Source organism: Dendrobium catenatum, unplaced genomic scaffold (genome assembly GCF_001605985.2).
Source record: "Dendrobium catenatum unplaced genomic scaffold, ASM160598v2 fragScaff_scaffold_133, whole genome shotgun sequence".
NCBI classification, from domain to species: domain Eukaryota; kingdom Viridiplantae; phylum Streptophyta; class Magnoliopsida; order Asparagales; family Orchidaceae; genus Dendrobium; species Dendrobium catenatum.
The window spans coordinates 13,231,453-13,303,541 of NW_021318595.1; the positions used below are offsets into that span (position 1 = coordinate 13,231,453).

The following is a 72,089-nucleotide window of genomic DNA, read 5'->3' on the forward strand; positions in this document are numbered from 1 at the left end:
TTACTACCTTTATTTCACACCGAGGCCATGAAGTTTATTTCACCTTCCTTGGGGCTACGTTAATAGCCTCGTAGGCCTGGGTTACCTAGTAGCAATCGGGGTTAATTAAGTTATTTTAAATTGGTTGGAATTAAAGGAGTGCATTAATGTTAATGGGAATTGATTACTGATTTTAATGGGTTGGTTGAGAATTTTAATATCCTATTAAAAGAATTTTAGGAGTTGGAGAAGTTAACAGATTTTAAAGGATTACCCGGATACGTTAACTAAGGGGTCAAAATTTGATTTTAAGTTAAAGAGAAATTAAGGGGTTTCCGATTTTTAATAAATACTAGACCTAATTATGAATTGTTAGACAGGTGGCACATTAAATTTGGAGTTTTCTATCGAAAGTTATGATTTATTGAAGTTTTGACCCGTTTTTGACCTAAGGTTGACCAAAATGTTGACTTTTTTTTATTTTGACCAGATTTTGGTGATTTGATATTTTTAGAAAATACTATATCTTAATTGGAGTCATTAGCCATTGATTTTGGCTGATTTGGAATTTTATACAATTAGTTATGAATTTTCAAAGTTTTCTTATATATTTGAATTTTAAAATTCCTTAATTAAGAAGGTTTTGATTATTTTGACCCAAACTCATTCCAAATTGCATGTAATCATTCCCAAAGGTCAGGTATGACCCATGGGAGTGTTTCCAATTATTTGGAAATTATTTGAGATTTTTAATAATTTTTAATTAATTATTATTTTTCATTAGAAATTTAATTAAAGTTAAATTGAAGGTCTAGTCAAAGAGATTTTATTTCTTTTAGGTAGATAATTATGTTATGGACAATTTAAAATATTATTTGTTTTTTTTGGATTAAAATTTGATTTATTGTAATTTTTTAAATTTTATGAGTCCTTAAATGGGCTGAATTTTGAGAAGGATACTTTTCTAACCTAATGAGCTCCAAACTCAGTAAAATTTAAACATATGGTTCAAAATGTCACTAAGTTTAAGGTGTTTGAGTTTCACCCCTATTGGGTGTATGTATAGTTCCCTAGAAATTTTCTAAGTTTTTTAAACATTTTCTTAATTATTTTCCTTAAGTGTCCCTATTGTTCAAATGGGCATGAAATTTGGTGTGTATAACCCTGGTACACATACATTCACATCAAAAAAATTTTACAGAAAAATACTAAGTATCTAGAGAGTTATGAATTTTCAAATTTAGGGTCCAAAATGGACCCTTTAACCTAAAAATTCATATCATAGAAATTCATTGGGTATCTGACTCTAAGAAAATTGCTAAATATGTTTAAGATACCCAATAATCATTCACCAAAATTTGGACTCCATTTGACCACTAGATGTCTGGCAATTCAATTTGAAATTTTAATTGAATCTGACTAAAACATGTTCTGGGGATCCGCTGCAAGGATTGGCGGACAAGACATGCTGTCCGGCGCTGCCCTGGACGTTCGATAGTGAAGAGGGCACGATCGGATGGCTCTAATTGAGCTAGATTCAATAGTTCAAAGTTGAACTAAAATTTTAATTAGCCATAACTTTCAATATACTTGTCTAAATTGAATGAAATTTGAAATGTAGCTAGAGGATAATGTAATATTCCAACACACAAAGTTTGGAGGCTTAATGTGTTTTAGATTTACTACAATTTCAAATTAATGTTTTAGATAAAAGTTACGATATCTTACATCCTATGGGCGGATTTTGCTGTACTTAGGCTCGTTGGAAAGCTCTCGATATCCTCTACAACTTTGATGAAGGATTCAAGAACGTTTGATGGCTAGATCAAAAACTGCTACAGGAATATCATTTTCTCTCTCTCTCTCTCTCTCTCTCTCTCTCTCTCTCTTTTCTCAGTTTGGGTTTCTAGCTCAAGCAACACTCTTTGCAACGGCTGGAAGAAGCCTAGTTATAGATGGAGAGGCTTTTTTATGCCTTGGGGGATGTTGTGGGCTGCTGGGATTAGAGTTTTTGGAATATAGGGGGTGAGGACAAAGTCTTGAGTGAAGAGTGAAGTTCTTCCCACCACTTCTCATGATTACTCCCTAAAACATGATAAAGGGGAGATATAAAATGCTATCAAACATCCCCTTCAGCCATCAATCTTCATAGAACTTGAGTTATCAAGTGGGCTTGGCTTACCAAGGTGATAAAGCCACTTATTAAGTAGGTTTGACCACTTTGACTAGTCAAAATGTCACATAGGTTGATGAGGTGGCATGAAGAGTGTTATGAGCTGCTGGAATGACAGGTTGAAGAGGGTTTGATGCCTAGGAATGAAGTTTAAGCTAGTTTGACCAAGTCTAAAGGTGTTGACTTGGTCAAAATGATCATGGATTTACTCGTGTCATACCAAGGGATATTTAAGAAGTTAAATGATGTGGAATCAAAGTTTCTTAAATCATCGAGTGAACATGAGTGAAGTGGATTCAATCTTGAATCAAATATTAGACCTTATATGAGGCTTATCAATTGAGTGGAAAGGTGTATTCAATACATGGCTTTGACCATAGGTTTGATCATGTAAAATCAAGGTGACTTGGCTTCAAATAAGTTTGAATGGATTTGACTCAAGTTTTGAGATGGGTTTGAAAGCTTAAGGGGTTTTGATTTGATCGAATGGGTTAGAATAACCCATTTAAAACTTTAAGGGGTACTTTTGTCAACATAGGTTGACTTGGTCAACAAAGTTGACCCAAGATTTGGAATTGGGTCCAATAAGTCCCAAAAATTATTTGAAAACATTTAGAAAAGGTTTCAAAGATTGATAATCAATTCAAGTCAAGCCTAGGTCAAAAGTCCAAAAATTCCCTTAAAAGGCATTTTGGTCATTTTGGCCTTCAGTCAATTCTGGGTCAAATTGATTCTAGAAAGATGTGGATTATTTTCTAAAAAGTCAATACCAAGGTCCTGGGAGTGATCAAAAGATTTGGAGGGGGTCCAAGGTCAAATTCCATTGGGTGAAAGGTCCAGTGGCATGGACTGTAAATATTTGAAGGTTTTGCAATCATTGTAATTGGATTTAGTTTATGATGTTAAAGTCTTTCAAATGAGTTCAAATTTGGAGGGTTGGCCCTATAGGTATGTCGCATCAATATGGAATTGACAGACTCTGAATTAGATGCCAATTGACAGGATTTCAAGGTGATGTAAAAATCACCTAAAAGGGGCTTTAGGACCTAAGTCTTTAGCCTAAGGATTCTGGGTTTGGATTGAATTTAAGATCTGGACTAGGCCTAAGGGCTAGGATCTAGGACTTAGGAAGGAATCAAGAGTGACCTCATACAAAAATGAGGTCAACAAATGGACCCCCAATGTGTGTAGTAGAAGGAACTTCTGCTGCACACATTGGCGTTAACCGAATGAAAATTTTGAATAGAATCTTGAGAGTGTAAGGAAGGGCATCACCCAACCATATGTCTATAGGATACTGATAGAAGGTCTACACCTGATAGACAAATTAACTGGGAACCAAGGTAGGGAATACCTAGCCTTGGATCTAAGAAGGGCATCACCCAACCTTATGTCCATAGGATGCTGATAGAAGACTTACTCCAAATGGACAATTTAATTGAGAAACCAAGGTAGGGAGTACCTAACCTTGGGTCTAAGGAAGGGCATCACCCAACTTTAGGCATATAGGATGCTGATAGAAGACTTACTCCAAATAGGCAGATTAACTGGGAAATCAAGGCATGGAATACTTAACCTTGGGTCTAAGGAAGGGCATCACCCAACCTTAGGTCTATAGGATACTGATAGAATACTTACTCCTAATAGGCAAATTAATTGGGATGGTCATATGGGGAGGAAACTTACTCCACACAGAGGACTGAAACTAGCAAACTAGGGTGGTTCCATGAAGGGCGTACTTCACCACTAGCGAATGGTCATGTGGGGAGGAAACTTGCTCCACACAGAGGATTGAAACTGGCAAACTAGGGTGGTGCCACGAATGGCGTACTCCACCACTAGCGAGTGGTCATGTGGGGAGGAAACTTGATCCACATAGAGGACTGAAACTGGCAAGCTATGGTGGTGCCATGAAGGGCGTACTCCACCACTAGCGAGTGTGAATTAGGATGGTGCCACGAAGGGCGTACTCCACCACTAATCCCCAAGTCAAATGCCAGGGTGGTGCCACAGAGGGCGTACTCCACCACTAGCGGGTGTGAATTAGGATGGTGCCACGAAGGGCGTACTCCACCACTAATTCACAGGTAAAAGCCAGGATGGTGCCATGGAGGGCATACTCCACCACTAGTGGGTCTAATCCTAAGGGAAGGAAGGACCTAACCTTAAGGAAAAGAGAAATGGAAATAATGATTGATGATTTTGAATTTGATTTGATTTCTTTGAATTTGAAGGGGTGAATTTGATGTTTAATTTGATATTCATTCGGCATGATATTTCTTAAAGAACCGCCCAAATGAAAGGAAGCTTCTGATGGTATCTTAAAAATTAATCCATTGTCATGAACCTTCCTTATAGATCATCTCTAAGGTAGACGATCTAGTCAACATTGATTCAAAGCTTACATTAATCTTATGGTGGACTAAAATTGGTCTCCAAAGGACTATAGCCAAGTCTCCTACTTGGAAAGTCCTGAGGTGACACAATTTATAATGAGTTTGAATCATACGTGACTTATGTAATTTCAAATTTTATTGAGTTCAAAACAACTTTCTTCAAGGCCTTCGAGATCCTCCAATTGGAGCCAGACACTCTACTTAGTTGTGACTCAATTTTGAAAGTCAATTTATAGCATGTAAAACACACCTCTATATGAGAACAAGCTTGGACCCAACATAGAGTGTTATTTCACAGAGTGGATCTTAAAAGAAATGATGCATATATTTAAGGACTCACATATATCTCTCAAGAATGGGATTTGAATTCTTATCAAGAGTAGAAGATTCATTCTTTTTATTGAAAATTTCCTCTTAATCATTTAGACCCAATCAGAACGACAAGTGGGAACAAATTCAAGAGTATAGTGAGAAGTATAGTGACCCCAATCGACCCAAAAAAAGCTAAGGGTTTGGATTTTGTTGACTCAGATCAAGTTTCATAGAAACTAAACTAGATTCTCCCTTGTAGAAATTTTGAATTAAAATTAATTTCAAAAACGTTTAAGTTGGATAGAGAAATTTAATCTTTTCAATTCTCTTGCATAAAATTTTCTATCTAATAGACTGTCTATGCATGACAATAAATCTAGATTCAAGATTTTTCAAAGTCAAGCTATTAAATATGATCAGACTCTTTGAGATTTAAGGATTTAAAAAGAAGGAAACCTCTTTCACTTTTTTTGTAACGTGCTTTGCACACCCTTTATTTCTTTGACGCACTTTGCGCTTCTTCTTTTTTTTTTTTGAATTTTTTTTAATGCATTTTGTGCATCCTTTGAATTTTCTTCTCTTTTTTTTAATAAGAGGCTTCACTTTCTTTAAAACCTTAACATGATTGCTCTTTTTTTATTTTAATTTAGGATTATATCGCAAGTATAAGAGAAGAAAACTTATTCTCTTATTCAAGGAAGAATAATCCCCAAATTGGATCCAAATATTTTGATAAGAAAATATCAACTTGACTTAGAAAATCGTTGAATAGATTTAGAACATGCAAAAGAAGCCTATAAGATGGAAAACCGCGAGAAGACTAAGAAGATTTTCATTTCTAAAATCAACTTAAGTTTGATACAAATTTTAATTCAAAAAAAAAAATCAAATCGACCCGCAGAAGCGATGGGAGGGAGGGGCCTTTAAAGATCCAGTGGAGTCAACCATAACTCTTCCCTATTTCTGGTTTAAAATAGAGGTTAATTTTCATTAAAAAGATGGATAAACTATGTTAAAAATTTTGACCCAGTACACTTGAGAAATAATATGATTTCCTTCAGAATAGCAAGTCCAGGTGGCAAGACTCAATCAATGTAAAATATATTTCCACAATCTCTTAAAAGAAAGAGATTATTGTGGGGTCTGCACTACCCCAAACTAGTACTGCATCATTTCAATTTAAGGATCTATCGCAATAGGACCCCTTTTAGAAGTTAAATTCAAATGGTGTCACTATCTGATAAGATCTCAGATCCATTATTTTTTCCTCCCTAATTACTAGTAACCTAGCAATTATGAGAGTGGCGCCTGGGGTGGTTTCTGCACCTCCTCGTCCATAGATGATATAATGTGGCACGTGTAGTAACGTGACCAAACTTCATCTAGTAGAGTGGATGGGTCATAACCCTCAACTAGGGGCCTATGGTCTATTGATGGTGATTACTTAGTTCTTTCTTGATTGATTCTCTTTGTGTAGTAGTCAAGAAGGTGTATTGGAGATCGTGCTCTCATTTTCACAACCTTCCTCCTTTGAGTAACAGGAGTAGGGTGGAAAACATTTCCACTATGGATGGGGTAGGTGTAAGGAGCAACAAGTTCTCAACTGGCCTCAGATTTGACTTGCTTTAAGGCTCCTGCCTCAGCAATCTTTTTAGCCTTAGCAACATTCTTTCTGAATCTTTGAAGGCAGTTCTTTATCTTATTTTTGCTGGCAACATGGGTGCTAGAACTTGTCCCAATCTCAGATTGAGATGGTAACTCTTTCATTATTAATGATTTCTGGTTCTTATCCTCCTGAGTAGAGGGCACAGTGGTCGAAGGGGCGATAACAACCTCCATCCTAGAGATGGGGAGTCAACTCCTGACCTTAAAGTAATCTCAACTAAGGGGACATCCCTTTGTATTCCAGCAGAGAGTTCAATCATTTCTTCTCCGTTGACTGATAACTTGAAGTTTTGAAAATTTATTCCAAACTGGGTCGAGTTACTAGAGGTAATTCCTTCTACTATCAAGTTTCTATCCATGGAGAAGATGAGTTTCTCAGCCATTTGAGTATTTGAATTCCTGGAATTAAGGAAGAGTGATATGAATTAGTTAATTTTGAATTAAAATTTGAATTTTGAGCATGATTAATTTCGCTAAGTCTTGAACCTCAGCATGTTGAGTTTTCATCCAACAAGAGAGTTTATAAAATTGATTAAGAATATTCATGGAAACTGGCTTGACTCCTTTGCTTTACCAATCAACTTGGAGGCAAAATATCAAAGCCCGACTTAGACAGAGGTTTCCTTACTCATCTCTTTATTTGATAGGTCTTTCTTTTAGATGTTGGCCACACTCACTCAAGAAAGAAATGGGTAGGAGGACCAACGAAAGAAAAGATAGTTAAAACTATCGATGCTATCGATGAAACAAAAATTTTCCATTATTAAAGATGGAGAGAGAGATTTAGTCCCACCAGGCGTGCCATTTTTTGTTGGTGGAATTTTGAAAACAGGTTTTGAAAAATATTAGTTTTCTTTAGGAATCTTAAAATTGAAGATTAATTCTAATTCTAAAGTCGAATCAACTCGGTAGAAAAAGTATATCACCCTGAAGGATGAAAATAAAATTTCATAACAGTGTTCAGACTTAAAATTATGAAACTCATATTGAATATCATGATCGGATTCTAGAAAGAACTTCGTATAGCCCCGAGGGAACAAAGTGAAGTTCAACTTAATATCCAATTATAATATTCAAGAAGTACGATCGTCGGGTTCACATCCAAAGCCTTCTCAAAGAAGGATGTATCTCCCCAAAGGGAGATAGCACCATTCAATAATAATCCTTCTAATGTACTAAGGACGATCATTTTTTTGACCTTTTCCCAAAGAAATCTAATAAGATTTTAGAAAAATTAATTTTAAAATCAGGTGCGTGTGTGGTTCCAAATCTCCTACGAGCGTAATCCATCGTAGTTAATTATATCGTAGAGAGACAGAGTCGCCTACGAAAACTCTCGATTAAAATAGTGACGGAATTTTGTTAGATCTTCTAGGAGTGATATAAAAAATGAATGAAGTTTGGAAAATCAAAAGGGAATGGATCAAGATTGAACAGTTATTAATAGAGTTAAGGGAAGAGAAGTAGGGGACACTTTGAGATTCCAGAACCATCCGGAAGTGTCCCAACTTAATCTATGTGTTCGGCTTTACGTTTTAGGATTGAAATGAAGCTTTAATTAGAGTTGAACATTTTATTAGAAATTTAGAATTATATTCTCGAAATTTGGGGTCTTATAATAAAAAAATTTATGCCCCAAATCCTTAATCTAATTTGGACACTAGACCACAGTCGTCTGAACCAAACTAATGCAGTGCAAGGTCTGGACTTACCCCGGCCTGGATTGGGGAGCCAACTAACCACCTAGTCAATTTAAAAGAGATGAGTCAGGTCTTTTATGAAAGAGTGGTAGGGACATTTTATTTAAAGTTTTGGAGAGCTGGGGCCGACATCTAGAGATTTCCTTAATTGGCCCCTTTGACTTATGTTGAGTGCAAAATGCTAAGGACTAATGCAATTAAAATTTTGACTCTTTTAATTTGTTTCTAATGCAATGAATGCTAGTTGATAACTTCAAATCAAGTATGCTTAAAATTTTAAAAACAGACTTAGAAAATAATTTTTTAGAAGATTGGGCTTCCCCAGGTCCGGCACCTCGTCCTCATAGGTCAGACTATCCGGACTCTACCCGCAGGCGGAGAAGGGTCTAAAATAAGGAGAGAGTAGTGCAGAAATATGCATGCGACCCCGGGGTCGATCCCCAGCTAATTCCCTAAATTCATTATCTTTCTATATTATTTAGACTCACTAAAATTTTAAATTTTTAAGATTACGAGTATAAAAATTTTCACACCCTTACGAGTCTTATGTATCCAGGAGAAAATAAAATCGGCATACAAACATAAAAAAAATTAAGAAAAGCAGGCAACTCTAAAGGCAATCATCTCAACACATCAAATATAAATAAATTAATTAATAAATATCCATAGGCAAAGCTGCCTTGCTTATTACAAACCAGAATTTTGCAGAAAGTAAAGTGGTCGGACACCACTGACAACAACCCGGATTCTAAACCTAGTAGAAACGCAAGTGATTTTGAATGGGATACTCTTTATCTTCATGTCTTCAATATTGTTCTCCTTCGGGTTCATATCCTTCAGGCTTCTTGAATTTCTTCGTAGTAGGCTACCCAAATGGATAAGAGGACACTTTCCTTGATGGGAAGACCACTCTTTCCTCTTTGGGAAGGAAAGAAGTGATCCAAATTTGGATCTTCAAATAGAAAAGGGCTACTCCCCTAAGGGGTGTCCTTTTTTCTTTGGAGTTCAAGCTTTGGACCTATTTATCCCAATTCAAAACTCCACTTTCACAACACTTGACACTTATACAAATTATATTTATATCAAATCAAAATTCTAGACTCTCATGTAAGATTATCCTAAGCATTTAATAAATTAAGATATATTTATTCTCAAACAGTTATATAAATGCAGAAAAGAAAGTAAACACACTGGCCACGCTCTTTTTATTTGGGGGCTTTAGCAGTTGGAGCACCTGTGCAAGCATTTATAACAATTGATTTTTTTTATTAACTTAGCCCCCTTTTATTGCGCTGCATGAACATGGCCACCTGTAGAAAACTATGTGAACATCTAGATCGTACCTATCCTAGGGGTAATCTAGTCACCAAATGCATCAATCCATCCATAGAGTGCAGAAAAAGTAAACAGATACAACGAAGCAATTTCATCCATAACATGCAGTAAAAATCATGAAAAATCTGGCACACAGCAGTAAAGTAAACACTGGCCTAACCTAGATCTAGAGTTGGTTGTCCTAGCAAATCATCTAAAGTGTGTGTAAAAGGTCGTGTGGCTTGGGTAGATCCTAAGCTGGTTAGTTAATTAGAGTTATATAAAATTCTGGGTTTGTTCAAGCTTGAAAGGGGATTTAGATTAAAGTTTGAGTATTAATATATTAAGGATTTTAATCAAATATATTTTAAAAGTTAATTGATTACTACCTTTATTTCACACCGAGGCCGCGAAGTTTATTTCACCTTCCTTGGGGCTAAGTTAATAGCCTCGTAGGCCTGAGTTACTTAGTAGTAATCAGGGTTGATTAGATTATTTTAAATTGGTTGAAATTAAGAGGAATAAATTAATATTAAGGGGAGTTATTTATTGATTTTAAAGGATTTGTTAATAATTTTATTAACCTACTCAGAAAATTCTGAAATTTGGGGGAGTTAACAGATTTTAGAGGATTATTAAGATATATTAAATAAGGGGTCAAAATTGATTTTTTTAAAATTAGAATTAATCTTAAGGATTTCATATTTTTAATAAATACTAGACCTAATTATGAATTGTTAGACAGATGACACACTAAATTTGGAGTTTTCTATCGAAAGTTATGATTTATTGAAGTTTTGACCCATTTTTTACCTAAGGTTGACCAAAATGTTGACTTTTTGATTTTGACCAGATTTTGGTGTTTTGATATTTTTAGAAAATATTAGATCTTAATTTGAGTCATTATCCATTAATTTTGATTGATTTAGAATTTTCTACAATTAGTTATGAATTTTCAAAGTTTTCTTAATTATGTGAATTTTAAAATTCCTTAATTAAGAAGGTTTTGATTATTTTGACCCAAACTCATTCCAAATTGCATGTAATCATTCCCAAAGGTCAGGCATGACCCATGGGAGTGCTTCCAGTTATTTTCAAATTATTTGGGATTTTTTAATAATTTTTAATTAATTAAATTAATTAATTATTATTTTTCATTAGAAATTCAATTAAAGTTAAATTGAAGGTCGAGTCAAAGAGATTTTATTTCTTTTAGGTAGATAATTATGTTATGGACAATTTAAGATATTATTTGTATTTTTTGGATTAAAATTTGATTTATTGTAATTTTTTAAATTTTCTGAGTCCTTAAATGGGCTGAATTTTGAGAAGGATACTTTTCTAACCTAATGTGCTCCAAACTCAGTAAAATTTAAACATATGGTTCAAAATGTCAATAAGTTTAAGGTATTTGAGTTTCAGCCCTATTGGGTGTATGTATAGTTCCCTAAAAATTTTCTAAGTTTTTTAGACATTTTCTTAATTATTTTCCTTAAGTGTCCCTACTATTCAAATGGGTATGAAATTTGGTGTGTCTAACTCTGGTACACATACATTCACATCAAAGAAATTTTACAAAAAAATATTAAGTATCTAGAGAGTTATGAATTTTCAAATTTAGGGTCCAAAATGGACCCTTTAATCTAAAAATTCATATCACAGAAATTCATTGGATATCTGACTCTAAGAAAATTACTAAATATGTTTAAGATACCCAATAATCATTCACCAAAATTTAGACTCCATTTGACCACTAGATTGTGAGAAAAGTATAAAAAACTAAATTCAAACAAATAAGAATATCTCACAATACAGAAATCAAACCAGACTAATTTTAATTTTAATAAATACTACATTAAAATTTCTTTCCAACGAGCTCAAGAACACAAAATTTGGCGACAAAATGGATTTTTTATGAATTTTAGAAGTTCTGGCTATTTAATTTGAATTTTTAATTGAATTTGACTAAAACATGTTCTGGGGATCCGCTGCATGGATTGGCGGACAAGACATGCTGTCCGGCGCTGCCCTTGACGTCCGGTCGTGAAGAGGGCACAATCGGATGGCTCTGATTGAGCCAGATTTAACAGTTCAAAGTTGAACTGAAATTTCAGTTAGCCATAACTTTCAATATACTCGTCTAAATTGAATGAAATTTGAAACGTAGCTAGAGGATAATGTAATATTACAACACACAACGTTTGGAGGCTTAATGTGTTTAAGATTTACTACAGTTTCAAATTAATGTTTTAGAGGAAAGTTGTGATATCTTACAGTCCTGTGGGCGGATTTTGCTGTACTTAGGCTCATTGGAAAGCTCTCGATATCCTCTACAACTTTGATGAAGGACCCAAGAACGTTTGATGGCTAGATCTAAAACTGCTACATGAATATCATTTTCTCTCTCTTCTCAGTTTGGGTTTCTAGCTCAAGCAACACTCTTTGTAACGGATGGAAGAAGCCTAGTTATAGATGGAGAGGCTTTTTTATGCCTTGGGGGATGTTGTGGGCTGCTGGGATTAGAGTTTTTGGAAGATAGGGGGGTGAGGACAAAGTCTTGAGTGAAGAGTGAAGTTCTTCCCACCACTTCTCATGATTACTCCCTAAAACATGATAAAGGGGAGATATTAAATGCTATCAAACATCCCCTTCAGCCATCAATCTTCATAGAACTTGAGTTGTCAAGTGGGCTTGGCTTACCAAGGTGATAAAGTCACTCATTAAGTAGGTTTGACCACATTGACTAGTCAAAATGCCACATAGGTTGATGAGGTGGCATGGAGAGTGTTATGAGCTGCTGGAATGACAGGTTGAAGAGGGTTTGATGCCTAAGAATGAGGCTTGAAGGCAAGGAATGAAGTTTAAGCTAGTTTGACCAAGTCTAAAGGTGTTGACTTGGTCAAAATGATCATGGATTTACTCGTGTCATACCAAGGGATATTTAAGATGTTAAATGATGTGGAATCAAAGGTTCTTAAATCATCAAGTGAACATGAGTGAAGTGGATTCAATCTTGAGTCAAATATTAGACCTTATATGAGGCTTGTCAATTGAGTGGAAAGGTGTATTCAATACATGGCTTTGACCATAGGTTTGACCATGTAAAATCAAGGTGACTTGGCTTCAAATAAGTTTGAATGGATTTGACTCAAGTTTTGAGATGGGTTTGAAAGCTTAAGGGGTTTTGATTTGATCGAATGAGTTAGAATAACCCATTTAAAGCTTTAAGGGGTACTTTTGTCAACATAGGTTGACTTGGTCAACAAAGTTGACCCAAGATTTGGAATTGGGTCCAATAAGTCCCAAAAATTATTTGAAAACATTTAAAAAAAGTTTCAAAGATTGATAATCAAATCAAGTCAAGTCTAGGTCAAAAGTCCAAAAATTTCCTTAAAGGGCATTTTGGTCATTTTGGCCCTGAGTCAAATCTGGATCAAATTGATTGTAGAAAGATGTGGATTATTTCTTATAAAGTCAATACTAAGGTCCTGTGAGTGATCAAAAGATTTGGAGGGGGTCCAAGGTCAAATTTCACTGGGTGAAAGGTCCAGTGGCATGGACTATAAATATTTGAAGGTTTAAAATTGTGGAATTATAGTATTAAAATATCTAAAACTATTGTGTTCATTCCATTCACCTAGCTACGTACATTGATGGAGAAGAGTAGAAGAGAAGGAAAGGAGAGAAGATGAAAGATAAAGAGGAGAGGATTTGGAGGCCAAAGCTTAGGTTTTGATCATCAGGCTAGTTGGAGAGATTGTAGAGCATAGGGTATACTTCTAAACCTCTATCTCTAATTTTAGTTTTTTATATTTTATAAAAAATTATGGGTGCAAATGTGTTTATTTCAAATTTTTGAAGTTTTTACCACGTTAGTTTTTAAATGTATTGTAATCTCTATTTTGAACATTTTGACTATAAGAAAATAATTTTTTATTGATTGATTGTTTCTAAGTAAATTTCTGAGTATATGTTTCGTTTGAGAATTTTTGGGCAATTACAATAATTATGTAATGTCTTCAAATATTAATGTGAATGTCCCTTTAAAATTAGAAGTGAAATAGAAAAAGTTTAGTGGGTATATTGGTATATGCGAAACATGACTTTTTACAAGCAATTCATGCATTATTTACATATTGCATTAGATTTCCCAATTAATTGTTATTATATTGTATTTGAACTATGCCTAACATGAAATTATATATGTTCTAATATGTGAAATAGTGCACTCATTTATGTGAAAAGGGTTATAATGTTCTATTTTGGCCTGATCTACTTAGGACATATTCGGGAGATATTATGGCCCCACTTGCTAAAGGCGAGTGTGAGAGACTATGTAACACTATAAGTACGCTTATGGCCCATCTGCTTAGTGTAAATATGGGAGGTATTCTAGATCCTTTTGATATATGTATGTGTGGGAAAGGGAGATATAAGTGGAAGTAGAGTTATAAGTAAGCATTGGGATATGTGCATGATAATCATTTCATTCCATTGATATTAATAAAATAAGTATAAGTAACAATATGAAATGAATGTTAAAAATTCTAGAACTGTAAACAAATTCAGATGAAACACGAAAGACAAATGCAAGTGAATCTTTGAGGTCAAGTATTCTGCTAAGGATTTGGAAATTTTTATAAAAATGACTTTATAGATAAGTTAAAATATTAAGTATGCTTTCAAACCATGAAATTGTACTTCACTCTTTTAGTGTTGTCCTATCACTTTAATGATCCTTTTTTTCCTGATTATTTATAATGCAACTTCATCTTTTAATTTAAATATTGATATCTATGATGGGCCAGGGTATGAACTCTACTGAGCTAATTTTGTTTATCATATTCTTTTAAATGTTTCAAGTAAAGGGAAAGGTCCATTTGAGTAAAGGAGCGTAGAAGTAGGCTTCCAAGTTCTAATGTTTGAGATATTAATTTTGTAATCCAATTTTTTTGTTTAAATGTAATGACATTCCTGCTCTTGACTAATATAATTATTTTTTCTATAATGAAATTTGTTTTATATTGCTTTCATAGTTTGGAAATTTATTAGCCTACTTGTTATTATTAATGGTTGAGAATTAAACATATTTAGGTAAAATAATCCTTCCATTAGATCCTAGGACATCGCATGGTGCTTAAATGTTCTGAAAGATACAATTGACATCTGTTGAGCCTTGAATCACCTAGGTAAGAAGGTAACATTTGATGGTGGATAAGGTGGGCTCAGCTATCGGCCAATCACAGTAGGGTGAGCTAAAGGCTCATCATATAGGTTTTTTTTATGTAGCTAATTTTTTATAAAGGGCTAGCCACTCTGGAGAGAGTGAGCCACTAATATGACATCATAACATGTAGCTGGTGCTGATTTATTGACTTTGCAAGGATGTCCTAGTCTACCCTACATTGGAAAAGCTCCTTTGTAAGCCAAGGCAAGTAACATTTGTTGATTCTTTGGATGAGTTGTTATATGAGTCTTAGGTGTGTAGAATAACCTATATCAACCAAATGAGTTCATCCCATGGGACTCCTAAAGGGAAAGTTCATGTCATGTCATGCCATGTTACCTGCTAAGTATCTGTGAGGGCATATATGAGTATATAATTTGCTCATTGATTTGCTTGGCCCTTTGACAAGAAAGTAACAAAAAAGATGAATGAATGAAAGTGATGAGTATTAAATCAAGCTATTGAATAGCTAATAAGAAAGCAAATGCATAATCTTCTATCCTATTTTCACTATAGCCTTGGAAACCTAATTAGCTCATATTAATGTTGATGTGGTGTTAGTTTCCATGTCATGCCTTATAAATAAGGGGCTTACATTAAAGAAATTTACTTTTTTATTTGTATGGTATATGATCCTGTGAGTCCATAGAAAATGAATCAAGTCAATATTGCTCGTTTTTAATCTAGGACAAGCTATTTAGCATGGCTGATGCTTCACCGAGCAAGGAAGTGCACAATAGTGTTGGAAAATCACAGAAGACCATCAAACTCATTGCCATCTCTCCTACAAAGAGAGTTGGGATATAATTAACAATGATATAGGGGAGGGGGAATCATCTACACTTATTAAGGCGACTCTCCTTAAAATTCCCATTGGTAGGGGTACTATGAGCTTCAACAATGAAGTCGCACCCTTGTGCTCGGTAATGAGGCGAGTGCCATTAGGCAATATAGAGGAGTTCGCCACCATTGAGGCGGAGGTGAGTTCTCGAGTGCTTCATCTTACTATAGTTGAGAAAAAAAAGGATAAATTTAAGTATCTAAAAGCATTATTAGGAAATAAGGTATTCTCTATGAGTGTATATTATTCGTATTCTCTCAAGTGATATAGAAGAGCATATATTGAGTGACTAAGAGAAGAAGGCCTTCAAGTAGTGGACAATTGTTGACCATATTTCTGTATGAGGTCAGTAAGACCTACCTGAGTTTCTTTCTAGTGACCTAATTATTGGAAGTTATTCACTTGCCAATCATATATGTCCAAGCCAAAATCAAATCCAATCCTATTTAAATTCAATTCAATTTCCAGTCCCACTTTTAACCAACCTTCAATCAACATTCAAATCATATTCAATTAATCTAAATCATCCATTTGATTTTCATTGATGTGGATAATTCATGCTCAACCATTCTAGTCCAAAATCTAGTCTAAACCTAGAATTCCAATCCAAATAAGGAGCCAGATCCTTAAACCCTTTTTTTGGTAGTTTTTGTACCACCTTGAAACCTAGTAAAATGACTACTTATTTAAAGTTTATAAATTTTATATTATTTATATATGTCTATAAGATCAACCCATAAAAGTGGAATTCAATCTGAGGCTCCTTGCCTAAAAATTGAATTTATTTCTAAAGGCTGCAAAACCTTTCAAATATTTACATCATATGTCACTAGACTTTCCACCTTATGAAATTTGATCTTGGGAATATCTCTAAATCTTCTAACCACATCCATGACCTTTGTTATGACTTGTTTATCATTAATCCACACTTTGTTGGACTTAGCTTGGCCCACAGTTAACTAAAGGTCAAAATGACCAAAATTCCTTTTAAGGGGATTTTTGGTCTTTTCCCTAAAATCCATCATGGCCTAGCCATATCAAACCTTAAAACCTATTTTAATGGATCCTAAATATAATTAGGAATAAATTGGACTCAAACCCACCCTGTGGTTTGACCTAGTTGACCAAGTCAACCATGTTTGTAATTTTTTTTTTAATTTTTTACTTCTTGAGTGTGGCCACATAAAAGTTTATACAAATTGGGTAACCATAAACACAAACACAGGTGGAGAGAAAAATATTTTTAAAGTTAAAAATTTTTGAACTAAGTATATTATATGATTTTCAATTGTAATGTATGATCTGTTATAAGAAAATAGGCTTAACGAGTTATTGGAAAAATTAGTTTTGGTGAACTAAATATATTGTATGATCTTGATCGTACTATACGATTCATTATGATCTGAAAATCCTAGCCACCATTTTAATTTAAGTAAGATTTTAAAATTTGATTGTTGAACTAATCATATTTCTTGTATGATTTGAATCATACTATATGAATATTTAAAATATTGTTAAAATTAACCCCCATAATTAGTTAATCAAATCATGGTTTAATTAATGGTAGTTGATAATACTGTACAACATTGAATGTACCAGAAGATTAACAGAGACAAAATTTGATCATCCCAAAGATTATACCAAATGAAATCAGGATTTTTGAACTAATCATACGATACGATATTCATATCGTATAAGATGACCTACTTGAAATCAACTAATTGTATTATACAAAGAGAGTAGCACGAGACGATCAGTAGAGACAATTTTTAGTTGTATCAGGAATCATCCCGCACGAATAGAGGAAATAGAACAGATCGTACTATATGATGTGTTCAAAAAAAAATTTAAACAGTTCATTTTAACAACTATTTATATCATAATGGATGGGTCTAGTTTTGAAATGATCGTACTATATGAACCATGTTCGTACTATACAAATAGTGATGGGTAACTTGAATTTTTAGGATTTCTTGAAGCCTAATACTTAAGCTATATTTTAAGATTTTCTTTGACAGAAAGAGAGGAACATGTGACTGAAGGAGGAACTCTGAGAAAGGAGCTTTTGAGAAGAAAATCATGATTTGAGAAAGGAAGGAGAAGGTGCGTTTGAGCATGAGAGAGAAGTAGTGTGAGGGGATCACACATTTGCTCCTAGCTAGTTGCACCCTTTCTCCTCCTGTGGCCTTAGTGAGTCTTTTGGAAGATCTCTAGGGAGAGATATTTCTTAGTCCAATCCTTGAGATTCTCTGCCTTCTCTATGAGAGAGAAAAAGAAGCTAAGGTTCTCTACCTTCTCCAGGAGGCAGAAAAAAATGAGTCAAGGTCTTCTACTATCACCAAGAGGGTGACATAGCGTATGACACTCGCCACATCAAAGGTTTGGTGAAAGTGAGTATGTAAGGTTTTTATAACTTATTGTGAGATATATCAAAATGAGAGTTACTTTGTTTCAGTGCAAATTTTCAAAACGGAGGACTCAGGGGAGTAGACGTAAGTCAAGGTTGACCGAACTACTATAAAAATATATGATGCATTTTTTCCTTTTTATAGTTTTACAATTCTTGCATTTCATTTACGTTAATAACTATTTGTGATAAATACTGATTATTGCTCTATCATATAGATCAAAATTTCATGGTAGTAAAATTTAATATTTTTTATAAAATCTCTTGCTTTTGCAATCAGTTAGGATTTGATATTTTCAATTACTGAAAAGTTTTTTAAAAATATTATTATTGTTATTTTGAAGTTAATAAAACTTTTTAAAGCACCAATTCACCCTCATCTTGGTAAGCCTCGGGCTAGTTCCATAAGGTTTAACAACCTTCACAACTTTTAAATGATATCAGAGATGGATTTCAAAAATAAGGTTTTAGAAAACTTTTAAAAAATCAATCAATGTCTCATATTGGTAATTATAACATTGCAGAGGGTTATTCTATAACTTGTCCACTACTGTTTGAAAATATTTCTTTCAATTTTTAGAAAATACGCATGTTTATCTTTTAAAAATCCAATTTGACTTCAAACTGGCTATTCACTTCCATCGTATGTAGTTAATGGTGTCAAAATTGATATTTATTTATTGAATGGAGCAATGATGATAGAGAACTCGTACAGTTAAATGCTAAGTATCTCAATTATTTCTTTTGTGCTTTCAAATCTGAAGACTATATACGAATTTCTACACGTACTACCAGGAAAGAGATTTTGGATAAGTTATATATCACCTATAAGGGAACTAGTGAAGTTAAATAGTCTAGGATAAACATACTACTACATGACTATCAACTCTTTCACATGAAATATAGTGAGATTGTATCTAAAATGTACACTAGGTTCTCCCATATGGTAACATCCTTATATACACTAGGTAGAGAACTATTAAATTCTAAAAAAATTAATAAAATTCTATATTGTTTACCTAGTTCTAATGATGCTAAAATAACTATAATCACTGAATCTAAAAACTTAAATATTTATTTCATTGATAATTTTCTTAGGTCACTCATTGCCAATGAGTAAGGAGAGAGTCAAAGGCAACGTGGTGTAGGAGAGAAAAAGAAGGAGAGAACTGTAACACTAAAAATAAATGGTTCTTATAATGACAATTCTACAGAGGAGTAGGATGGTGAAATAGCCTTGATGATGCACCAATTCAAGAGCTTTCTAAAAAGAAAATAGAGGCATCATCAAAATAAATGGAGCAAAGGTAAAAGCCATAAAACTACTAAAATTTTGACTAACATAATTTGCTTCGAGTGCATAAAACCAGGCCACCTCTAACCTGATTTTCCCAACCTAAAGACTCACCCAAATAAGGAGAAGGGTGAAAAGAAGCTAAATAATAAGAGGGGCAAGCAAAAGACACAAAAAAATTGTTTTGGGCTGACTCTGCCTTAGAATCATTAAAAAAAGAAGTAGAGGAGGATGCAACAAACCTGTGTCTTATGGCTAACAAAAACCTTGATTAATCAGATCAATATGAGGTATGTCAACTCTCTTAAGAAAAATTATTTATTATTTAAAAAAAATCATGATTCATATAGGAAGCTCAAGAAGATGTATACTAGTCTTAATACTGAATTTTCTATTTTGTAAAAAAGAGTATACTAATTTAATTACTGAGCACTCTACATTAGATAGTTATCATATGACTTTATTAGATTAGTTTGATGCAATAAATAAGAAACATATTGACCTATCTAATGCACATAATTCCTTAAAATTTATATATATTGAACTAAAAACATTTAAGGAATTTGATGAAATTGTATTTCAATTAGATAGTAAAGAGCATGCATTAAAACTAGAAGTGGAAAACTATAAAAATGCAAATGAATTTTTAGGAGAAAAAATCATTACACTTGAGAATAATAAACCATCACCAACATTAGCTCAATGGTATAACCCCTCAACACAACATGCATCACCTAATCCTAGGAGACGGCACCATGACCTACATAGGTTAGTAAACCCATTTAGTGGAGTTAGGTGTTACTCTTGTGGCATGTTAAGACATATAACCCACACATGCACTATCAATTGTAGGACACACTTAGTGTGGAGGCCAAAATTACATGCATGATTAGTTTAAATGAAAAACTTATGTTAGAAAAAAAATGGATAAATAATGTTTATATGTTAGACTTGAATTACATTGAATATTCAAATTCATTATACCTAAAAACTATAATTGATAAATCTTGGCTATAGTATAGGGGACTATGTCATGCGAGCATGAAGACTCTTAAGAATTTCACCCAGAAATACCTAATTAGAGGTATGCCTAAGTTAGACTTCATGAAGGACTGCCTATGTGATGTCTGCCAAGTAGGAAAAAAAATAAGATATTCATTTCATTTAATTAAAGACATTAACACCTCTAGGCTACTAGAAATCCTTCACATTGATCTATTTGGACCTATTAGTATAGCCAACTTAGGAGGGAAGACATATGGATTTGTAATAGTGGATGACTACTCTAGATTTACTTGGGTTAAATTCCTAACACATAAGAGTGAGTCATCTAAGGAATTTAGAATATTCTCCACTTGGATTTAAAGAAAATTTGGATGTGAAATCTCAATAATCTATAGTGATTAGGTGAAGAGTTCAAAAATGACAAGTTTGAATCCTTCTGTCAAGAGATAGGAATAGAATATAATTTTTTTGCCCTAAGGACCTGCCAGCATAATGGAATAGCTAAAAGGAAAAATATAACCTTGAGGGAAGCTACAAGGGAAATGCTAGCTAAGTATTCACTTCCTAGGTATTTTTGGGCAAAGCAGTGAATACTGTTAAGTAGGGTAAATGCTAGATCCAAGCTTAATTAGACACCCTATGAACTTCTTTAGGGTAGGATACCCAATCTTTCTCACTTACATGTCTTTAACTGTAGATGCTTCATCTTAATCAATGGAAAATCACCCTAAAAAAATTTGATACCAAGTTTGATGAAGGTGTCTTCTTAGGTTACTCATCTATAGGTAAGGACTATAAAATCTTTAATAAGAAGATTTTGGTAGTGGAAGAGTTTACCCATGTGATATTTGATGAATCATATAAGATATCTAAACCTAAACTTGAAGAAGAAGAAGTGGTGGTCATTCAAGGGGTATAAATTATTGTTATAAGAGATAGAGTAGAACCTCAAGAAAAATTGCCTATAGATTGAAGATATTTTTCTAGTCATCCTAAATAACTTATTTTATGAGACCCATCTGAAGGTGTTAGAACTAGGCATGGACCTACGAAGGAGGTTAGTCATTCAACCTTTATCTCTATGATAAAACCCACCAACATAAATCAAGCCATAGCTAATGAATCTTGGATCCTAGTAATATAAAAAGAGCTAAACCAATTTGTTAGAAATGATGTATGAGAATTAGTCAAGAGACCTAAGGACCATTGTGTTGTTGGAATAAAGTGGGTTTTCAAAAAAGAGCCTACTGAGCAAATTTTGCTCACCCATGTTATTTACAAGTCAGTTCAGGAAAGGATAAGGCATCAATCGAGTAGGCCCAATTGATAAATGTTCAAGTACAAGTCATAGTTCTTTTTTTATATAAGTGTAATCTTTTGACAATTCAGTGATTTTATGCTTGCAAATTCATGTGAGATAAGAAATATACCTATATTATTGTCCAATTTTCTTTTAATAAGATGAATGAAATGAAAATATTTATATTTACTATAATTTAAGGATTTTAGATGGCTTCGTATCATTAATATTAATGAAATAGAATAATTCTTTAATTAGATCTTAGGGCATGAAGATTCTTATATCTTTTTTTAAATAAGATATTAACAATAATAAAATCATAAGCTAGAGTAAAATCTAATGCAGTCTTACCACATTCATTAGTCGTTCCAAATTCATAGCCACCATGAATGCTTTTAAAATCCTCTACCTCTCTACCAAAAATTCCATTTAAATCTCCCACAATAAAAACTCTTTTTTTCAAAAGATATCTTTTGCATTAATTCTTCTAAGTCATTTCAAAATTTTAATTTTGAGTACATATCCAAACATACTTTAGAAGTATAAAATCTTATAATATTAATAATCTTTTCATCAATAATAATCTTCAAAGCTATAATTATATTCTAATTCTACCAATTTTCACATTTTTATCTTTTGAACTCTTATCTATAATAACACTTATACTATTTCTAGTTTGACTCATACCAGAATACAAAAGTTAAAACCTAAACTATCAATCTCCTTAGCCTTCTCTCTAACCCATTTAGTTTCTTAAATGCACAAAATATTTATAATCCTATGAATCATAGTATCAATTAATTTTATTAATTTCCTTATAAGGGAACATACATTCGACGATCCTAACATAATTTTAGTTTAATGGACTAACTTCTTTGCCCACATCGGTCTATAATGTGAAAATCGTTGCCTAATTAATATTGTATCCATATGTCGATGCAATGACCTTGCACACTTTTCACTGTATTCAGGTCATAAAACACGTCACTTCCAGGGAACACCCTAACTTGCCTATTTTAATGGTAGTACCATAATATACTATTTAAAGAAAAAATGCATAATATACTATTAATGCCCTAACAAAATATTCTTGAAATGTGTCTCAACATCTTATTTTCATGTACAAATTCAAATTTAGATCCACATCAGGATTGTTTTGGCGTTTTTTTTTTGAATCAAATCAATGTTGTTGCGGAAAAAAAAAAAGGCGAGCGTGTTGCGGCTTGGATGGAAACAATGACTTTTCCATCAAAAAGAACGGGCAGCGAGAATCGGCGTGTTTTGGACGTGGCGGATAGCATCGATTCGCATATCGCCGTCTTGTGAACAGCTACCGGCTCTTTTTTTTTAGCTCCTTCCTCTCCAGTTCTTCTGTGAAACGCGGTGAGTGGGTTGAGCTATAGAGGATTGAGAGATCACCCGCAGTCACAAATAACATAATGGGCGGCGGCGGAGGTAGCAGTGGGAATGGTGTTATTGCGGCGCCTGGGATCCCTTCAGGGGCGAGGAAGATGGTGCAAAGTCTCAAGGAGATCGTGAATCTCCCTGACCAAGAGATCTATTTCACGCTCAAGGAGTGCGGGATGGACCCTAGCGAGGCCGTACAACGCCTCCTTTCCCAAGGTGCGGCCTGGTTCCCTCTACATCTTTCCTTTCTTCGCCTCTGTCTCCTTGTGCATCTGTTTTTCAGTATCTGTTGCATTCGTGGAAACCCTAGGGAAATGAAAGTTAGGGGAGAAGGGGCGTTTGCAGTGAGTTGGTTGCTTTCGCGGTTGTATTGGGATGGTGTGGCGTGGTGGACTAAAGTTCTGCTTGATTGTATCAAGGGAATAAAGGGGTCTACGCCTTTAACCCCTAAATCCGAGATGCAACCAGATGGCCCCTTTGTGTTTTTTGGTAGTGTTCCGGTTCCGAATTAGTGAGAAAGGACTTGTTTTTAGGTGTGCCTAAGTCTTGTTCTTTCGAGCTCGTTTTTCCTGAAAGGTGTTCACTAGCTGGACGGAAAGATTACTTTCCTTACTCTTCTAAACTCTTAGTTGATTATGATACTTCATGCCGGGCGTTATCACTTGGTAATGTCTATTATTGTTATTGAGCACTTCAGCTCTGTGCACTCAATTTGCACTCTTTTGCCTGCATAGTGTAGTCTGTTACTGCTCCATTGTGTCATAGTCATGGTCTAAACTATAATATGTGCTTGACAGATAGCTGTCTATACACCAATGATGGGTGTATGGATACTAGAGAGGAAATGAGTCATGGGGCTCTCCCCTAATCAGTACGAACCTAAGTGTATGTATAATTATTGTATCTTTACTCTTGAGGAGAGTGTTGTCTTCTACTTAAATTTAAAATGTAATATGCCATGCTAATGTGTCGTGGTCGATGCAAATGTATGATTCAGGTTCTTATGAGCATATTAAACCATCTATGCACCTAGGAGCTCTCACAACGTTTTGAAGCTATCCAAACCTCTTTTTTAAAGTATTTTTAAATTTTTCACAAAGTGGCCTCACCATTTACTGAGGTTTTTTTGCATCAATTTTTTTTTTCTAACGTTTAGCTAACCACGACACTATATTGTCAGTCATTTGAACTTATATGTGAATTGCTCATCTCCTTGGTCTTCTTGCTTATGAGTGGACTTACACGTCCATTCCATTTGCAAGAAAGTCTTTGCACTCACATTGTTAAAAACCTAGTCTTATCAAATTCATCTTGATTCAGTGATTGAAGTTGCTAGCTATGAGGAGGGTTTAAAATTTTCTTTATTTTGTTTTTTAAGAAGTATGAGTAGGGGATGAAGGAAAAGCTGAAAATGAGTCCTTCCATACAAATTTGAACATGCAAACTCACTATCAAACCAGTACAACTTGCTTTGGGAACTCGTAAATAAACTATGGCTGATTCAAATCATTGTTTATTGGTGAATGCTAAGTTGATGCCTTCTATTTTAAAGTAGAAGGATGGTACCACTTGACTAACTTGAGTTGTACTGGAAATGACAATTATGGAAAATTTTGAATATATCATTTTGAGCATTTCTCTCAAAAGAATGATTAATATCTTATTTTGGTTTATTCTGACCATGTCTTAATTCTATTTTAACCAAGTCAATGCTTGGACCAAATTAGGATCTATTTTGATATGGAGGATCTAAGCTGGAAAGGCAAGGGAGGAGACGAAGATAGATTATGACAACAACAATTGTGAACAATAACAATAGCAGTGGTTGTTCATTGGGCTGTGGTGGCTTTGGATGAGAATATGATATGACGAAGTGAATTTTTGTGCATGAGAAGATGAGATAGGGAAGTGATAGGAGAAGAGGGTGAAGCAGTCTCTTTTGTTGCAAAGTGTTGCTTGGATAAGGAAAATATTATAATGAGCATGGAATTTTGATTAGTTTAAATCATGGTTTTAAAAGGCGAAATCGAGAATCTAGGTGTTTTTTCTAAGCGAGGCGTAAGCCTCAAAATGATAAAAATAAGGTAATTTAAAATTATGAATAATGACAAAAAATAACAAATTAGTAGATAATTAGAAGAGAAAATCCAAATTAAATCAAAGACACATGCCAAAAAGAAAGATAAAGCACAATTTCAATCTATATAACCGAGTAGAAGAGAAAATATAATTAAATTAGCAGCACCTTATAATTAAATTAGCAGCACCTTCCAAAGAAGGAAGACAAAGGATATGAATACAACCACAATAGGAAAACAATAATGTGGCATAATGGAAAACATAGGATCCAAACATAGCTACCATAAGGCATATGCTATAGTCCTTGAATCATGATTCTTACTACTGTAGCAAAGCCAAATCAAAGAAGGTAATTGCCAACAGCAATATACCCAACTCCAAGTTGCATGCAAATAAATTGTTACCTTGGCGGGTATCAAGTTAGAGAGGCACGTAAGATAGAGGTCGAAGATGAAGCACATTGAAGTCGAAGCCGAAGATGAAGATGAAGCACCGACTAAAATGGGAAGAAAATCAGGCGAAGAAGATGAAAACAATGGGGGAAGAGAGATGTCGGTGGTAGCAGTGTACACGAAGGAAGGAACGTAACCTTGCTTTGAACTCAACCAAACTTACCTATCGAAGTCGCTTGAAGTAGTGCACATGAAGAAATGATCGACCAAACTTGGCTTGGTTGTTGAAGTCGGCGGAAGCATGAGAGAGTGAGAGAGAATGAACGAGAGAGAATGGAACGACAAAAAGTGCTTCGAAGCAGAAGCCCTAAGTCTAATAAGCGAACACAAACGCACGAGGTGAATAAAAAAGACAAAATGAATCCATGCGCTCCCTCGATGCGCCTCGGAGCCTCACGACTTGAGGCGTACGCCTCCGTGGAAAAAGGCGTAAGCCTCGCCCAGGCGTTCGAGGCTTAAACCTCAATTCGACATCCGCCTCGAGGCGTCCGCCTTGAACGCCTTTTTAATGGTTGGCTTAAATGACATCATTTTAATAAATGTCTGCTATAGAGGAGTTGGTGGAGAAGAGGCATCGGGGCATGTGTTTTCTAATAGTATTTAGCACATAGTCACAAGGTTGGATACAGTGGGAAGTCGATTATATGGTGTCAGTATTAAGATTCTTTTCTTACTATGTCAATTTAGTGCTCACGGAGTATGAGAAGAGGAAAGAAATGAGGAGAGAAACATTGGAAAGAGTGTAAGGAATTTGTGAGTAGGCATGTAGATTGGGTATGTTAGCATTTTATGCCATTGAGTGAGTAAGGCCATTGTTTTAAAATTTTCAAATCAATGTTCGTTATCAATCTTCATTTATACTTGAACCTGGTTTTCGTCAAGTCATGTTGAGACATTTAAATCTGTGAAATGTTTAAAGCAGATCAAGTAATTGGATGGAGTGTAGAATTTACCCATGCAAGGTGAGCTAAGATGCTCATCACCAAATCTAAAATTTGGGCTTGACAATTAGTACTGTATTCTATTTTTTTTTTCATATTATAAAATAAAAAGGAGTCACCATATAGTGAATATTTTAAATATTAAAATCTATTTTAGAATATATATATATATATATAAGGCCAAATCAATGATTCAAGAGAAACATTAAAATATTTAATTGAATATGCTGAAATGAAATGATATGCTGAAATGAAATGTTATTATTTCACCCCCCCCCCTCTTGAGTGTGATAGCTTGTTAACAAAGCCTTATGAATTTAATTTAATATTTCATAGTTATAAATATTATTAAAAAAAGTTAAAAAAATAACTAAATAAATTTCAAAATTCAAAGTTGATTTCCATATGATTTATAATTTCAAAATTCAAAGTTGATTTTCATATGATCTATAGTCTAACTTATATTAAGTGATATAAACTAATAAAATCAAACAAAATGAGATGTTAAAATGAAACAAGACTAGATGAATCAATGTAGGGTTTCAATGAAGATGATGTGGAAAGTGAGCAAGGAAAATGAAAAGCAGCAAGAGGTTCTCTTATGAAGCAAGTGGATATTGTATATAGATGGAATGCAAAGGAGCTGGAGAGCCAGGCTTAAGCCTTTGTTATTTCAGTTGGTTTGTTGGACAAGAGTTAGTTTGATAGTGTCATTTATATTTTATTTAAATAGATGGAGAATATATTTATAATAGATCAGAACTTAGTAATTCTGTAATATAAATTATGTTATCTCATGGGGCTTTTGCCTTGCTAATAGGTTTAAAAAGTAGCCTTGGGCAATGTCTTGGCCCACAGGGACATGGGACGAATGCCACCTCTACATTGCGTTGTCCCAAGTTGAGCCCAAATAAGCTCCGAAAATGCCTTTTAAAATGCTAGTGCATTCATAATATTTTCATCATTGTGGAATGGTTTGATGACCTTCGAAACTTTTTACATCGTGTTCTATTATCTATTTAAAGCAATGCTTCTTTGCAGATTCATTTCATGAAGTGAAGAGCAAACGTGACAAGAAGAAGGAGGTTAGTCTATAGTTGCATTTTTTGCTTTCATGTCCTACTATAAAAGGGCTGAACTTGAACATGCAAATATTAAGAGATAAACTTCTTTTAACATTTCTTTAACTTTATTTTTCTTTGAGAGCACGTTTAGCATTATCCTTATATTTGGCTATTTTTTCTCTATGAATATGATTATTTTGGTTTCCTATAAATTTCTTTACTGTTCTTTCTGCCTTCCTATATGCATTTACAACTATCATTTTGTCACCCTCTAGCAAATTATTTTTAAAATATCCTTCTGTTTATTGTTTTTGGACATGTCTTTTTTACTTAGATAAAAATTGATCAATACTTATTAATTACTTTAGTAATTGTTTTCTGTCTAGGTAAAAGAACTCTCTGAATCTAGGACTCGAACAAATAATAATACTTTCAGTCAGGGAGTTCTCGGTAGTTCTGACTGTGGGCCACGACCTAGTTTCACTCAGAGCAGTTTAAATGGTATGTGGAGATATCTTTTTCTAGTATATCTTTCGTCTTAATGAATTTCCCTTTTTCTCATCAGGTTTTGGAGTCAATCGTGGTAAGGCTCTGCAAAAGAAGGAAGATGGGGTATGCAGTGTTCCATCTTCCTCAAATGTTGGAGCTAGATCTGATATTAATAAAAAATCAACAATCATAAGGTCGATATTGTTTACATGTTTAAGTATGCTTTTGTGCTTATAGAAAATTGAGATTTATATTTAGAATGCTCTCTCTTTGAAAATTGAGACTTAAAGTTTGCCTTTTTAAAATAACTTTGCATAGATTTTATATCCTTTCATATGACTGTTTCTTCCAGGTCCTTCGATTCTTTTTTTCTATACTTTTAGAAATTTGTGAACTTTCTTTGCTATGTTGTATATTCTTTTGGTTATATTTGTATTTGAATAAAAAATTTTCTCCTTTATCCGTTTGGTTCTTTTAAGAGTACATTTGAATAGAGCGAGAAAGCAGAAATGACATTGTTATGGATATCTATTTGATTATGTTTTATTTTTGAGAGAAGGGAAGAATATGATATTAAGGGAGATCAAGGGAATAAGAGGTTAGATGATTACGTGAATGAATTTCTCAAAGAAAAGGAGACAAGAGGAGAGAGAACAAACATGATAAAGAAGCCTAAAGTCAGGAGAATGGAGGAATGTCAATGAGGAAGAATGGCAAAGTAAAAGGTATTGGTATTTCATTATCTACTTTCACCGCCTAAAGTGCAGACTCTATAGGCTTTAGTAAAAAAATAGAAAATTTTTCTCTAGCCAAATATGAAATTGTAAATCTAGTCCTAAAAAAAGAAATTCTATTTAAATCATTAATAATTAACTTAAAAGGTTAAGAACTGCAATCTCAGAACTAGGACTTGCATTTGCATTAACTTTTCCTGATGGTAAAGAACTCTACTTCAATGAGTTGTGATATGGTCGGGGAAGACTTTAAGGTGGCAATTGTACTACAAACTAGCCGCTTCCATCTTGAAAACGAGATAAATGAAAAAAACGTCACTAAGAATGGATTTTAAATGGGAAATTCAATGTGACAAAGAAGAGAAAAGAATGGAAGAATATCACCATTAATAAAAGTACCAGTAGACTAACGTCACTAACCTTGTAGTAGATTGTCAAGATCACTAGCAAATCTATAGAAAAATATCTCTAGAAACTTGAATGTCTTTGTGCATATTACTATATTTATTTGATGTACCGCTTGATTGAATATGAGTCCCTTTCTTCACAATTATAGTTCATTATTGTGGATTGTACTATTTGAGTTTGGTTGATCAATTGAATTTGGTGTATTGGATTGAATTTGATTAGGTTAAAGATTTTAGAATTGGTAAGATTGGATGGTAATGGAGAAGTAGGTTTGCTTGGAATTAATGGTGATTTATTGGGGTTGAACGATTAGTGAGTTAATGCATGGTTTAAAATTGCTCAAATAGAGGCGCGCCTCAACGCACTTTGACCCCGCAAAGTGTCAAGGTGGATGCTTCAACCCTGCTCTGTGAGGTGTACACCCCAAATCAACAGAGGCGTGCCTCGCCTCACTTCAGCGAGGCGTTCGCCAGCAAAAAAAGATTGAATACATTATTTAAAAACTTAAAACCTAATATTGAGTGAATGCATTATTTCTATGCCTCATTCGTTTCGTTCCTTTTGTTCCTACTCTTCGACTTCGCCCGCTGCACCGCACGTAAGGTGGAGTTTCGAATGATCGCTAAAAGCTCTATGATGTTTCGGGTGCAATCGGAAGTCAGCATAGCTCAACGACGTGCACTCTTATATCGGAAGTCAAGAACATTAGACGACATGCCCTGTTGGTGTGGAAGCAACGACAGACATTTGCTCCTTGTTGCCGTTTCTCCCATTTCACGTGTTTCATTGATCACTCGGGTATGTTGCTATTCACATGCTTCGTTCAGAGAGAATCACTAACACTTAGGATCTTATTTTTGGTATATGTAGATTAGGAAGCCATTAATCATTTAATCCCAATGTTGATCTTTGTATTTATCTTCACTAAGTATGAAACATTTAAAACTTCAGAACAATCAACAACCAATTAGAATATTAACTTGCATGGATTGCTGTTTTATGCATTAGGAGGAGGTTATTGATTGCAATAAATGACTCACCCGCCGCTAGAAATTAATGAGTTTTTGCCTTTAAAATTTTGAGTAAATTAAGTTAAACACATGTATTAAGGAGACTAAAATTGTATTCTATGGCGTTGGAAAACTGAATGATAAGCTTGCAAGCCTGGCGATCTATAATGGTGGTTCCTTGGAGTTTGTTTTATAGCCAAGTTTGAAATAAATGCTGAAATTTTGGGCCCGGATATTCAAAACAAATTTGATTTGGATGAGTTTTATAGTTTTTAAATTTACTTTGAGGCTAAAATCACTAGCCTTTAAAATTTAAAGTAAGCTTAGCAGATGGGCTAAAATCATGTAGATATTTAATGTGCTATTTAAGTTCACAATCACACTAATATAATTCCAAATCTAGGATTGAAGGATCGAGCTTGGGGGCCAATGCGATTAGTCAAATGTTGGCCAATTTTTGTTGTAAATGATTTCAGATTATATATTAAATCTTGGTGTGAAGGTCGCAAGATAGAAAATTATGATATCTCCGTTAGGGGGAATAGTCACACAGATGATGAGAGCTAATACTATGGGATTTTATAAGAGGTCTTATGGTTCTAATATCCGGGTGAAGGGAACAACCTATATCTTTTTAATTGTAAGTGGTTTGATCCAGTGCAAAAATAAGGGTACAAAAGTACACCCACTATATGGTATTACAGAAGTTAAGTGAGATAGGAGATATGCAAAGTATGACCCATTTATCATAGCTAGCCATATAAGCCAAGTATATTTTTTCAGCTACTCAGATAAAGTGCGAGATAAACAAGATTGACTCGTAGTTATAAAAACCAAATCCATAGGAATTATTGAGAGTAATACAACAATACTAGTCGTGCATCAACAGGAAAGTACGTCAAACTTTAAAGAGCCTAATATACCTAGATATAATTTTAATAATAATAGGAATATTTTAGTGACATAGATATAATTGTTATATTTATCTTATATATTTCAGGACTATACATGATTTCGAGAGATCCAGGCTGCAACTGGTGAGTGATCCTCTGCAGGATTGACATATTATTTGAACAACAATATATGGTCATAGGTAGTTGGTGGAATGTTGAAGTACATATTTTATGGATTAGGGTCTCAAGCCCATGCATTTGAGTGACAATCGTCTTGCGCATCAAGCTTCTCATGTAGCTGCTAGGAGGATTTAGCTAGCTAAAAGGTGGCTGCCCTGATAGTAGAACTAGAGCAAATGCAAAAATTACAAGATGATATGTAAATGCAACAGAGTTAGATGCATGATGAGTTGTGCATATTCATGGGGCAATTTCGTCAAAAGCAGCCTACACAAATCGAGGAGAGTGAGGGGATGGAAGAGGATTAGAGTCTGAATGTTTGTTGGTTTTTTATAATATTCAAGAACTGGTGTATTTTGACTATGATTTTCAAACTAAATTACCTGACTATCATTTAGTGCATTTTGAATGATGTTCTTGTGGACTCTATGTTTATCTATTTTACTAGTTGAGTTCATTTATATGAATGATATATTCTTTGGTGGGTTATTGTAGGAGAATTAATGTGGAGTTTTTTTTATTGTATGAGCTACTGTTTTCTGACGGATTTATCGCCGAAAAATTGATGTGACTAAAATACCGTTTGAATTATGACGAAAATATCTGTTGGTAATTCCAATGGATGTTTTTGCTAGAATTCTATCATTATTACATGCAGAATCCATATCAAGACCCACAAGTACAAAATGACGAGAATCCGTTGGTAAAATCATTGACAAAAAAAATCCTATGCAAATTATTTTCCAACCTGTGTTTTACTGATGGAAGTAAAACCATCAGAAATCTGCTGGAAATGACACCTTGTATTCCCTTAGTGTTATATTGTTGCTTTATTTTTATAAATAAGAGAGTCATGCCTTATATTTTGGAATTAATGACTTGAATGAGAAAATCAATTGAAAAAAATATTTCTTTTGGCTTCCCTATTGACTAGTCTTCCTCCCTTTTTGGATTTTGTTATGCTTTGTTCTCTTTCCATAATGTGAGACATAGGCCCGTCCACACAACTACCTAGATAGATTGATTGACAAAATTAATTGAAATAAAAAAATTAATTGTCTTTTGTTATAGACACTCTTTCTCCCTTTTTGAATTTATTCATGCTTCTTCCTCTCTATCTAACATGGGATAGAGCCCCATCCATATTCTATGTAAATTGATTCTAGATTTGGCGCCACTCTTACCACTCTTACTTGTTGATATTATTTTCATTTCATGTATATATATATAGTTATTGCATGATAGGTTTGAAAATGAATGTGGTCGTAGATTTAATTATAGATGTGATGTGAAAAGTTTGTGTGATTTTGAGTGTTTTCAATAATACTTATCTATTTTATCTATAGATAAGGATTTGGTCGTTGATAGGAAGTACTTGTAGATCTAAAGTATTTCCTATCAATCTTCGAAAAAACAAGGTGCTTTCTCTACCAAAATCCACACAAAACCACAAAAACAGTAGATAATTTGTATTTTTTTTTTATGAAGGGGAAACGGAAAATAGCAAGATACACTTGATCCTCTATTCGAGAGGAGGATCGATCTCTCCCAAATCTCTAGACCCCCGCTAGAGCCAAAGAAAATCTAAATCTAGGGGATCTCAAATTTCAGCCAAATTCAAGATGCCCTAACCCTAGAAAAACAAACTATTTAATGCATACAAATCAAAAGGAAATCCCTAAACAATCCCTACATTCAAATTTTCCCATCTCACTAAATCTGTTGTCCACCTTGTTGCTAATTGCATATTGAAATAAGACTCGTAGATACTCTCCACTTGCCTGGAAAGGTTATGTTGACCCCTATCCTTAGGCCGCTCTTGATCCTCCCCATAATACATGTCAACAGAATTATGATCAGTGTTACCAACGTGACAGTGATCCTAATGATTCATCTGGTGCATCAAGTTAGATGCTTCTCCTTTCGATGGTTGCTATGACTCGTATGTTTTCTTGGATTAGCTCATCAAGATCAGGGATATATTTTCTTGGTATATTGTCTGATATTAAACATGCCCACTACAAGCACTAAATTTAGAGGATCTGTCAAATACCATTGGCAGAATGTTCTAAATGAAATTGATTGTATTGGTGATGATCTTATCAACATGTGACAATCTATGTGAGGGCATCTTTGCCAAAATATCCCTAACAATACTATCGTTAAAAAGTAGGCGCCCAATTTCATTATCTGTGAAATCATTCTTTCTGATGCGAGATGCGAAATATCTTCATAAATTTGAATAACTAGTCGCGGGGGTTGCAACTTATCTGAACCAAATTGTGTAATCATGACCAAGTTCAGTATCGGTCTATACTTAGATATCAAAAACGGAGGTTTTAACTTATTTGTCCAAATCCATTGAGCATGCTTATCATTGTGCCATTAAAATTGAGAAATATCATACTGAAAAAACAATCCTAAATAAGTCCTGAGTACAACGAGTTTTCCCTTAATTATGTTGAGTTTATGCTGGTTGAATTTTAAACAAGCATATTCAATTTTCTCTTTCAATTATGTGTTTTGCTTATCTTTATGGTAATCTTTTTTTTGTTTTTGTTTTTGTGTGCGCTTTTTGTACAGTGAAAATGTTTCTACAGAAAGCCTTTTTGGAGGAACTGGTATCGCTGGTGGGAGTTCTCTGCATTCACAACCATCATCAGGATATCAACATGGTTGGACGGGGATTCCTGGTCGTTTTTCAATGGCTGATATTGTTAAAATGGGTAGGCCTCAAGGCAAGCTGCCAATGACCTCTACATCTGCGGGAAATGCATCAAATGTTTCACATCAATTCACATCAGACACGTCTAAGCCTGGCGTCAAGCATTCTGTGACCCATGATCTGCCTTCAGAATTAGATCAGGGAGTTCATTCTTCTCAAGGTCTTCATCAGCAGGCACAAGTTATCAATTATGAACCAGGAACTATTAGTAACAACCATGTTTCTCATGATAGTTGGCCCGCTGCTAATCAGTCCCATCCTGGAACTACTTCGAACATTCTGGAGACTTTTGGATCTGCTATCTCTTATGCTGATACATCTAAGACTGCTTTTGTTGATGAAGTTCAGGTGCATCAGACTTTACGAGATGAATCTCCTGAGCCTGAGAAGAGTGCTGAATCTGATACTTCATCAGAAGAATTTTCAAGGTCTGAAACCATATCCGAAGGGGAAATTGATGAGCACAATTTTGAAGGTAAAATCAAACCATATAATGAATTAACACACAAAATGAATGCTTATCTATCTCAAAGGCATCTATTTGAACAAGGTCGTGGAAATAATTATTTGAATCGGATGCTTCTTTTTCTTTCTGGAATTTTAGCACTTTTATTCTATTAAAGCTTTTCTATCAGAGTTGGTTAGTTTAATATAATATTCCCGCCATTTTTTTTTCTAGTTTTCTGTTATGACAATGTTCCGGGCTCTGACAACGGTATTTCAATGCTTGATGTGTGTAATATATTAGTTTATTGGCTTTCTTATTTGTGTTCTGTCTATAGTTTTTTATCTCCTAGTCTCCTATTTAATGGAAAATCAGTTCAAGTTGTTTTAGTATTATTTTAGAAACACGAGCAACTAGGAGAAACAGTGAATGTTAAGATGTTGATTTGGCTTAATATTGGTTTTAGCTGCTTAAGCAAATCGTAAAGGAGCATTGTTCTGAAGCAGGTGGCGGGATCATTTTTAAACCATTTGCACTATTAATTTTAATAAGTTCTATTTGTGTAACTTCTAATATACGATTGAAATCCTGTACATATTTGGAAATCGGTTTTGTGAAGCTATATCACTGCTATCAATACTATTCAGAATTGGTAGTCAAGTTTTTTAAAGCTATATAAACGCAATCATTGCTGAGGCTCTGTGTTCCCATTGTTGATCTTCTTTCCTTTGTTATTTCTTAAATAAAGCTATTGCATCTCTCGTTGTTGACAGTTTTGTTCTTTTGCAGGTGAGGATACCAATGTAGAAATTTCATCAGCTGCTGCAAACTTGCAGAATCTGAGTATTGAAAAGGTTGGGCTAGCTGGATCAACAGTGGAAGACAACCCTGCTGTAATAATTCCAAGACACCTGCAAATTACTAATGCTGATTGCTCACATCTATGCTTTGGTAGTTTTGGTTCCGGAGTTAGCACTTCCTTACCCAGATCATTACAGCCAAAGCCACTGCACAACAGCTCAGAGGTCATAACAGTTGATGATGTTCGTCCACTTGATCATTCAAATGCCAGGTACATTTCTGTAGGAGTATATTCCAAAGCTACTTAGGGATTATGAAACTTATTTGGATGATTTTCTTGCAGAAACTCCAGTTACTATGATAATGCTGAGCTAAAATCCCAAATAAATGAAGATGTACTTTCTAGAGTTTCTATGAATGCAATGAATTATGAAATATCTGCAGCTTCAGAAGCTGAGGTTATCCGGGATGATGCAATGAATAGCACACGTGAACTGCAGTATAATCTTCCTTCTTTATCTGATTATGGAACTTCAACTTCCACGCAAGAGAGTGATGCAGCATTTGAACATCCGCAAACTAATTTACAAATGCATAATCTTTCCTCTTTGTCAAATATGATGGTAATCAATCTCTTTATCTGTATTCAGTCTAATTATTTATTTAACGTGGTGCTTGAATTTTTAAGGCGTACCTCTAAGGCTCCCAACTTATTCGTAAAGTTAAATATGTTCGGTAATACCATACTGATTCAGATTTTTTTGTCAAAAGTGTGTTTCTACCGTTCTTACAATTTCTGGGAGCCAAGGAAAGGGCTCCATGGACTAGCTGTTTCATTATATGCTAAGCCAGTCTTCAAGTGTTTCCTAGCATACTAACAGAGTTCAATTTACTAAAAACTATGCATATCTATCTAAAGAAAGAAGCCTCAACTTCTCTATAGCGAATTTAAAGCACAAAAGTAAACAATAGATTATATTTCTCGTCATTAATAACAAACGGTATATTTTGTTGAGTCATTGCTTTGCATTAGAAGTTCTCTTTTGTCAGAATGTCATTTTTGAGAAGTCGTGGATATTTTTTCTCAACTTCATAGGAACTTAGCTGTGCGTATAAAACTCTAGCAAGGACAGAATGCTTCACTGAAAGCAACCTTTCTAGAAAAAGCTCACGATGGAGATTTTCTTTTTAACCATCGACTTCATAAAGTTATGGTATCTACATTAATTAAGAAATATATTCGCTGTAGAAAATGTTGAATTCTCCATCATATTCATTTCAAATTCTTTAAAGATAATCAATGAGAACTTATTACATAAAAATTCTTTTATCTTTCCAAATAAAGTATTATCCATATAAATTTTTACAATAATCCTGTCATCACTTATATTTTTGATGTAAAGGGCGGTATCCACTCTACCTTTCATAATCCCATTATCAATTAAAAATGAACTCAAACGATCATATCAAGGTCTAGGAGTTTGTTTTAATCCAAGTTTTCTATAACTTATGCATGATCAGGAAAATCTAAATTTTAGAATTTGAGGGTTGTTTAACATAAACATTTTGGTTAGTCAGAGTGGATCCAGAAGAAAATTTTTGGGAAACTGAGGTTTTACAAAAGCCAAGAAGTAAATAAATACTGCTTAATTCTTTCAATCCTGAATTACCAGACGAACAATTACTTTTATTGTAGTATAAATTGCAGCGGTTATTTTAGGTTTAGCTTAATCTTCAATGTTTGTCAACATTCCATCTGAATGCTTTGATTGCAAACAAATTGCTGTGATGAATATCAGGCTTTTCTGGAGCCTTCTATACCATGAAAGAAAGGAAAGGGGTTGGCTATGCTTATGCTTACGATAAACTTTCCATAGTGCCCGTTGGCATCAAACGACATTTTCCTTTTATTTGCTTGTGTATATAGCTAATTTCTTGCTGTTTACATTTTATTTTTCATGTTCCGCTGTTTACATAGTTGCTATATGAAGATTCTAACCTTTATATTGTTTCTGCAATCGTACATTTCTTGCAGCAGCCATATACAAGTTCGTTATCTAGCAGTTTATTGGCACCTACTATGCCTATCAAAGATGTTGAAATTCCCTTTTCATCTTTACTTACAACCCCATCTGCGCCTACAAAACACAGTGTTGCAACCTCTAACGGCGGGACAACTGTTCCCTTGCAAGAGGTATTTTGTTTTTTGTTTTAGCTTTTTCAGCAGTTATTTATTCAGGTTTGTTTCATTTCTGGTGATTAATTTCATGATTTTAATGTGCCCGAGTTAATTTGTTTGACTTATATTATAACGAGCATACACATCTTTGTGGGATTGCTGATTATTTTACTATTTAAATAATATCTTGTAAAGGATACTCGGGGAGGTTATATATTTGAAACATCCTCAACACTTAAAGGTTAAACGGGTTACATTGAGTATACCGCCAAGATTTCTAATGACATCGATAACTCGTGTCACATGAGAATAACCAAGACTTGTATTTTATCAATACATGAGATTGAGAAGCTAAGGTCTCTTCGAGAATCTTTCTTTTAGGAATGAGTGGTTATAGAATTGGGGAGCCGGAGAACATGAATGATCTTTGCAAAATTAAGAATCAATTGGTATTAAGGATGCCGAGGAGGCTTGTAGTGCCAAAATATATGCCAAGAGGAGACTCACAGATTTAACCTTATGTCCGAATTTCATTAATTCGGAAAACTTCAATTTCACTAAGAACACGCTCAACGACCTTCAACCACCAAGAATGTTTAAGGAATCTAAACATAAAGAAATACTTGGGTGCAGGGTCTACAGTATGGATGAATAATGTCAATATGATGTTCAAACTAGAAATGCTCAAATTAACGTATCACTTGGAATAGGAAACTTTTCCACTTTTGGGCAACTTTCCTTTCTCAAGTCACCGAAATTTGATAGGATGCCGAAAGTAAAGTGGCTTGAAAATAGAGCAAATGGGGATAATGCATACTAAAGGTTTTATATATTTGCAAACATTGGAGGATTGGTTCGAGGCAGGAATGACTGTTGAAGGGGGGTGTTTGTTCCTTAGCTTAATTGAACTAAAGATATTTAAATGCCCGAAGTTGAAAGAGCTGCCCTCTTTGCCTCCTAAGCTCAGGACAACTCAAATCATACTTTCCTTTAAAATATTGAAGGTCTCAAACTATCAAAACATCACATTTCTTCATTTAGTTGATGAAACAACGAGACTTACATCACTAAGACATCAAAAAATTTAAATTGCCCCGATCCGATCTCTCTTGGAAGATATTGATAAGTGGAGATTGTTAATAATCGACTTCTGATGCTCAGCAATTTCATTATAAGGGGATCCATTGGTGTTGCTAACGGATACATTAAAAAGCATCGCCTGCTTATAAAGGCTGATTATCATGAATAATGATAACAAGGAATTAATATTACTACTTTTTTTATTAAAAAAAAAAGAAATTTAAAACTCAAATAAAAAATCAGATTTTTAACGTCAAACGAAGTTTCAAATCGCATTTAATTTGTTACCTAGTTGAATAAAAATCCCGTGCAAATCTCTGTTTTGAATCCCATAAATCCTACCGCAATTCCCACTGAAGCGAAAACCTCAGACATGCGTCCGCTCGATCACATCGTTTGCTGGTGCTAAAAGGAGAAAACGAGCCTTATCCGAATTTTTTTTTTTTTTTTTTTTTAACGCTTAGAGCTCCAACGCCTCCTATAAAAAATATCCCTAAGCCTGCATCGATCTGGCCTTGTCCCACGACCCCGTCCTTCTTCCTCTCTGTTCGTCACTTGCAGGAAGCCGAACACCACGACTAAGCCACACAAGCCATTCCTGCCTCCTACTCAACCTGGGATTAGGATCCTGCTGCAACAAAAGCCACGAACTCCTCTGTGCGAATCAACCTTTCCTTTCGTTAGCCAAATACACAAATCTTCATGCCCTTCTTCATTCTCCCTACTACAGTTGCCGATCCTTTCCTCTATCTTTTATCAAGCTACATTCCAAGTAAAACCTTTCTCTACCGTAGCTATCTTAAGCGGTTCCACCTTCAACGAAACACCTTTCCTCCACAAGTGTTTGCAGCAGGTTTTTTTCCTAGTTGTGAATCTCTTAGGTAAAAATCCTATTGCCGAGCTCCCTGTTTATTCACATTGCTTGTGTCTATTTGTAGCTGAATAAAGCTCACCTGCTCCACTTTATCTTTCACGTGACCTACAGCAGCCTTCTACAGCTCCAAATCTTCACTTTATTCCAAATAACTCCACCCAACGTGCCCTTTTCACAAAGCCTGTAGCCCACTTCACATAAAATCCCCTCAAGCCTTCCAAAGCAGCCTCTCACAACCAAGTTCAATGCCAAACAATTATCTCGCAAAATAAAATAAAATAAACAGTGGACTTTGGTGCCATTTTCTTCTTAGTTCCTCTTATGCTTTATTTTATAAGCACTATTAGTTAAAATCTCATTTCTATGCTTGCCATTGTTGGTTCTAAAAATAATACATATATTTTAAAAAAAATTCTGTAGCTTTATATATATATATATATATATATCAAGGTTTAATATTTCATATTCATGCTTATTATTTTATATTTTTTATATAGCTTGCGCCATATTCAAAATAGCGCGCGCTGCGCCGTGCGCTATGCGCCATGGCTTCAAATGGACCTTTGCGCCATGGTGCGCCATTCGCCGTTAACAAGTATGGACTTGAACATAAATGAGACTCAAATGATTAACTAAAAAAATTGGACCTAAATGGAATAAACTTAAACTTGAACTTCATTTGAGTATTAAAAGGATGTAACTCAAACAATCATGACTCAAACTTGCATTTCTGAACATTGAACTAGAGCTATATAAACATCTATAGGAAATTGAACTCAATTTCGAACTAGATTCGAGCTCAAATGGGCATTGAACAAATGATTTAAGTTAAAAAGTTCAACATTCAAATTGAGAGCCATGAATGTTAATCAATGAATTTGATCATGCAAATAAAATTCTATGAATAAATAAGAGACTTATATTTCAAAAGGGCATGAATTGTTGATTCATTCAGGAGGAATAATGCAAGTCCTCAATGAACTTGATGACTTACCAATGGTCATATACAAAAAATATGCAATGATCGTGACCATTTACATGCAAGCATATGTTGAAGACTTGTGGTGGATAGAATAATGCACCTATAAGCATGAACATGAATCTATTGCACATAAAATGATCCACTTACAAGCAACCGCAAGAAACTTATGAATTCTGTGAACGACTGTGAGACATATACAGGTGAATGTGCTAATGTTCTATGATCGACTTCAACGAACAAATGCATTCAAATCTGCATGGAATGAAGATTGAAGTTGGGGGCAATCTTCATGCCCATCTTACAAGAAGACATAGTATTCCCTAAAAACAATGAAGACCCTTTCAAACTACAAGCTATGTTCAAGGATAATGAAGATTGCATGATCTCTAGCATCATTTACTCATAAATGATAGTGAAGGTTCATGCAAATTGTTTGGCTTGAACAATCCACAAGGAGCATGAATGATTGTGACAATTAATATACAAGCATATGCTAAGTTTTTGTGGTAAATCAATTCTCAATTGCACACAAACATGACAAGTGATAATGGATTTGTAAAATACATATGAACTATTCATGAATGATGATAAGAATCATACAATTGGTGAGGAGCAAGAACCTATCATACACACAAAGCCTAAGCTGCATGCAGAAGAATAAAACTTGTAGTTTGAATGTTGTAGTTTGTGGAAGGACAAGGTCAACAAACTTTGATGAAAGTATTAACATTGTCACTAGATATTATTCCACAAATAATATCAGGAGAATTGCAATGAACATGGATGCTTACCGTATTAGAAGATTCATGATGAATGTTTACAAGCAACTATAAAAGACTTGTGAGTGTCCATGAACGATGACGAAATACATACAAGTGAATACATAGCTTTCAAACACAAACAATAATCCTTCCACAAGTGATTGTAGGAGACTCGTAGGCATAGCTGTCAATAGCGCGCGCTATAGCGCACGGCACGGCGCTGCACACCTACGGCGCAATGTTCATGGCGCGGCGCAGGTGTTGAAAATAGCGCACGCTATTTGCGCCATATGTGCTCCATGGCTCTTAGCACAAGGCGAAAAATAGCGCGCCAAATTTTATTTAGTAATATTTAATATCCTTATGAATATTTTTTAAATTTATTTATTTTTATGTTAAAATAATATAATTTATACTTTTAAGATATAAAAACTTTCGTTGGTTGCCCTAGTTTCACGAAAAGAGGTCTCTGCTTTCGGCCGAATCCTCTCTCCGCCGAATCCAGTCGTTTGCTCTCGCCTTCTCGCACGATTCGATCGATGCGAATCCATCTGGTTCTCTCCGCCGAATCTAGTCGTTGCTTTCGTCGTTCGCTGGTTAGTCGTTCGCTCTCGTTCCGCCGAATCCAGTTCGCTGCGAATCCTCTCTCCGCCGAATCCAGCCGCTGGTTAGTCGTTCACTCTCGCCTTCTTGCACTATTCGATCGCTGCGAATCCATCTGGTTCTCTCCGCCGAATCCAGTCGCTGCTTTTGTCGTTCGCTGGTTAGTCGTTCGCTCTCGTTCCGCCGAATCCAATTCGCTGTGAATCCTCTCTCCGCCGAATCCAGTCGCTGGTTAGTCGTTTGTTCTCTACTTCTCGCACGATTCGATTAGCTTGAATTAAGTTTAATAACGACTAAAATCTTCTCAACTTGTACAAAAAATTGAAGTTTAATAACTTTCTTAGAAAATTTTATCTTTTTAAGCTTAAAGACGAATTGAAGAGTGAGTACCATTTCCTACATATCTTCAAAATCACTATTAATTTTTCAATTCTACTCACTAGATTGACATCACTGACTCCACAACACAACTTGTTTACTGGACTAGACATCTCAAAGTTTGCAATCTTGTTTTGGGATTTAGTTTTTCATTTGGTGTATATGGTTGATTTTCTCATTTCCTGTGAACTTAATTTGCCAATGGAAGGTTCTTTTCAACAATAAATACTTCTTCATATCTTTCTCTTGTAGAGGATCTTATTTAGTCAGAAACTTTCTCATGAATAGGAACATTGCTTAGCACAATTTCTCAACTTGTATCACTAAGAAGTTGATCAACCTTGACATGCTCCATATTCTCTCAGATATAATGCTTTAGCATGCTCCATATTCTCTCGGATATTAATATCTTGCTTATTATATTTTCAAGAATTTCAAATTTTTACATAATTTATACTTGCTGGGAAATTGGGGAATAGCATGCTTTGATATAGTCACAACAATGTTTGTGTCACTAAAACATGGCTCCTGGAATTATCCTAAAATTTTATGAAGCTTCTTGGAAATTTTAATACTACTTTTTGAATTTCCTTTCCTTTTTTTTTTGGTCATGGAGCAGTATTTTTCCTTTTATCGTGGGGATATTTAAACCTGTGTTTTTTTTTGAAGATTTCCTTTTTTTGTGGTTTAGAGAAAACTAGGGGCCGAATTCTGGACTTCTCCGCCAAGTTTAATGCATGAAGAAATTGGTTTGTTTATATCAGAATTTTGTTTTCTTGCTGACTTCTTTTCTTCTACTTAGGTTTGAATATACAAACTTTTCAAAGTTGATAACTGACTCAACTTTGGCTCATTCAATCTTTCCATGTCATTTTGCACATTATTATAAAGAGAGAAGTCTGCACAAGGGATTCACTATTTTCTAGATTGATATTATTGAAAAGTTTGTTACAAAATTTTTTATTGAAATATGAAGTATTTGAATTTGTTTGCTTTTAGGTGATCATAAGATGTCAGATTCAGTTCAATCTTTAAAAAAAGATCTAGCATGGAAATATGCTATTCTGACAAATGAATCCGACAACAATAGTATGACATGCATTTTTTGTGGTAAAATAACAAAAGGAGGAATTACACGCCACAAACAACACCTTGTTGGGGGTTTTAGGAATGCAAGACCGTGCTCTAACTGTCATGATCACGTGAAGTCTGAAATTAAGGCATCCATATTGAAAAAAAAAGGATTTAAAAGAACAGTTTAATGAAACATCAAATGTCAACCTTGCTGAAGAAGAAGGAGAAGACTTTGATGCGATGGGAGATGATATTTTAGGTGCTGGACCATCCAAAATGTTACGGACTAATAAATCTAACACATCTAGTCAAAGTTCGACATTTACTTCTATCTTCAAAACATCACGACCTAAAGGTCCGTTAGACACTTTCCTTACACCAAATCCAGAAGATGTAGTAAAGCATAGAAAGGGACAATTTAGTAAAGAGATGGATGCAGCAAAAAAAGAAATGAGGGGAAGGGCTATTCAAGTGTTCAGTAGATGGATGTATGATGCTGGGATTCCATTTAATGCTGTGAAATATGATAGTTTCCTTGCTATGGTGGAGGCACTTGGACAGTTTGGACCTGGTATGAAACCTCCTAGTTATCATGAGGTACGAGTTACTTGTCTGAAGAAAGAGGTTAGACATACACATGAGCTATTACGACGCCATCAATAAGATTGTATACGATATGATTATTCTCTAATGGCAGATGGATGGACATCGAGGAATGGGAAAAGCTTAATCAATTTTCTTGTTAATTGTCTTAGAGGTAGCACATTTATAGAATCTATTGATGCTAGTTCTTACTCCAAAAATGCTGCGAAAATGTTTGAATTATTTTGCAAGTATATCGAGGTTATTGGACCACATAATGTGATCCAAGTAGTCACTAATAATGCATCCGAAAATGTTCTTGCAGGTATGTTACAACTTTTTATTTTTTACTTAAGCTGTGTTATTACATAAGAAATTTTATATATCTTAACTTAAATTATATTGACAAAACAGGAAAATTATTGATTGACAAATATCCTCATATTTATTGGACTCCTTGTGCTGCTCACTGTTTGGATTTAGTAATGGAGGACATTTTCAAAATTCAAAAGCTAAGGCGATGCTTTGAAAAAGCTGTGGCAGTACACAGTTTTATATATTCTAGGCCTTGCTTGCTTGAGTTAATGAGAAGGTGCACAAATCAAAGAGCACTTGTCAAACCCGCAAAGACTCGTTTTGCAACAGTTTTTTTAACTTTACAATGTTTTCATCAACAACAACTGAACTTGAAGAGAATGTTTACATGTGAGGAGTTTATCTTGGATCCTTATGCGAAAGAGGGTAAAGCAAAACAATCTCAACATACAATCTTACAACAATCATTTTGGAACACTATTGTGTATGCCTTAAAAATAGCTGGTCCTTTATTAAAGGTTCTTAGATTGGTTGTGGAGAGAAGAAACCCCAAATGGCTTACATATATGAAGCAATGGATAGAGCAAAAGAGGCAATTGCTGCAAGCTTCAATAACAGTGATAAGTATGATCAAGTTTTTAAAATTATTGATAGAAGATAGGAAGTGCAATTACATCGACCTCTACATGCAGCGGGACATTTTTTAAATCCTGAATATTTCTTCAATAACCCTGATATTGCCAAGGATAAGGAAATAGCTGATAGTCTTTACCAATGTATTGGAAGATTATCTTAAGATATAGCTGTAGAAGATAAAATCAGTAATGAATTAAGTTTATACATTAGAGGTGAAGGACTATTTGGTATTCCTCCAACTGTAAGACAAAGAACTACCCGATCTTCAGGTATCATTATTTACAAAAAAAACTAAGACTGATTTGCATGTATATAATATTGAAAAAAAATTCAATTCTTACAGCTGATTGGTGGTTGACATATGGACAAGGAGCTCCTAATTTATAAAGCTTTGCTATCAAAGTCCTAAGTCTAACATGTAGTTCATCCGGATGCGAACGTAATTGGAGTATTTTTGAACATGTAAGTACTTCACAATATATGTGATGCTATTTTATATATGTTTATAAATTTTTATATAGTAATGTAATAATATTTTATTTGCAGCTTCATAGCAAACGAAGAAGCAACTTGGATTATGGTCGCTTAAAGGATTTAGTTTATGTGAAATATAATAGAGCACTGATTCAGAGATTCAATCATCGTGATGTGATTGATCCTATTTCTTTGACAGAGATAGATGACGCAAATGAATGGCTAACAGGAAAATTAAATGATGAGTCTGATGAATAAAATGACTTTATTGCTGGAGAGGAAGGTTTAACTTGGACAAGTGTTGCTAAAGCTTCTGGTGTTTATGATAAAAGCTATAATATTCGAGAAAGATCTAAAGGGAAAGAGAAGAAATCTTCAATTAGGCATGATGTTGCTATTGAGAATGAGGATGAGGAGAGTGATGAAGAGGCTTATGAAGTAGGAGACAATACTGATGAAGATATTTTAACATTTGATGATGATGATGATGATTCTCAAGAAGAGTAGATTACATTCTTATTTGACCTTTAAAAAAAGATTGTAATATTTGAATTATGAGATTTTGGGATGTTTCTTAGTCGAACTTATATATGTTATTATTGTTTTTCATTATTATGATAGATTGTCTTTCATTTTTAATGATATTTCATATTCATGCTTATTATTTTATAATTCTTCTTTAGTTTGCGCCATGTTTAAAAAAGCGCGCGCCTCGCCGTGCGCTATGCGCCGTGCGCTATGCGCCATGGCTCCAAAGGGACCTTTGCGCCTTGGTGCGCCGTTCGCCGTTAACAGGTATGCTCGTAGGTGTCTGAGAATACATATGACATATCATTCACAGGCGATAATGGAAATACACTATAGAGGTGATGGGTCTTACGAATATAAATGTATATCAAAGATGTTATCCACAAAAAAAAATATGAGAGAATTGTAGTAAAATCAAATTCCTGATGAGAACGGAAGAATGGTTGTGTACACAGTGATATACCCATTATTCCAATCATCTCAAGGACTACAACAATTAGTTGAGGAACGTATGCCTCACATAGCTTTCTTAGACGGTTTGATGTATCCCCAATTGATGCAGTTTGTTAGTTCGGGTCAGTGGCCATAACTTCGAAGTACAAGGCACCAGATGTTGCCTACAAATTTCTATGAGTTCTGGAAAGAGAAAGCCAGATCAAATCAGTATCTTCAAAGATTGAGTGAGTGAGTCTCAGTTCAACCGGGTTCTGAACATTGAGTTGGATAAGATTATTAGGGCTTGCAAGTTCTTGATGAACAGTGGTCACACATCCAACATACTACCTACGGGCAAATGCAGGAGGGCTACGACAAGCACGAGCTTCTTTGAGCTGCCGTAGTATATCTGTCAGATGTCCAAAAATGCCCGCGTACACGCACTGTAATATGTATACACATATGTACACAGGGGGTAGGTGCAATCATAACACATGCATGAGCCCAGGCGAGCGTGCTATTAATATACACGTGACATCTAGGGATGCTGCGTGGGTCCATAAATGAACGTAGTTCGTGCCCGATCCTTCTATTTAGGTAGATAGGAGTCGACACGGCTCGAACTATCAAACATATATATAGTCATGGTGTCGACCGGAATATATATTTTATGCGTTCATATAAGGCCTTCAAGGCCCCCATCAAAGAAAATTCATTAACCAAACTATAAAGCCTAGGGAACCGATCCTCTGTCGAGTAGTAGACAAAGTCAACAAGGTCCAGTCAATGAAATTCTCAAATGACCCCAACACCCCGATGATGGCCGTGTTGAATGCAAATCTCAAGCGGAGGGGCTAATTCCAATTATTCAAATGCCTTCCAAGCTCCACCCAAATACCCCAAAAATCCAAAAATAAAAAAAAATCCAAATATTTAAAATTGAAAAGATCCATCAAATCATTTAAAGCAACATCCATCCACCCTCCGCAAACAGTTTGCCGAGATAGGCAAATTGAAATTTATTTCTGCTCACATAGAGCTAATTTCTAGTCGAAAATATCAATATGATTTATTCTCAAATAATTTTTTGCTAGTAAGGACATGGTACGTGCCATCTAACCGGTGGTTTTATCGCCAAATGAAATCGCAGGATAAACGATTATGACACGGGGCTCTCTAAACCGAGTAGTTTTGCCGTTAAATGGCATCACGATATAACGAATATGACCAGAGCCAATACACTTCTTATTGACGTTAAATCCTTGAGATATGAATTAGTAGGATATAATCAATAGTACACAAAACCCTATGTTAGCTAAGGTGAATTCAAATTTGTCCACTTGGGCAAATACCCACCCAATGTCTATAAGGCTCCCTTGAACGAAGCAACCTATGGCTGCCGACAAGGATCCTTCTATCAGGTTGGGTCGACTACCTTCTCTGATTAAGTAGACCATGGACCATGATGGCGCGGGACGACGGAACCATGAGATCTTGATCGGGTCCATCCATTCCCCCATCATCCGCTTTAAGTGCAAGTTGGTGAAATTCCAATTTTAAATATCCATCCTTCAAATTTCCTATCCAGAATACTTATGCTGCTACTATATGCATGATACTACGTATCTACTAATATAACTGATGTGATACAATCCCATGCGAGTTGCTTAAAGAAGTTTGCACGTTTAGGTTTAGAGGCAATAATGCGGAGTTGAACGATAAGTTAAATATTAAAGTGGTACATAGCGTAGGTTATCTTACATGCATAGAAGTTAAGTTCAAAGGATAGCCAACTTAATCCAACATTGCATACATGGGTAGTTCCAACAATAGATTCCAATACTAACAATAAGATTAGTTTATGAAAGATCCCTCACACAACTCTTCTAATTACTAGGCTTTAGCGGAATGCATTAATATGATCTTCATAAAGATAATAAATTCACATTCAAGGATGTAACTATGAAGATAGCAAATCGGATGTTGAGTTTACCCAAAGACAAGAGAGATACACACTCCTGCAGGATGATTTGAGTGTTGGGGACGACTAGGACAGCCACCATGAGCTTCCTCGCACCACCTATTAGCCACGACAAGGTGTGGATCTTCAAGACAGCAGCAGTTTCTGTTTTGGACAGATTCTGGACATCATTTGGAACCTTCCGGATGAAGCTATGGTGCTAGGAGATCTGTAGAATCAGTGGACAGCAAGTTGTAGAAGAGCGTCCAGCAGTTGGAAGGTTTTAAGAGGCAGGAATTTAAGTTTCCCTCGCTGGAATTCTTCCGGATATCATTGGACAGCAACCAGGATTTGTGGGCAGCAATTTCGTCTTCCCAAAATAGCAATAATGGGTCTTCCACGGGTTGAGGGAGCAAGACAATCGGCTGAATTTCAGGCTGCAGTGTTAGGAAGAAGAGGGCTCCACGTTGGATTGAGTTTGGAGAAGAGTTAGTGGAAGAAAATTAGGGAGAGGGGCTTTGGAAGTTTCGGCCAGCAGCAGGGAATGAGTTAAACTCTTTCCTAGAGAAGTCAGGGCCCATCAATTGAAGCCCATTAAGGTGTGGCCGGCGGTTTCAAGAGAGAGGGAGAGGGAATAAATGCTAATCCTGAAATTAAATTCAGAATTTGAGAGGTTTTGGGGGGAAATCAATTTGAAATTTGATTTCAAATTGAGCTGTAATCAATGCATTAATTGGGAATTGAATGGGGCTCCAACCAAGGGGAGGCCGGCGGCATGTGGAGAGAGGGGAAGAGTGTGGGAGCCATTGATGGGTTTACAAATCAGCACATGAGAGTTAGGAAAGCTTATGATGAAGTCCATTTGAATTTGAATTTCGTCATAATGCAAATTTAAGAACTTTCCTTATTAGGAATTTCCAAATATGGAAAGTTTTTGAATTTCAAATTTTGAAATTCAAAAATCGGTAGCTTCTTTATTTATTGCTAGGCCACAATCAAGGAGCCATTATGATGATTGACATCTTCATCATGGCTTGGGGCAAGGTGGTGGCCGGCGGCCAAAGGAGGAAGAGGGGGCTTGCCGTTGGGTTGGGGTTTTCTTGATGGAGCTTGGGTTGTAGCGGAGGAAGCTAGTGGATAAAATGGTGGATGATTGGATCTCGGGTAGGGCTTGGTGTGGGGAGGAGGAAAACAAGAGTTTGAGATGAAAACAATAGGATAAAATAAACCACGAGTCGAGGACGCTTCCAACGACTGGCGGGTACTGCTTTTGCCCTCACCTTGGGCTTTTCCTAGAACTTACACAGAGATCTAGGAGAGTTGAACTCACTAAGAGATCAAGAAAATATGAACTCACAAAGAGAACACAAAGAGAAGAATTTCATTTTCAATAATCATCATCCTTCAATACAAAAAAGCTAGCCTATAAATAGGCCTCATGAAAAGAAAAATAACAAAGACTAAAATCGTGGTTTAAAATTGCGCAATATGAGGCTTGCCTTGAGGCCCGCCTTTGCGCAATTCCAGTAAAAAACGCCTCGATGCTTACGCCTTGAGTTTTTTTATAAGGCTTACGCCTCAACTTGGTTGAGGCCCGCCTCGCCTCACTGGCATGAGGCTTTCGCCTCACATTATATATATTAAAACTTACATAAATCTTGAAGTAAATGTCCGACATTGGACTCAATAGGAGAGGAGGAAGGGGAGAGAGCAGTTCATCATAATGATGATTCAAATGAAGAACCCCTTAGTGATGACAGTGCTGATGACTTATAAGTTCCTATGTGATATGTCATTGCTATTTATTTTTGGAAATTGAAATTATATTTTAATGAAAAGAATACTGGGATTTGGGAAAGATAGAATTTTGAGTTGAACTATATTTTATGTTATCTTATTATTGGGATATTTTGATTTCACTTCATATCTTATGCTTTTTTATGTTTAATATTATTCACTCATTAGTATATAAAAATTTATCATTTTATGTTTACGCAATCTTTTGTTTTTGAGGCTTACGCCTCGCCTCACGAATGAAAAACGCCTCTATACCCGAATACGCAATTTTAAACATTGACTAAAATGCCCTTCGGGCTACAACACTACATGACCACCCATAAGGGTATAAATGGAAAAACAACAATATAAAATAAACTAGTACAAAAACATATAAATAAATAACTCAAGATCGTAGCCGTTGATCTCCGATGTCCTCATCAATTAGATACATCAATAACGTATCTAATTGACAACTAGCCTTAATCAAAACTTCTCTCTCGTTATCGGGAGGAGTAATTAACTATAGGGGCTTGCGCCTATAGGAAACCAGAACTCAGATTATAAAGTCCTCGCAAAATGACAGCGAAATCTCTTGGTATTGTTTTATCTATAAGCCCATCTCTGCCTTCCCAAAATTTACCCCGGAACTTAAATCTGTTAAAACTACCCCCGAAGAAAAGCAGCGGGGGAGGTCGAGGCCGAATTTTCGGAGCTCACATTTAGGAAGGATTTTTTATGGAGTTAGGAGGGAAATTTGAATGTAGGAGCTATTTAGGGTTTTCCTTTTGATTTGTATGCATTAAATAGTTTGTTTTCCTAAGATCAGGGAATCTTGAATTTGGCTGAAATTTAAGATCTCTTAGTTTATTTAGGCTCTAGCGGCGTCTAGAGATTTGGGAGAGAAAGATCCTCCTCTTGGTTAGAGGATCAATTGTATCTTGGTATTTTTCTATTTCCATTTCATCAATTAATACAAATTATTTACTGTTTTTATGATTTTGTGTGGATTTTTGTGGAGAATTCTCAGTGTTTTTCGAAGTTTGGTAGGAAATACTTGAGATCTACAAGTGTTTCCTATCAGCATTCTCACAAAAAGAGTGTTGGAATAAAAAGAGTATTGGAATGATATTAATATGTTGGATCGTTATTGCTTAGTTGAATAGGAGCTTAGAATTAGCATGTCCACGTTTTAAAGTTGGTTTCTAACGTTTTGAAGCTGGTTTCTAACATAAATGATTGCCAGGCTAAGCAAATTTAAGATGTCCTACTTCAAGTGATAATATATGCTTTGGCTATGTGCGGCCACAATAATACACCCTCTCAAGTTGTTCAAATGATCACTTGTGGATTCACAAAGATTTTAGAAGGTTGGTGAGATAACTATTTAAATGATATAGAATGAGTAGAGCTTTTAAGAAACCATTAAATAGGAGTCTTAAAGAACTAATTTTCATAGAAGAACAAAATAATGATGTAAAAATTGATTGAAAAAATTTTAGCTGAATTAATTTTAAAGTTGTATAAAGGTAAAGTTTTAGATACATAAGCGGTACTTTTTAAAATTGGTAGTCATAAGAGATATTTAAGATTTGAATTTCTCTTGGCATTCTCACCAAAAGAGTGTTGACGATATTAATATATTGGATCATTATTGCTTAGTTGAATAGGAACTTAGAATTAGCATGTCCACATTTTGGAGCTTGTTTCTAGCTTTTCTACAGGTACATGGAGTACTCAAAACAACGACGCTCATGTTATTTTAGTTTCCGTTCTTCTAATAAAAGTTGAATGCCTAATGGTTTCCCTACAGATTGAGGCCTTCGGTTATTGTAGAAGTTTGGATTCTCTATTCATCGTTCCTGCTTTATTCCATTTTCCTTACTCGAGTTTGTCTCATGCAGGTGAAACCAAATGCTTTCTCCGATCACCAGTCACAGGCTCCTCAAAGTTCCCCTAACACCAGCATCACCACTGGCCATGCAGTCCCTCAACATCTTCCTTTACACCCTTATTCTCAAGCAACACTGCCTTTAGCGCCATTTGCTAATATGATTAGCTACCCATTCCTGCCACAGAGCTACACTTACCTACCTTCAGCAGCTTTCCCTCAAGCGTACACAACCAACGATCCCTTTCACCAGTCTCCAGCTGCAGCGCACAACACTGCCTTAAAATATACACTCCCTCAAAATAAAAGTAGCATTTCGGTGGCTAGCTTACCGCAGCCTGCAGCAGTAGCTTCTGGGTATGGAAGCTTCAGTGGCTCAACTAATATCCCTGTAAATTTTTCCTTAAATCCTTCCAGCACTCCCACAAGTACAACATTAGGATTCAGTGAAGCTTTGAGCTCTCAATACAAAGAAGTAGCACATTACCTCTCCCTTCAGCAGGTAAAAATTCATTTACACTGCACTTTAAATCTGTTGATTTTTTTATTTTTTATTTTTTATTTCATAACCAACATTGCCTCTGCTAGAATGAGAGTTCTCCCATGTGGGTCCATGGAGGCATTTCCAGAACTGTGTCACCTCTTCCTCCCAATACTTTCTATGGCTTCCAAGGGCAGAATCAGCATAGCAGCTTCCGGCAGGCTCAGCAGCCCTCACACTATGGGCAGATGGGATACCTTAATTTCTTCCAGAACCAGCTAGGCGGACAGTCTCAAGAACAGCAACTGAATTCTAACGAGGTAAACCTGAATGGTTCTCAGGGGAATCCCTCTCAGCAATCTCACCAGCTCTGGCAACATGGCTACTAATGCAGATTAACTTATTTTAAGCATATCAGCTGCACTTTTTCTCGAGCATGCTGGCCCGGTTGAGTGTTTCATTTTGATCTACTGTATATAAAATGACGGAACCTTGAATGCTGCTATTCTCCATCTTGAAATCGATGTATTCTAGACAATGAGTGTTTTTTTTTTTTTTTAAATCTTTGTCGCAGGCGTGCCTTGTGGAACTAATTTAACCTTGCTTTTCCTTTTTGTTTTTTGAAGTTAAACATCGAAGGGTTCTTGTTCCTGTGATGGATAGTTTAAATTAATCCAAAAGTTTCTGATTTCTGTTTTCTTGAGGATACTTGGAAAGTAATCCCATCCAATGCTTCTGAGGTTTTCTTTGAGACGACTTTTTTATTATTTTTTAAAGCAATTTTTAATACTAAAATTAATTCTTTTATTAAAAAATTACTGTAAGAAACAATAAGAAAGCCATTCCAAACGAAGCTCGAGTTTGTGCCTTCACAGTTGATGTTACAATCTTGCATTTTGATTTGCTTTATGAATTACATTCTGCCTGTCATTTGAAATTCTCTTACAGATATTTCAATGAGTATGTGCTCTGATTTTAATTTCAAAGTTTTGAGAGAAAATTAGAGCATTTCATACATTACTTCCAGCAGGAACGGGTAAGCATAATCATTGTCATTATAGTAGTTCGAATTCTTTTCACTAGGATTCTCCTATTTATTTTCAGTAGGTGCACTACAAGTTCGAGCACATTTTTGATACAATTTAGAGATACATTTGTGTGTAATTGATATGATTTAGAGATATTACAGGGACTCTTCTTGCTTTGCTTGGGCTTTGTTCGTGACAGCTTTCTTAAAAGTAACTTTTTAGTAAAAAAATTAATTTTTGTACTACAAAGTTGCTTTAAGAAGCAGTAAGAAAGCTTTGGGACTACTTTCTTACTGCTTCTTAAAGCAGCTTTTTAGTACAAAAAAATTTTGAGCTTGAATTTTTTATATTAAAAAGTTATTTTATAAAGCAGTAAGAAAGTCGTTCCAAACAAAACATTAGTCTTTCCGTTGATCATATGATCACAATTCAATCTTATATGATGCATATTTATCTAAAGAGCATAAATATCAAATTATAGTATATTTGTGGGCTTAATAATGATGCTTAGGCTTTAATTTCGTCATCATTGTCACATCATGGAATTATTTCAATTATTTGGAGCTAATTTTATGATTTTTTTTTGTTTGTTAAACTTGTTCTTTAGAAAGCATATTGAACAAACGCTAATGATGTTATTTAAGATCTACACTTTCAAAATTTCTAACACTTATTTTATGTTATTGTGTAATGGTTGCCTTTTTACCTTCACCCTTCATTCCAAATCACCTATGTATATTTTTAATTATCTCAAAAATTCATTCTTATTATTCCTACTTGCCTTAATATAGTTTATTTTTTATTTTGTGCACACATCTATTTTAATATTTTGATTTTATCTTCACACAATTTAGCTATCAACAATCATTTTACTACCCTACCCAACATAGATTAATATAATTTTATTAACCTAATTATAATTTTATAGTCTACTTATAAATCTTCATGATATCATCTCATCTTATAATATATCTAGAACACTTCTCTATCTGAACTACCTACTTTAAACTCTAAAAAAATTATCTTCACCTAAATATTCAAATTTTTATATAAATTTAAGTATACATCACAATTCATTTTTTATGAAGTGTTAATACTTTTATGCTAGTGAGAAGTTTTTTCAAGAAGAATTCTTAAGGTATTTAATTTTAGAAAATATTGATTAGCAATGTTCATTAAACCCAATGGCTCAAGAGAAGTTAGAAACTATGTCACATCAAATATTTTTATTTAAATTTTTAAGTAGCAGTGAGGCTGATATCTTACCCAAATAAGAAAAATGTTTAACTTAAGCGTTTTTGGCATTAAAAAATGATGGTTAGATAATCTGTCATTGAATGAGTAAAAATAATAGATAAATCCTGCATCTTTAAATGAGTAATATTTTGCTGCTTTTCAAATATTCTGTTGTAAAAATATTGTGTTAGCTCGGATTAATGCTTTGTTTGGAACAACTTTTTCGATACATTATTTTCCAGACAATAATTATAATTATATTTGGCTACTATTTTTTCACTATTTTTCAGAAATTTATGTAATGAAAAAACTGTTTTTAAAATAATTTCACAAAATTTTATGAAATATTATACTCATCTCAAAATGATGTATAAATATAGTGATAAATTTTTCAAAATGGGATAGATTACAAGGACTATTTGTAGGAGATCAATTTTGACATGTAATTTATAAAAAGAGATTTGATGAGGACTTAAAAAATTGATCATTTATTAAGATAAGAGAACCAAGATGTTATCGCTTTGAACAATTTCATAAGAAAAATGGAAAACCCTAATATTTTTTGTAGTTTATTGTTTGTGTTATGGAGAGTTAAAGGTCAAGTTCAAGACATAGTCATTATAAACTTATTATCATAACAGTGATGTGCGCAATTGCACGATATTGACCCTCAGTTGATGACTGAGCAATAATTTGTTGTTTCTTTGAACTCCATGATATGTCATTGTGTCTAACGAAGATAATGCGAGAATTGATGTTTTTACTATGCATAATGTTAGCAGCTCAATAGATATTTTAGGATCCATGAAGAGACAAAGGTGAGTGACAATGAAAAAAATAAGACATGACGTATGGTAGCTCAGCGATAGCATATCATGAGTTTGGAGCACTCCAATGTTCAATGTGCTAATCCTATAAGCCCGTGTGAGCCATGTGTGGCTTACTATTAACTTGATGAATATGAATAAAGTATGATGTCTTTTAATATGGTTTGTTAGTGCTCCTAAAGGTTGCTTGAAGATTAGGAACCAAGTTAGGGATGATTGATGGCATTATGTGCCAAACAAATTTGTAACTTTGTTTACTTGGAGATAAACTGAATAAAATATGCTAAAATACATTTTTATATAATATTATTTTTAATAATATGCATATAATGTAAAATGATAATATTATTTTATAGTACCAATATATGTAGTGATTAGGCTATCAAACTTTAACTTTATTGAGAACTATAAAGCACGTTTCCGTGAATTACAAGCACATGTTAAAGATATTGTACTATTTAGATCATATTGTATGATGTAATATATATATCTAGCGAATAAAGGCAACTGAAAAATCCGTCGTGCCACTTAATGTTGTAGAATTTTCACTTGTGTTTCTATCGGAAATTTTGTCAATTAGAGCCCTATTTTTCTGTTACGGCCTACCTCGCCCATTTGTCATGAAAAATGAATCTCTCTTATCTCCTAGTTTTATCATCGCTTGGGGCTCGTTTAACATCATTTTTTAAACAAGTTAATTTATTTGATAATATAAAGATAAATCTTCTTTTTTATTATTTTTTTATCAATTAATTTTTTTTGTTTGATTTTATACATAATTGACATAAAATTTGATGATTGATGTTGTTTATTTTCAAAAAATTTCTTTAGATTTGAGTTTTATGATATGTAACCCAGTTCATGTGTCATTGTGCCGGTAATTCCTAAGTTATAGGCTTGGTATATAATTGATCTCAATAAGTTTCAAATAAAAATTCATTCCACATTAGCTTATATAGTTAGATTTGTGAAATTAGCCTAAATGATTAGTTAGTTGGAGAAAATTTGGTTAAGTAAACATATCTGCTTGTCCAAGTATTTCCGTATTAAATTTGAAAAACTTGATTGAATTCAATAGGATTAGTTCTAAATAAGAAAATATGTTTGTTTATATGTAATTTGAGCTAATATTCACCCACCCAATTTTGGTGCTTACACTTGTTAGATCATATTTCACATAGATATCTTAAGCCAAAGGTTGTGGATGTATAATCGATTATTTTCTAGACAAAAGGCCTTAACAGATGCATTCGTCAAGGAAGTCAAAATTTTCTTTCACGCTACCTGCAAATTACCTTCATTTTTATCTGAAGGGAGGTTCAAGTGTCTAATGTGCATGTGACTAGGTTATGTAGGTGTGTGTGATAGGCAAATGTATTTGAAATATGCTTAAATTTTCTTTTATATAAAAGCCCACTAAATAACACAAGTGCATGTGTCGACCAAGTAATAAAAAATGATATGAAAGAATGTCTATCTCATGAGGAAGTGCTATACTATAATACAAATGTTCTAATATTATCTACTCTAGCTATAATGTTTATCCTACTAATCAAAAATCAAGTATTGGATTATGCCTCTACTAAAAATTGCAAGAGAATATATAACATACCAATTGATAAAATATTTTAGACTAATGATCATGAAGTTCAAAAGCATTCCTAAATAGACTTATAAGTTGGTTGTGAATTAGAGCATATACATCCTTAGAGCTCCATGGAGACTGTAAGGAAGTTAAAAAGGTTTATAGCCCTCGTATAGTTATTATTTCTCTATAGACTCTAGAACACTAAACATCCTATATCTATATATGCAAGAGTTCCATTTCAATACTTCTAAGTGTTCCAATATTCCTCCATCGTGATAATATATGACACCATATTTTAAATCTACATATGACCATTGCATAAATTAAATTAAGAACGGGAGATATTGAAAATATCAATCAATTAATTAAAGCAAAATAGTCTACAATAGTACTAACAAATGATTCATACCATTAGCCCAAAACTAGGAATTGGTCAGCTATAGAATTAAAATAGAACAACACAAAATTCATTGATTACATAAAAGAGAAAGTATAAGATTCAAAGTGAAAATAAATATCACCTAGATATTACAAGTTCACTCTCCACACTCCTTCCTTACTCCAAAAATCTGCTTGCTCACAACAAGATAGGCTAGTGATCTCCAAATGATGTATTTTTCTCTTCCTTGGCCTCTCTTAGACTTTACTTTAAGGTGGCACTTCACTTAAGCTATTAGAACTCACTGTAATGACTAAACCCATCTAAAATGATAGGACCCACTATTGAAATGAATTAAAAAATTATTTATACTACTAAATAAATAAACTCACACACAACAATGTTATAAAACTAACTAGCGCATCAGTGCTACTAAGTGGGCTCTGTCGCGGTACTGAACTAACTCAGCATGGCTATTTTGGCAGAATCGATGCCTCTTTTGGCTAAAGCGATGTGACATCTTATTTTGGAAACTGCTCCACCATAGTGCTAAAAAAGTTGAGAACTACGACACTTGAATGTGTAATCCGGTGTGTGGCATTGTTAAGTTTGATTCTCTGACACTCAAATTTTTGAGACTATGGTACATTGATGTTGATTTCTAGCGCAACAGGGTTATAAAGCAATATAATACTAACCTTGGCTCTGCTAAGGCATTGAATTAGTTAACATTTTTTCCAAGGCTCCAACACTATGATTTTCTGAGCTGGCATCAGGATGTTATGGATACTAGCATTGATATGTCGTGGATGCAGCGATGCTAATAATTGGAGATCTATGGCTTTGGTTCAACAATTATGAATTTTTTTCTTTTTGCTGAGACATTCATGCACAATAACACCTAAAAATAATATTTTCACTGATATTTAAGATACTTAAATACTATTTAATTTACAAAATTTAGTATAGCTTACTCTTGACGAGATTATGCTTAATATATATCATAAAGGATTCTTGCTAGATTATTGGTTATGGACTTCACATATAGAGTGCGAGCTACATTTTGACTCTCAATGTGATCTCTCAATAAGTTCCAAGATAGTTAAGGAAGAAAATACAAGGGCATACAAAGAGATGTTTGTTAATGCAACAAGCCCTTAATTTGGAGAATATATATATAAACCAACAACAAGGAACACTCAAAACATTTATGAATTATTGTTTGCTGCTCAATATATAATTTGGGATGGATGTACCACACACTCCAAGTTATTAGTCATTGTTAGGATGTTTAGTATTAAGACAAAGCATAACGTTCCTCATGAGTGTCTCAACCAATTTGCTAGGCTACTTAAGGAAACCAATCATATAGACAAACTAATTCTCATTGATTCATAAAGGACTAAGAATTAAATTTTCATATTGGGTTTGATTGCTATAAAAATAGATTTTTATATCAATGATTGTATGTTGTACTACAAGGATGACTTTATGGAAATAGCTTTTTGTCATTTTAGTACACCTCAATTTAAACTAAAATCAAGGATACTATAAAAATAGAAGGATGTTTCGTATAATTGGTTATCTTATTTACCTATCATTCCAAAGCTTCAACAAGCTATATTACATAACAAAATATTTTTCAACTAGGTGTTCTTACTCATCCATCAGTTATTACAGCCTTGAAGCACTTCGACCAAACACATTCTTACTTTGTTTTTGTGCCATATAATATAAGGTTGGGATTATGTGCAGATGATTTTACTCCTTACAGTCAATTAACCTCACCTTATGTGTGTTGGCAAGTTAGTAACACCCTACAATCATCCACTAAAGATGGATATGACTACCACTTACATGTTTCTCACCTTAATCATACTTGGGCTACATAATAAAATAATAATAATAATAAATGTGTTCTTATAGCCATTGATCGATGACCAAATATTTATGTGGGAAGAATGTATGAAAGAAACTTTATTAGTGGTGAGGAATAATTAGAAGAGGTTGATATTTATACTCTACAGGAAAAATCTTTATTTTTGGCATACTTTATGATGAATAAAAGTCTGTTAAAAATATCGGTGGCAAAAACGACAGTATTTTGACAGAGAATGTCCGACAGGATTTTCAACATATATACCGCGAGAAAGTTTTCTGTGAAATAGTATTTGGGTATGCTACCGACCTATTTTAAGCTAACAAAATAAGCTACCAAAAATTTTGCTGGAAAGTTTTCGGTGGAATGGCGGCAGAATATCCGCCAACCTACTTAATTCCATCAAATAATTTTTGGCAAAATTTCATCCAAATACATTTTTGGTGAAATTTCCTCCATAAACATTTTCGGCGAATAATCCACTGGTTGTACTATTGGATCAAGCACTATTTCCCATTCCCATTACTATTTATTATCGTCCGCCCCCTTATTACATGATTTCTCCCATTCTCGCTCCCTTTCACTGCTCTAGTTTGCATAAGTCATCTCTTTTGGTTCACCATCTCATTTACCATTATTTTCTTCCATTTGCTTCCTCGTTCATCGTGGTACCTCCACTCATTGTCTCATTCATCGCTATTATGCTTACGTTTTTCAACCTCAACCATTTCGGTTTGAGCATTTTTTTTCCTTGCTTCAATAGAAATTTCTCTAGAGAGACACTTTACTTTAGGGATAGAATGAGAAAAGAGCATATGCATGAAAATGTAAGGCTAGTTCCAATGATATTTAAGATTAAAAAGAGCCACCTTATATAGCCTGGTCACATAAAATATCAGCCTTCTAATGACCCAGTTATTAGAGTAGGTGTATAATATTTGGCCTATGTTAAGATAGACAGAGGTAGACCTAAAATGACTTGATTAAAAAAATAATAGGAATGACCTTTTTATTAGACTTAAATGAGAATTTGACTCTTAACAGGATACATTGGAGAAAAAAAAGATTCATGTTGCTGTACCCATATAGTGGGATAATACATAATGTTGTTAGTATTATTGTAATGATAAATGTCTATATGAAAGTTCCATGTCAATGCCATTAATGTCAAGCAAAATGACTCCAGGTCTATCCATTTTAAAAAAAATGTGTACTCTAGGTCTATCCATTTAAGATATAATATTGAAGAAGTGAGAAAAATGCATACTAAAGAAATTCTTACCACTAAAAAAGACAGTTCAAAAACTATAGCAAACTAAGTAATGTTGACTAGCAAATATCACCATCTGATTTTGAAATCGTTCTGAATTTTATCCAAATAACTCTAAGTCTATCCATTTTTCTTCATTATCCTCTATCATTAATTTTATTAACTCATCTAATAGCTTTATTTATCCTTCATTGCTTGTGTTCAAATCAATTAAATCCTTTTTTTAATCATTTTTACTTTAATAGATACCACTTCAATCTCGAATAACTTCATATTATGCTTAAGGATACCAACCCGACAGATATCATAATTCATACAGATTTATATTAAACTATGAAGTTGGTTTACAAACTTGGTTTGATATATATATATATATATATATATATATATTGTTGTATTAATGAATGAATATTATAGTATAAAGATGATTTATCAGAGATTACATGCCACCATTACAATACAACAATATTTAAACCAAAATCTTGGATGAAAGGAAAGTAGAAGGATGTACTAGTTAGTAGGATATTTTAATTACATATAATTCCTAGATTGTAGCATTTATATGAATCTATAAGCTCTGCTGCAAATTTGAGATGACATAATGAATGCATCTCATAAGTAGGTGTTCTAACACATCTGGTAAAAGCAAAGGTCTAGAAATACTTTGATCGTACACATTATACCTTCACCGCAAAATCAAGAAATATAAGGTTAGATTTATGTGCATATGATTTTACTCAATTTAGCCAAACTACTTCATCTTACTCATGCTGGTCATTAATACTCACCCCTTGCAATCTTTCTCTAGAGTTGTGTATGACTACACTATACATATTTTCTACATTGATCATTCCAGGGCCACATAATCTAAAAATAAAGATTGATATATTATTGTAACCTTTAATCAATGTTTTAAATTTATTATAGAAAGAAGGAGTAAGTATATATGATATCTCTATCAAAGAAAACTTCATAATGATGAAAATATTACTTTGGACAATTAGTAAATTTTTTGCATACAATATGCTTTTAGGTGGGAACCCTTCAAGCAAGTTAGCTTATCCATATTATATGGAATTCACTAAGTTATTCATTTTGAATCATGTAGGAAATAACACTTGATTCGACTGTCATCACATATTCTTACTTATAAGTCATCATATCAAGCAAAATATGGATTCCTTTACAAAAAATAAAATGATGATGTTGTAGCCTCCTCTGAGATTAACAAGTGAGAAAATATTTAATTGATTAAGGTGCATACCCATGATACTTGATTCTTCAACACTAGCTGATTATAAATTGTCAAGGTATGGAGTTAACCATAATTGGACCAAAAACAACATTTTTTTGGTCTTTCCATATTAGAAAATAAACCTAATCAATCATAACTTAGATGTGATGCATATAGAAAAAAAATTTATAATGTATTCAACATAGTAATGGACATTATAGATTAATCTAAAGATAGTATAAAAGTAATGATGGAGTTACAGGAGATTTGTAGTAAAAAAAAGTTTTAGAATTGATGAATGATAGTGAAAATTGAAAACTTCTAAAACCAAAAGCGCCATTCACCTTAACTTTAGAGTAGAGACAAGCAGCTTGTGAATGGGTGTAGACTCTAAATGTACCTACTAGATATTCTTTTCATCTTAGAAGATCTGACATGAGATTGGGGAGATTGAAAGATCATGATTGTCATATTTTTATGCAATGTCTACTACCCACAACCTTTAGTTTTTTGTCATATCTAATTTTAGAAACCTTGATTTAGATAAGTATATTTTTTTAAGGATTTATGCTCCTCAAAATTGAATACGTAGCACCTGATTCATACAGAGCATAATATTTCTTTTATTTTGTGTAAACTTGAGAAGATATTTCCTCCAGTATTTTTTGACTCTATAGAGCATCTACCAATGTATTTATCATATGAGGCCTTAGTTGGTGGACTTATTTAGTATCAGTGGATGTATCCTTTTGAGAGGTATTTAAATAAACTTAAAAAGGCTATTAAGAATAAGACATATTATAAAGGATCAATTTGTGAAGTATATCTAATATACGAGATAACCAAATTTTACTCAGATTACTTTAACCCAATGTCAGAATCAACAAGGAGAATTGTACCTCAAAATCTGGGTCATCCAATTTATGTAAATCTTTAACTATATCTTTATTCAATAGATGTGGTGAGCCCATAAGCACTAGCACCGTATGGTATTTGACTGATAAAGAGATAAGAGCTGCTATATTGTATGTCTTAATTATATGTGATGAAGTTGAGCCATATCTCAGTATGAGTTAAATTTTTGTACATTTATAACTTATAAATCATAAATACTTAAAATTTATAGGAGTTCCATTAATGGTTTGAATATATAAATATTAATAGAAGTTCAAAAAATAAATGAAGTAAAATTTCTAAATTGGTTCAAAAATATGGTATGTATTATGACTACTCTTTTTTACTTATTTCTCTTAATGAGTTAACTCATTAAACATGCTAATAACATACCTACATTTGATGCATCAATCAGGTATATACTCAAGGTAATGATTTACAGTATCAAAGACTATTGAATATAGCTTTGGAACCTAATATATTATTAAAATGTTCGCCATTTTTTATTTAATATCTATAAATTCCAAACCAAATATTAGTGTGAAGGTAAAAAGATAAAAAATTCTTGGGTTTATGTAAGAGGGAACACCCATATTGATGATGATTCTGAGTATTACATGGTCTTAAGGAGGTATTATGGTTGGAATATCTAGGTGATAGAAAATTCATGTATCATTTTAATTATGATTAGTTTGTGCGGAATAAAGGTATTAGAGTATATGCACTATACAATATAACAAAGTAAAGTAGGGAAGGATATATGCAAAGTTTAACCCATTTATCATTGCTAGCCAGGCAAGCCAAGTATACTTTGCTAACTACCAGAAAGATTATGAGATAAATAAGATTGGATTATAGTCATCAAGACCAAACTCAGGGGAGTCATTGAGAAAACAACATCAATAGCATCATAACAATAAGAAGAGCTTATATCAAACTTAAAAGATCTTTCTAACTATATAAACAATCAAATTGCAACTAATGAGAGTGAGTTGCAGCTAGAGGAAATAAATTTAAATATTGAGAAAAGTTATAAGGAACTTGTTAGTGGTGAAGATGAATTATCATTATATGGAAGTGAATCAACAAATGGTTAGTAAATCAAATGTAAATATATTTAATATATATATAAGTTAATTTAGCTTTTAACATCATAGCAATACTTATAACTTATATAAAGTGCATGTTGCTAATTATTTAACATTCATAACACTATTAAGATAATTTAAAAAATATTTTTTTAACTAATATATTTTGTGCATATTTTATCCATCAAAGTAGCCCATGCATAAGATATGGGATAACATACATAGCAGTTTTAAGGCTACTGAGTTTGAGGTTAGTAATTAACAAGAATATTTCATATTGTATCTTTTTAATTAAGCTAATAAAAATATTTACTATTATATAATTTTATATGAAGAAAGATTTTTATTGGTTACCTGAGCACAATAATAAGATTATAAAAATTTTTGAAAAGCGTCAGCTCATTTAAAAGACATGTTTATGGACATTTGGAAATTAAGCGAGCAGCCTCTCTGGATTTGTGGAAGTGTATGGGTTGAGTTGACCAATGTTTGGGGTAGCCTAAATTATACTAGGAGGGACCAAAATAGATAGAACCAAGCTTTTGACATTTGGGGCATGAGTAGTTCACTCCTTACTAGGGTCTCAGTTCCACACACTGAGCACAGGTAGCATTTGGTAAGAATTTTAATAAATTTTAATAATTTATTTAGTTATGAATACTAATGTAAGTATATTATAAAAAAAGCTGCTGGGTAGAGAATTGTTCTTTGTTGAATTGCATAGTCATACCCACAAGCGGCAAGACGACTAATATTGGGTGGATTAGTGAGCGAGGAGAGCCTACTTGAGTATATAAGTTTAAAATTTTAAAGTGTCATGCATAACTTGATTAATCTTATATTAAATTTTGTAGGAAGAGTATATATGACTTTGAGAGAGTTAGGTTGGTGCGGGTGAGGGTTTCTCTGGGGGATTGGCAGATTATTCTGATTACTGCACTTGGTCGTAAGTGGTAGGTGGAATGTAGAAATGACGAGTTTATGGATTAGGCTTACAAGATTATACATATGAGGCGCAAACCTCTAGTGGCTCCAACTTCTTAGTAAGAAGACATGATACTTTATACAACCAATAGCTGGCTACCATTACAACAGAGCTAGATGAAGTCTAAAAATCACAAGTTGATAAGAAAATACATATGTAGTGCAACAAAGTTAGATATTATAGGAGATATAAATAATTAGAGATAAATTTATTGGAAAGCATCCATCATCAATAGTGGAGGAGAATGATGAAATAGATTCTAATTAGACTTTATTATTATTAGACATTTTATTACTCTTTGTTTGTATATTTTATGATCCATTCTTATTGTGTGACAAACTTGATGTTTATTTTAGAACTATTTGGTAATTGCAAAATATTTCTTTGTGATCAAATGTCTTATTACATATATTATTAGTGTTTTTATTCAATGTTGAAATGTGAGGATGATATATGTATATTTTATAAGATTGTTGTGTTGCAGAATAATTTAGAGAAAGAGTTTTATTTCTTGTTGATGTAGGTTTCCAACAAATTTTTAGTGGATTATCCACTAGAAACATCGATATGATGAATATCTATACTACTTTTATTGTGATAGTTCAGATGGAAGTTTTGATCGCTAATCCGTCTGCTGGTTAGCTATTTGGAAATAACTGGCAGCTTGATCGCTAGTAATTCCGATGACTATATTCTACAAGAAATACTAGCGAAAATCCCTTCAAAATTAATAAGATGGAAACACCATTTCTAAGAATGTATTTTCACTAGATGCCCATTAGTAAATCAATCGAAAATAATTTTTACATACTCATTTCTATCAAAAATATATTTTTGCTCGCATTTTACCATTGACAACATTTTTTGTTGGAAATCCACCATAAAGTAAATGTTTCCAGTGGATAAAACTCCTTTTTTAAAAAAATTTGGCTGCCAAAAATACTAGTTTTTTCCTGTAGTGATAGTGATACCATTAGTGAGAATGACCATGCTGACAAAGAGACACTTAACTCAAGTGAAACCTAATCTACTGATGACTCTTGAATGTTATGTCTATTTTATTATTCTCAACTAAATGTTATAAAATATTAAATTTTTCTTAGTTTTCTTTATTATATTACTAGATTTTATTTATAAAATAAAATCTTATAATATTTAATTTGCTTACTAACAAAATTTTTAGTGCTTCTTTTCTACATAATTAGCTTCTTAATAATTATTTTTATTATTTTAGATGGAATATGGGGCAAGCCCCCTTGTGGATTTATTATATCTATGTTTGGTTGGTGTAAAAAGACTAGGGACATCATTAGGAGTAATTATAATGCTCATTATTTTCATCAAAGAAAATATTGCAGGATATTCATAAGATTTGGTTTCAAGAGTTTGATGTTATTAATGAATTATTAAAATGATCCATATACATTCAAAATACTATAAACAATCATGTTTTAAAATGTAAATGTCAAATAGAAAGATTTTAGGTAGCTTCCCTAACACAATGACATGATTAGAAAAAAACTTAAAAAACAAGGGTCAACTTGCATGTGAGATATATTTATAGACATTCAAAAGTCAAATGATTGGCCTCTTTGGATTGGTGAGGGTGTGTGGGCAGAGTTGACAAGAACTTGGGTTAGTCCAAATTATATAAGGGGGAGGGAGTATAATTAGCAAAACAAAGGTTCTGATGTTTGGGACATAAGCATCTCCCACCATACTGGTGGTTCAATTTCACATACTAAGCAATGGTGGCATCTGGTATGAACTTATATGTTTAATATATATTTTGACCGATATATTTTTTAGTTCTTATGCTAACTTAATATAATTTTCTACAAAAGAAGTGTTGGGTGGAGAGATGATTTCCATGGAGTCGCATACTCTCGCCCACCATAGTTAAGAGGGTCATGATTGGGTTGATTAGTGACCAAAGAAATTCTATATGAGTATTAGAACTTAGATAATTATTATATTTGTACGTGACTTTTATAGAGTTATTATTACATATACTACATATATTTCAGAATGATTACACATAGCTTCAAGAGAAATGGGTTGCTACTACTGAGCGATCCTCTATGCATCGACATAATACTTTGATTATAGTGCATGGTAGTAGAAGTGATTAAGATGCATACAGAAAGTGTTTGCATATTAGGATCTCAATCCTATGTATATGAGGCATAGTTAGCTGGTTCAACAGGCTTCACATATAGTAACCAAGAATAATTAATCAAATAGAAGTTGGCCACTCTAATAGAAGAGCTTGAGAAAATACAAAGAATTCAAGCTAAAATACAAATTCAGTAAAGTCAGATGCATGTTGAGCAATGTAAATTCATGGAGCAGCATCATGATGAGCCGGCTGTAGAAGTTGAGGAGTGTGAGGACACAAAGGAGGAGTAGTGTTAGTTTTAGTGAGGTTTTTGATATATGCAATACACTTATATTTGTTTACTTTATGTATTGATTCTGAACTAATATAGTTGTTCATCTAATTTAGTTTATATAGTTTATGGTTTTAAACTAAATCAAATTTATTAGAATTGTTATTAACATATTATATTGTGCATATCAAATTATGTTTAACTATAAGTAATTATATGAGAATTTAAGTGAATTACTTTTTTTTGGCAGCAAATTTTTAAAGTTTTTTTATTAGAAATTAGTCGATACAATTTTTTGGAACCTTGTGTAGTAAAATTTTGCCATATATGTTTTGACCACTTTTTTGGAAGACTTTTGCAAAAAATGCAAGCAAGTTTTTCTCATTTCCAGAAATTTTTGCGACCTAGTAGCCAAAAAACTCGTCAAACCATTTTTTCTATAGAAATATTATGTTGGTACTTTTAACTATATTTTGATCAGATAGTTGTGAGGGTTTACTAGGGTTTTTTTTCTCTCTGCTATGCTGTTGTGCTTCCCTTTGCTCTTCGCATCAGGGAGGGCCCTCCCCCTCTCATGATGGAACTTTTATTACGTCCTCTGACCGGACATAGATCTACGTTCGGTCAAAGGATTGTTACTCAATTTTTACTCGGTATTTGGTCGGTATTGCTAGGTATTGTTTGATAATAACGAGGAATACCACTTTGGGAAGACCAATACCGAGTAATACCGAGCAATACTGAGTATTACCAAAAATACCGAGTTTTTTTAGAAAAAAACTCGATATTTTTTGGTATTACTCTGTATTGCTCGGTATTACTTGGCATTTTGTCTTCACATAATGATATTTCTCATTATCATTGGTATTGCTCGGTATTTGCTCGGTATTTCTCGTTTTGTGCCTGCGATCTTAGTGCCGGCCGAACGTAGCTCTACCTACGTTCATCGGACCAAATAAATGTTCCTCCTGATGGAGGTTAACCCATCAGATTTCCCACTCCTTTCTCTCTTGGTCCCTGCCTCCTCCCAAATCCACTCCTATACTGACAACTTGTTAGCTCCTACTTCAAAGCCAATGGATTTTCCTATATTCTATATTTATCTGAGACAGAAGCTCTCCTTCTTAGCGGATGACTTAACGAAAGGTACCTCCATCTGGGAGCTTTCTATGGTGGGCTACTTGCTAGGCCAACGCCTTTATTGTGAACGTATGTTATCAGCCATGAATAAACTATGGGTTCTTAAAGGTTCACTTTCTCTTCTCTCTCTTGCGGATGGTTTTTTCTTGCTAAAGTTCACATCTCCGGAAGATTTGGAGATGGTTTGGATAGGTGGACCCTGGTTCCTTTTGGGAAAACCTTTCATCCTTCAAAGATGGTTGCCAAAATTTAAGTCGGTCTGGGAAAAATCAGCTTATATTCCCCTTTGGGTGAAAATCATTAACCTTCCCCTGGCTTTATGGACCCCAACCAAAATCTCTTGGATCTCCACTTATATTGGGATCCCTTTAAATTTAGATCCAAAAGAATGTGCCTTACCTACACTTGGGTCTGTGTTAAAATTTCCAAGGATTCTGCCCTCCCAGAAGAAATTCCTAACTATATTGATGGGAAGGATTTGATTCTCAAGGTTATTTATGATTGGAAACCTTCTCCATATGAAGGCTGCGGGTCTCTTATTCATCCCTTCTCTCTTTTCCCCTCCAACCCCAATCCTAAACTAATCTTACCTCCTCCTCTACCTAGAGGAAGGAGTACCAGTAGGAAACCTACCACCTCCAAACCTCCACTTACCCTTATTACTCCATCTATTGACACATTTACCCCCTCCACCTCCCCCCCCCCCTCAAATCATTATCATCATTGCTGACCCTGCTCCACCTAACCCCTCTACTTGGTTAAAGATCCTATTTTACTTACTCGCAATTCCCCAACTGAGGATTCCTCCTCCTCGGAGCTATCCTCTCTTCAAATTTTAAACCACAGCCTAAAGTTCCCATTTTTAATAAGTTTGCTTCCTTACAAACTGATGAACCTTCTTTCATCACCTCTTCAAAAAATCCTTTAGCTAACAACATCCTATTTTCTTACTCTACAGAGGAAGGTAGCATTCTGATAGGGAACCTTCTTCATCCCCCAAACAGGATACCCCAAAAATCATATCCCCCCCCAAATCTAAGAAAGTTAAGCCCAAAACTACCGAGAAGGAAAAACTCGCAAGGTAAAATGTCCCTTCCTCCTTTTGCTAGCTGGAATATGAGAGGGTTAATAGCCTTGAGAAGGTTCGTTTCTATAGAGATCTTGTGAAGACCTATAGTTTAAAGCTTCTTTGTATTTTGGAAGCTAATGTGAATCTCCAAGCTACTTTGGACCCTTGGTTTATTAATTCGCACTTGGTTTTTGATAATGAAGCTAGCTGCAACAATTTTAGTTATTATACTCCCGGGAGGATATGGCTTAAATGAGATGCTACTCACATCTCTTTCTCTCCTACTTTATACTCCTCTCAAATCATATATGGTATCCTTTCGGCTGGATCCTCCCCCCCAGCTTTCTTGTTTGTTATTTATCCTACCAATAGTGCTAAGGAAAGAAAGGCTCTTTGGGACAATCTAAGAGACCTTGTTCCTAATTATGATCTTCCTTGGATTATTCTTGGGGAATTTAACTGCTATAGGTTTTATTTTGAGAAATATGGTGGAACCTTGCTTCCCTCTGGCAAATGAAGAAAGGAGCTCATCAACACTTTCATAAAGCGAATGATAGAGGAAAGAGGAAGATATATTAGATGATTTTTTTTTTCACTCCAAGAACTAAATCAAGATGCCAAACTTCCTTGAAAAGTGTTATGAAATTTAAAGATTCCATACACAATGTTGTTTTGGCACTAGCAAGACGGTTTTATGATGCATACCATTTAAAAATTTTAATTCTACCTTTCCATAGAAGGGTATTAATGCTATAGCTTCTATTAAACTTGGGTTCAAGCTACCATCATATTTTGGATTGAGAGTTAATATTTTGAGGGATTATAAAGAGGAATGTAAATTGTTAATTGACTCATACAAAAGAATACAAAAAGAAATAGGATGCATACTGATGGTTGGAGATAATAGAAATAGGACAACAACAACAACAACATCAAGCCTTTATCCCACTACGTGGGGTCGACTACATGAATCTTTTTTCACCATTGTGTCCTATTAAAAGTCAAATTCTTGTTTAAATCTAATAAAGAAAGGTCATTCTAATATTTTCTAACCAAGTCTTTTTAGGTCTACCCCTACCTTTCTTAACACAAGTCAAATCTAATACCTCTACTCTCCTAACCAGGTCATCGGAAGGCCGCCTTTTATGTGACCAAACCATCTAAGGCGACTCTCTCTAATCTTATCTTCTACTGGAGCTACTCCAACCTTTTCACGTATATGCTCATTTTGTATCCTATCTCTAAGGGTAAAGCTACTCATCCACCTGAGCATCATCATCTCTGCCACACTTAACTTAGTATTATGCTTCTCTTTTAATGGCCAACATTCGACACAATAAAGCATTGCAGGCCTCACTACCATCTTATAGAATTTCCCCTTAAGTTTGAGGGGTACATTTCTATCACATAACAAACCCGATGCATTCCTCCACTTCAACCATCCAACTTGAATTCTGTTGATAATATCCCCATATATTTCACCATCACTTTGAACAATATATCCAAGGTATCTAAAATGTGTACTCTTATTAATGACTTGATCGCCCAAAGTCATAATCCCCTCACTAAGTCTATTACTACTAAAATTACACTCCATATATTCCGTTTTAGATCTACTCAAACAAAAACCTTTAGACTCTAAGATTGACCTCCATAATTCAAGTTTACCTTCAACTCCCTCTCTAGTCTTATCAACAAGAAGAATATCATCAGCAAAAAGCATACACCAAGGTACATCATCTTGCAAATGTATAGTGAGAACATCCATGACTAAAGCAAAAAGATATGGGCTTAAGGCTGATCCTTGATGTAACCCAACCGAAATAGGGAAATACTTGGTCAAACCACCTTGTGTTTGAACACAAGTAATAGCTCATGCATACATATCTTTAATGATTTGAATATAAGCATTATTGACTCCTTTCTTTTCAAGAACTCCCCATAGCACTTCTCTTGGAACTTTATCATATGATCTTCAATAATCCATACCTTTGAGAGCACAATCCACTATCAAGGAAGACGATTCACATTGGTAAAAGTTAGCACAACTAACATTCTTTTCAAATCCCCCTCTTATCTTGGTCATGCATCCCTCAATTAAGCAAGAAAATGATAAACGAAAATCCTAGTTTTGTATTTCTCCTGCATGAGATTGATAGGTCCAGTAGGTTAATCAGCTATTGCAAGAGTTTTCTACCCTTTTCTAGGAGATGAAAGATCTAACACCAAGAACTACGGAAGATGAACTACCACAAATCAAGGGAGCTCTTTTGCCGGGTAAACTCATAGACTATCCATTGCAGACATGATGGAGCAGGAGCAATTCACCCTTCAGATCGCCAATGATAACTATGCCAAAGAAGAATAGTAGATGGTTGATATATATCAACTACATAGCATTAAAAATGATCACCATAGAAAACTATTATCCATCGCCGAAGATCAAAATTGATCCAACAGTTGCATCTAGCCAAGTACTCTGATTTATAGACTTAAAACTCGGCTACCACCATATCCAGTTTAATGAAAAAAATACCTAAGAGATTGCCTTCAAAACAAGGTAAAATTATTTGAATGACAAGTGATGCCACTTGGATTTTGCAAAGCGCCAACAACAATGATGGGGACATCGATCCGAGGTTTCGACGCGTCTATCAGAGGCGACACCGGAAAACGATGGCCACGATGGAGAGTCTCTACTTTTGACTCACTTTATGTATTTCTAGAAAAATGTTTTACTTTATTTTTTTATTTTATGCCCTTTTATCTTAAAGTCTAAAACTAATAATCGATGTTGGGTACATAAATTTTCACTCGGAATAACTTTATAAT

The 72,089-nt window shown here is 34.2% G+C and overlaps 1 protein-coding gene across 2 annotated transcripts; it reads left to right on the plus strand.

The window, feature by feature from the left end:
- The first annotated feature begins 22,806 nt into the window (after positions 1-22,806).
- LOC110114878 lies at positions 22,807-52,956 on the plus strand. 2 transcript variants are annotated; one of them, XM_020847904.2, is made up of 10 exons: positions 22,807-23,236; positions 27,534-27,577; positions 27,943-28,057; positions 28,122-28,239; positions 33,854-34,470; positions 35,230-35,512; positions 35,585-35,864; positions 37,280-37,435; positions 51,783-52,271; positions 52,358-52,956. In XM_020847904.2, exons 1-10 carry the CDS (start codon positions 23,053-23,055, stop codon positions 52,637-52,639), a joined length of 2,568 nt encoding a protein of 855 aa, XP_020703563.1. In that variant the 5' UTR covers positions 22,807-23,052; the 3' UTR covers positions 52,640-52,956. The 2 variants fall into 2 exon arrangements, with proteins under 2 accessions (XP_020703563.1, XP_020703562.1); XM_020847903.2 differs by having other exon boundaries at positions 22,808-23,236; positions 37,277-37,435.
- The last annotated feature ends 19,133 nt before the right edge of the window (positions 52,957-72,089 follow it).

What these genes read in the sequence shown, in the direction of transcription:
- LOC110114878 (XM_020847903.2), top strand. Translation starts at nt 23,053, where the DNA reads ATGGGCGGCGGCGGAGGTAGCAGTGGGAATGGTGTTATTGCGGCGCCT. An exon ending in CTTGATCATTCAAATGCCAG is followed by an intron (nt 35,513 to 35,584) that starts GTACATTTCTGT and finishes ATTTTCTTGCAG; the next exon opens with AAACTCCAGTTACTATGATA. An exon ending in ATTACCTCTCCCTTCAGCAG is followed by an intron (nt 52,272 to 52,357) that starts GTAAAAATTCAT and finishes TGCCTCTGCTAG; the next exon opens with AATGAGAGTTCTCCCATGTG.